Raw genomic sequence first — 64,927 nt, forward strand, 5'->3', positions numbered from 1 at the left:
CTGATTTTCCCCGTTGTTAACCAACTTCTGTAATGGAAACACGTGCTCGGTGTTCAGCTTGTTGTTTGCACCCTGCCTGTTGTCTTACCTCTAGAGAGGACTGATCCTGCTACCGTACACAAGAAAGGACCAACCACACATTCAAACCTGTCCATCTTGATCTGAGAGTCAATGTTTTATGCTACTGAGTCACAGGTAACTTGGAGATACCGGTAGCAACAGTCTGACTGAGGGTAGGAAGTGTGTACATTAAGGTCACTTGATTGTGTTTAAATACCTTAGTCTCACGTACAAATAGGGACCTTACTTTAACCATGTAATCTTGCTATGGGAGGTTATTGACACACACATGACTGGTGTCTATGCAGTGTGCCATGTGTATAATACACAACCCACACAACTCTCTTCATGTGACTGAGGTAATTTAAGTGATCTCCACCACAGAAATAGAAACACTCTCCCACACTAGAACAAAGATGAAAATAGCTGCTAGAAGATGACAGGATTTTACTAAACAAGTGAAGTAAAGAAGTGAGATGGCAAAGATAACTGTATTATAGCTGATGTCCATTGAATTACAGTGGAAACTACATTGGAGATCACTGTATGACTCAGCACACGACATCTTAGATTGAAACAGGTCAGAGGCCCTCAGAATAGCCTCAATTAATCGGGGCATGGACTCTACAAGGTGTAGAAAGTGTTTCACAGGGATGCTGGCCCATGTTGACTCCCATGTGGACCATTCTTGATACACACGGGAAACTGCTTCAAAAACCCAGCAGCGTTGCACTTCTTGACGGAAACCGGTGCGCCTGGCACCTACTACCATACCCCATTCAAAGGCACTTAAATATTTAGTCTTGCCCATTCACTCTCTGAATTTCACACATACACAATCCATGTCTCACCTGTCTCTAGACTTAAAAATCCTTCTTTAACCTGTCTCCTCCTCTTCATCTACACTGATTGAAGTGGATTTAACAAGTGACATCAATAAGGAATCATAACTTTCACCTGGATTCACCTGGTCAGTCTATGTCATTGAAAGAGCAGGTGTTCTTAATGTTTTGTACACTCATTGTATTGTATTCTGTGAGCAGCAGACAGTGGAGTTGAGTGTGCCACTGCCTTGATGTTCTGGAGTGGAGCTTGGCAGAGCGTTGTGGTTACTGTGGCGGGAGGCTGGCAGCCTTCTCCCCAGGGTTTCAAGGAGTGCAGGCGAGGGGGGGGCAGGTTGTTGAGACGGGGTGGTAGGCTCGGTGGGTTTGTGTCTCATCTCTGATGGTGGGGGGGGGTTCAGGGGCTTCTCTTCCTACATCCGTACCCCTGCTGCTGCTCCTGTCTTTCTAGGAACCTTAATCTTGGGGGTCTGGGGTGGAGGGGTTTGGGGAGGGGGAAGGTGGTTATGGCTGGTTGGCATTTAGTGTACTTTTCCTTTCTTTGTTTTTGTCTCACCTGTTCTGCTTTCCACTGTGATATGTTCCCTTGCGTTCAAGTATGCTCCTGGCTCTGAGCTCCAATGAAGCAGTCTGTATAAGGCTTTGGTTATGAAACCAGCATCACAAGCACGAATGAAGCGACAGGTGAGGATGCAAACACAAGACTCTCTCTGGTCAGAGAGCGACCTGGGGTTGGACTCAACCAGTGAATACACAATGTTAGGATCTAGGTCTAGGTGCCGTGGTCCCCCTCGTTTATCACAACTGAGCAAATTTTCCGTCATGGCTCCCAATCTTGTTGGAAGGACTTCTTTAACCTGTCTCCTAGTAGAGAGTACGTGGCTGAAAACCTACTGCTCGACTCCCAGTGTGTTACATCTGCTCCTGCCACGCCCTCTACTGCTCATCCTGTGTCTCCTTGACCTGCCACCATTCCCCCAATGCCCTCTCTCTCTCTCCCTCTCTCTCTTTCTCTCTCTCTCTCTCTCTCTCTCTCTCTCTCTCACTCTCTCTCTCTCTCTCTCTGTGTGTGTGATTGTGTGGGCGGAGACAGGTGTGCTGGAGTCAGAGCAGATCCCCACCAGCTGCAACCTGTTCCATAATCAAGACCTCTACAAATACTCAGCCCTGCCACTTCTACGCTGCCAGATCATAATCTCTGCTCAGTCAGTCTGCGTTTCTAGCCGTTTGTTCCTGTTTAGATCCTGTTATGCCTGTTTTCCCTTGCCTGACATGGTTTTCGTCTCCGCTACAGTTCTGCCCGCTCTGACTCTGGTCCCTGTCTCCAGTCCCACGTCAATCCTGCTACCCTGTCAAGGATCTCCCACTCTACTGCTCCCTTGGATTCCCCTCCGGACCTGCATACCCTGTCCCATCACCTCTCGCTCCAGCCTCAGCCTCCGCACCTGGTTTCCTGCAACCCGCCCGAGCTTCCCCTGGCCTGCGCTCCATCTTCCCCCTGTGTTTCAATAAATACCTTGGTTACCTCATCCCAGTCTCCTCGTCTGAGTCTGCTCTTGGGTTCACCTGTTCCGCTCCGTGTAACAGTATGATCTGGCCAGAGAGATGAACACAGCAGACTCAGATCGTCTCCACCAAACCCTCGCCGGCCAAGACGCCCTGCTCGAGCAACATCACCAAGCCCTGAAAACCCTTCTGGAGCACGTCACAGAGTTTTCACAGAGCCTTTCAGACCTGCAGGGCTGAACCTTCGCCCACAGCTCGCAACCAGCCCCTAGTTCTTCTCCTCTGCTCCGTGAGCCGTTTGTTCCGGCCCCCGAGTGTTACGATGACAACCTTGCTGCTTGCAGAGCCTTTTTGGTACAATGTCCACTGTTACACGAACAACAGCCCTACGCTTATGCTAGCGAACAGGCCAAGATTTCCTTCCTGATTGGGAGCCTCTGTGGAGCAGCACTTTCTTGGGCCACAACTGTGTGGGAGAAACATCCCACTTCTGCTCCTCCTAATCCAGCTTCACGGAGGTGATGAGGAGAGTCTTCGACCACCCTGTTTGCGGTAAGGATGCCGCTAAGCGACTCCTGTCCCTCCGTCAAGGCTGATGAGCCTGATGGAGTCGAGGAGCTCATCTCTCTCACCATCTGCATTGACAACCGTCTCCGTGAGCGTCGGAGAGAAAGGGCAGAACCCGAACCCATGCAGCCGACCGGGCCCGTCTCTCTCCTGAAGAGAGGCACCGGCAAATCAGCAGTAGGGGCTGCCTATACTGTGGCCAGGTTGGTCACTTTGTCTCCACTTGTTCACTGCAGCGAAGCAAAAGGGGGTGGCTCAGCAGTTGTGGGGGATATACTGTTGAGCCAAATTGCCGGTCCATCTCTCCCCAGACCCTTGCTAGATAGCACTCTCATGTGGCAAAGCCAGGCTTTTCCCCTGCCTTTATCGACTCAGGTGCCGACGAGAGTTTCCTGGACCAAGGTGTTGTTATCCAGTTGGGCCTGGACACTGTTCCACTCAATTCACTCCTCGATGCCAACGCTCTCAATGGACAGCTCCTCGCCCGTGTCTGTGAGAGAACCGTCCCTGTCATCCTGCGTGTCTCTGGGAATCACCAGGAAAGGATCAGTCTCCACTTAATCGACTGCCCTCACTCTCCCCTGTTTCTTGGCCATCCTTAATTAAAGCTGCACAATCCACAGATCGACTGGACCGCTGGAAAGGTAACCACTTGGAGTTCATTTTGTCACTTGAATTGTATACATTCTGCCCTTGCCCCTGCCTTGTCTGTGCCCCAGTCCATTCCAGAACCTCCGGACCTGTCATCAGTTCCTCCAGAGTATCACGATTTAGCTCCTGTGTTCAGCAAGCACCACGCCCTTTCGCTGCCGCCTCATCGGCCGTACGACTGCGCTATTGACCTCCAGCCTGGAGCTCCTCTCCACTGTAGCCTGTTGTATAACCTCTCTCGCCCCGAGCAAGAGGCTATGGAGGGGTACATTCAGCATTCCCTGGCTGAAGGACATGTCAGGCCTTCTTCCTCTCTGGTAGGGCCTGGCTTTTTCTTTGTAAAGAAAAAGGATGGGTCACTGAGGACGTGCTTAGACTTCCGTGGGCTGAATAATATCACTGTGAAGAACAAGTATCTCTTGCCACTCATCAGTTCTGCTTTTGCCCCCCTCCATGGTGCCACAGCTTTCACTAAACTCGACCTCCGGAATGCCTACCACCTTGTCCACATCAGAGAGAGGGACGAGTGGACAACGGCGTTCAACACACCACTTGGACACTGAGTATTTGGTCATGCCTATTGGTCTCACTAACGCTCCTGCCTTTTTCCAGAGCCTGGTTAATGATGTACTGAGGGATGTGATTGAACGCTTTGTTTTTGTCTATGTGGACGACATTCAAATTTTTTCTAAGGACCCTGAGGCTCACCAGCAATACGTTCGCCAAGTTCTCTAATGGCTGTTGGAGAATAAGCTTTTTGTTAAAGCTGAGAAATGTGATTTTCATACTTCCTCTGTGTCCTTCCTGGGTTACATTATTGCACAGGGACAGTTAAGGATGGACCCTGCCAAGGTCAGGGCAGTCACAGAGTGGCCTGCGCCCTCGAATCTGAAACAGCTACAGCGTTTCCTGGGGTTTGCACATTTTGACATTGGTAACCGGGAACTCCTGGCAGTGAAGCTAGCTCTTGAGGAATGGCGTCAGTGGCTCGGTTCGGTTCTCCCTTTCATTGTGTGGACGGACTACAAAAACCTGTCCTACATCCAGACCACTAAACGTCTGAAATCCCGGCAAGCCAGGTGGGCATTGTTCTTTGGGAGATTCAACTTATCACCCCGGATCTAGCAATACCAAGCCTGACACCCTGTCCCGCCAGTTCACCGCCGACGACACAGGTTCCTGAGCCAGAGACTACTGTGCCATCCACCTGCATCGTTGCCACCGTCTCCTGGGAGATCTAATCCCGTATTTGCGAGGCTCAGCCAAACCAGCCTGACCCAGGTAACGTTCCTAGAAAGGCTCTGTTTGTTCCAAATTCAGTTCGCTCTGAAGTTGGCCTGCTCGCCTCCCTACCTCTGAGGAAGCACAGTTCCCGCTCAGCCCAGTCAAAACTGTTCGCTGCTCTGGCACCCCAATGGTGGAACAAGCTCCCTCACGACGCCAGGACAGCGGAGTCAATCACCACCTTCCGGAGACACCTGAAACCCCACCTCTTTAAGGAATACCTGGGATAGGATAAAGTAATCCTTCTAACCCCCCCCCCTTAAAATATTTAGATGCACTATTGTAAAGTGGTTGTTCCACTGGATATCATAAGGTGAATGCACCAATTTGTAAGTCGCTCTGGATAAGAGTGTCTGCTAAATGACTTAAATGTAAAATGTAAATGTAAGTTCTTCACCCTGGTATGAACCGGACTCTCGCCTTCCTGCATCAGTGCTTTTGGTGGCCCACCATGGAGAGAGAGGTCCGGGAGTTCGTCTCAGCCTGCTCGGTCTGTGCCCGGAACAAAACCTCCATTAAACCCACTTCCGGTCTGCTTCTCCCTCTTCCCATACCCACTCGCCCCTGGTCACACATAGCTCTGGACTTCGTCACTGGCCTTTCCCCATCCGTAGAGGAGGGGTACTGTTACATCTGCTCCTGCCACGCCCTCTACTGCTCATCCTGTGTCTCCTTGACCTGCCGCCTCTTTCTCTCTCTTTCTCTGTCTCTCTCTGTCTCTCTCTGTCTGTCTGTCTCTCTCTACTAATCCAAACTTGAGGCTGTGGATGAAGTTAGCTCGGCCTACAGAGGTATATAAGCCCCAGAGGATAGGGGTTTAATGCAGCTTCACAAAGTCTATTTTCTTGTTGACCATCCAAACCTCCATACAGTTGAAGTCGGAGGTTTACATACACCTTAGCCAAACACATTATAACTCAGTTTTCCACAATTCTTGACATTTAATCCTAGTAAAAATTCCCTGTCTTAGATCAGTTAGGATCACCACTTTATTTTAAGAATGTGAAATGTCAGAATAATAGTAGAGAGAATTATTTATTTCAGCATTTATTTCTTTCATCACATTCCCAGTGGGTCAGAAGTTTACATACACTCAATTAGTATTTGGTAGCATTGCCTTTAAATTGTTTAACTTGGGTTAAACGTTTCGGGTAGCCTTCCACAAGCTTCCCACAATAAGTTGGGAGAATTTTGGCCCATTACGCCTGACAGAGCTGGTGTAACAGAGTCAGGTTCGTAGGCCTCCTTGCTCGCACATGCTTTTTCAGTTCTGCCCACAAATTGTTTATAGGATTGAGGTCAGGGCTTTGTGATGGCCACTCCAATACCTTGACTTTGTTGTCCTTAAGCCATTTTGACAACTTTGGAAGTATGCTTGGGGTCATTGTCCATTTGGAAGACCCATTTGCGACCAAGCTTTAACTTCCTGACTGATGACTTGAGATGTTGCTTCAATATATCCACATCATTTTCCCTCATGATGCCATCTATTTTGTGAAGTGCACCAGTCCCTCCTGCAGCAAAGCACCCCCACAACATGATGCTGCCACCCCTGTGCTTCACGGTTGGGATGGTGTTCTTTGGCTTGCAAGCCTCCCCCTTTTTCCTCCAAACGTAACGATGGTCATTATGGCCAAACAGTTCTATTTTTAGTCCCCATTCAACATGGATGAGAAGACTATAATGGTAATTTTCGGACAGGAAGAGTCTCTGACCATGACATAGAACTGTATCTGCAACATTACTGCACTCTCCTTCAGCTTGCCTTAAAACCAGTAGACAACAATGGGATATGGTATGGCCTAAGGAGGTACAAGGTCCAGACCAAGAGAGGAACAGATGGTGAAGCTGTAGAGATATCCAACAACATCATGCTGGGGCCACACAGCTGCAGAATCTTCTACCCAGGACAGACCACCCGCTGCTATGTCTGTAAAGCCAGTGACCACCAGTTGAAGGATTGCAAGACTGTCAAGTGCTGGAGATGCAGTGAGTTCAGCTACAAGTCCAGAGAGTGCACGAATGAAAGCAAGTGAACACTCTGCAATGGTGATGGGTACACCTACTTCAACTGTCCACAAGCCTACAGCAACAGAGCAAAGAATAGTGGAAGGGGAGCAGAACCTGAAGCTCAACAACTAACTCAGCCAGCAGACAAGCCCGATGACCCCCAGATCCCTCCCTCCCCTAACAAGCTGAGCAGCAGAGCGGTGAGGAGGAGGAGGACAAGGGAGCGGAGAGAGGTGAGGAAGAAGGGGACAAGTTAACAGAGAGGTGAAACAACACGAACCCGATAGTAACAGCCAGTCTTGCAGTCAGTCTGACAGCACACCAGAGAACAAGTGACGAGGAGAACGATGACAGCTTTGAGTCCGTCAGTGACGAGTCATCCCAAGACTCTCCCCTCCTTGATGACACAGGTCCTGCAGCAGTCAGGTCCACTCAAATGGAAGCTCATGATGACGACCCACCAAACCATGCCAGTACTCCGGCCACCTCCCACCTCCCTCCCTGGTGGCTACCCACCTCTAATTGAAAAAAAATGCTCTAAATGAGTACCATTAAATAGACTGCATACAAATAAAACTTAATCAATAATTACAGGACTTTTTTATTATCAGTATTTATTATGATTATCTCTAATGATCAACAAATTGAAGTATTTTTTAAATGTGTGCCTTCTATTTTGCAATGTGTATTTAAAAATATTGTCAACTCATGAATTGTATTAATTATTGATTGAAAATAGATACTAAATTAAGATTATATTAAAACTAAAAAAGCAAAAAGATATGATGCAAAACAACTTGTCTGTATCTAATAAACAAGAAAAGAAACAGTCTTTTTTTTCTAGAGCTGGGTGTGAGGCCAGAGAAGCGAGAGCTGGGCCCAGCCCAATGTCACTGACTATTGTGGTTTTAACACATCAACCAGAGCTCTCCCAGAGACACAAACACCTGAATACATACACACACACACACATACCACACGTTATTGTGCATCTGCAAGCAGGCAAAATCCAATGCAAACAGGCGAAGTCACATACACATGTGCATGCATACAGTGCACACACTCACAAACGTGAATGGTCACGCACAGGCATATAGTCACACAGGCTACACCATTCAGGACACACTCTTGAAGACATACAAACAGTAAAGACATCCAAATTCTGTAAACAAAATCGTCCGATACAGAATAGAGGACAAACAATAGGCGTTTTCACACTTGCACATTTTCCCTGCATGTGGCAACCACAGGAGGAAATTATCTAATGAAAAAAAGCCCATCGCTGATAGCAACAAGTAGTCCAAATTTGCCTCACTAATCACACATTACCACACACTAATCAATAAAACATATCCAACAAATGAACATGCAAAGAGAGTAAGAGGGAGAGAGATGGAGATGGTCAGAGGGCTGCCGTCAGCAATAGGCCATGGTTACAGCTGGCTGTGTGTCACGCCTTGACCACGCCTTGACCAATTGTTTTTCTATGGTGAAGTAGGTCAGGGTGTGACTGGGGGGTATTCTAGTTTATTATTTCTATGTGGGGCTCTAGGTTATTATTTCTATGTTGGTGATTTGTATGATTCCCAATTAGAGGCAGCTGGTAATCGTTTTTATATTTATTTAAGGAGCTGTTTTTCCCACCTGTGTTTGTGGGATATTCTTTTGTGTTTTGTGCATCACTTAGTCACGTTTTGTTTGTTTCTTTATTTGTTTTGTTCACTATAATAAATAATGTGGAACTCAACATCGCTGTGCCTTGGTCCGTCTCTACACACGATCGTGACACTGTATCTCTGTATATGTGGTTTGTTGGTGGCTGTGGTTTCAGTCAGGGGGCTGGGTGTACTTTCTCATGGCCCACATCTTCTTTTTCTCTGTCACCAACAGGACTCGCTCCCCCACACACCCATCTCACAAATTAATTTCCCCTCTTTCTCTCTCTCACGTTGCATGGCAAAGGGTGAGAAGGTGAGTGAGAGGACAGGAGCTTGTGACTACTCTAGATTTGGAGAACAACAAAAAAGCGACCCGTGGTGTAATAATAGATGACATTTGTTGAAGAGGTCTCCTGGCCATGCCTACTACCAGACATCTCTTGACACATCCATGTGTTGTGGCTGCTCTGTAGCTCTGCCTTCCTGTTATAGTCTCCCTCTCTAAATCTTTCTTCATGGCATTTCACTCTGTTTCTAGTCCTGTGTATACGGCCTAGAAGCCTATCATGTGATGTTCGTCTCTCTCTTACTATGAAAGGATAGTGGGAGGTCAGGGGGTGTGAGAACTCTGAAACTCTATGGTACCCAAGGCAGTCATACCTCCCTGTACACTACATTACAGTATAATAACCTAACACCACCACCACATGGAAATTTCATGTATCCTTATTTATTTAGCATTTATCATCTGTCATACTGTAGATGAGTGAAGAGGAGGTGACTGCTCTGTGTGGTCCCATCTTAACACTTCCCCTCATTCACAGCTAAGATATCAGTCATAGTGTTAAAAAGCACTTGCGTCACTGTCACGAATCTCGCTAATCTTGATCCAGCAAAAGTGTTATGAGTTCCTAAAAAGGCACTTATATGTTGGGCCTTGATGGTAGTAAAATGATGTACAGTGCCTTCAGAAAGTGTTCACACCCCTTGACTTTTTCAACCTTTGTTGTGTGACAGCCTGCATATAAAATTGATTACATTTGTATTTTGTGTCTCTGATTTACACACAATACCCCACAATGTCAAAGTGGAATTATGTTTAGATATTTTTACACATTAATTAAAATGAAAAGCTGTAATGTCTTGAGTCAATAAGTATTCAACCCCTTTGTTATGGCAAGCCAAAATACGTTCAGGAATAATAAGTTGCATAGATTCAGTCTGTGTGCAATAATAGTGTTTAACATATTTGTTTTACGACTACCCCATCTCTGTACCCCACACATACAATTATCTGTAAGGTCCCTCAGTCGAGCAATGAATTTCAAGGACAGATTCAACCACAAAGACCAGGGAGGTTTTTCAATGGCTTTGCAAAGAAGGGCACCTATTGGTAGATGGATAAAAAAAAGCAGACACTGAATATCCCTTTGAGCATGGTGAAGATATTAATTACACTTTGGATGGTGTATCAATACACCCAGTCACTACAAAGATGCAGGCGTCCTTCTCAACTCAGTTGCCGGAGAGGAAGGAAACCGCTCAGGGCTTTCACCATGAGGCCAATTGTGACTTTAAAACAGTTACAGAGCGTAATGGCTGTGCTAGGAGAAAACTGAGGATGGATCAACAATATTGTAGTTACTCCACAATACTAACCTAAATGACAGAGTGAATATATTCCAAGACATGCATCCTGTTTGCAACAAGGCACTACAGTAATACTGCAAACAATGTTGCAAATACAGTTCTGTTTTGTCTAAATACAAAGTCTTATGTTTGGGGCAACTACAACACAACACATTACTAAGTACCACTCTCCATAGTTTCAAGCATCGTGGTGGCTGCATCATGTTATGAGAATGCTTGTCATCGGCAAGGACTAGGGAGTTTTTTTTTTTAGATAAAATGAAATGGAATAGAGCTAAGCACAGGCAAAATCCTAGAGGAAAACTTGGTTCCGCCTAAATTCCAACAGACACAGGGAGACAAATTCACCTTTCAGCAGGACAATAACCTAAAACACAAGGCCACATATACACTGGAGTTGCTTACCAAGACAACATTGAATGTTCCTGAGTGACCTAGTTACAGTTTTGACTTAAATCAACTTGAAAATCTATGGCAAGACTTAAAAATGGCTGTCTAGCAATGATCAACAACGAACTTGACAGAGCTTGAAGTATTTTAAAAAGAATAATAGGCAAATATTGTACAATCCAGGTGTGCAAAGCTCTTATAGACTTACCCAGAAATACTCACAGTTGTAACCGTGGCAAAGGAGATTCTAACATGTATTGACTCAGGGGGTTGAATACTTATCTAATCGATATATATTTATTAGTTTTTTGTTTTCCATAATTTGTTTTGAAAAAGTTATTTTTCTTCCACTTTGAAATTACACAGAATTTTGTGTAGATCGTTAACAAAAAATGACAATTAAATAAATGTTAAGCCCACTTTGTAACACAACAAAATGTAAAAGAAAAAGGCACTGTATCCCTGTATTCTAAACTCTGATGGAGTGGATCTCTATGTGTATGAAGGGACTGTTGTTTTGGCCCGGTGGCTCAGGTCTCTGCTCTCTACCCCGCATTGATGTTGAATGTGATATGTATGAATTGTAATATATTTCCTTCTAAAATAAAACATATAAAAAGAAAAACTCTGGAGTTACTGACACTCATACTCACAAGTGCACTCAAGCACTCACACACCCAAACACACGGGGTGGACGTGTGAAGCCTGTCACACACACCACACCCAAAACACCAGTCTCTCTGCCTCACACACGAATAAGCAAACACAAACAAATAGCCAACACACCAAATAGAGTATTTTGTATTCAACTGACTTTGCAGGTTTGTATAGAGATACAATACCAACAACAGAAATATCCAGAATAGTGATAGTTCATTCAACTACTATGCCCAATATGTAAGGATATGCAGGTAACTGCCAAAATAAAGCAAACACTTGAGTAAATGAGTAAATTTATTGCTGAGACCCAGCAATAAATGTTGTCCTCTTTAGTGGACATCAGTTCTTGGTCCTTATCTGAGGCCATACAAGCCACCCTATTAAGTCCTGTTGTCACTTTGAGAGGACATTCTGGGCTTTTCAATTATATCACGTGTGGGGGTGGGACCTTGACGTTGTCTTACTGGTTCTGGCTGCCGTCAAAATGTGCACATTTTATGGAAATCAGATCGTGAATTTGATATTAAAATTGTTTCTAGTAAGTGAATATCTCAAGAATAGTTAAGTGAGTTGTCAGGACTCTAATAATTTTGTCACATTAAGAGCTAAATAAGAGCTCATCAAGAAATGTCCTCTGTAGTGAACATCCGCATGCTGCAACTGTGTTTTTACCTACCCATTGACTGTAATGTTCATATTTATGTCCTAATGACCTCTACAAAAGACAATTTTGCATTTACAATAAAAGATAAATAACAATATTTATTTTTAAATGTTCTTGGTAATGTTTTTTTTTCACCCCAAAAAGTTGTCTCGGGAGGATATTGAAAGCAGGTGCTTCCACACAGGTGCGGTTCCTGAGTTATTTAAGTGATTAACATCCCACCATTGTCACGGCTGTTTGAAGGAGCGGACCAAGATGCAGCGTGTTCGTAGTTACACATATTTATTAAAAGTGAAACTGAATGCAATACACTAATAGCTTGAAAATATGAAAACAAACCGTGACGCAGAGAGGACAACACACTACTCAAAAGACAATAACCCACCAACAACATGCAGAAACACCCCTACTAAATATGACCTCCAATCAGAGGCAACGAGGACCAGCTGCCTCCAATTGAAGATCAACCCAATAAACCCCAACCTAGAAATAGACAAACTAGAACTACAACATAGAAAAAAACATAAAAACACCCCCTGCCCTACACTACTATAGAAAATGACATCTTACTAGGGTCAGGACGTGACAGTAGCCCCCCCCCCCCCCCCCCCCAAAGGTGTAGACTCTGAATGCAAACAAAAACCCAAGAAAGCAACCACAAAAAACACAAAGGGAGGGTAGGGTGGGTGACTAATGTTTATGGCGGCGGCTCTGGTTCCGGGCGTAGTACCCCCACAGCCCGCTGATCCCCCCGCTTCTGTATGTCCGGAGGAACCAGACCATGGATCATCGCTGGAGGCTTCGGACCGCCAACCGACGCTGAAGACTCTGGGCTAAAGGCCGCCACTGAAGACACTGGGCTGCAGACCACCGCTGGAGGCTCTGCGCTGAGGAGCGTCGCTGGAGGCTCTGGGCTGAGGAGCGTTGCTGGGGACCGAGTGCTCACAGCAGGCACTGGCTGTACCGGATTATGGACGCGCACTGGAGGGAGAGTGCGAGGAGCAGGAATCGGTCTCACCGGACTGGGGAGACGCACTAAGGGCCGAGTGCTCACAGCAGGCACTGGCTGTACCGGGTTATGGATGCGCACTGGAGGCCTGATGCGTGGGGCTGGCATAGGTGGCGCCAGACTAGTAACACGCACCTCAGGGCGAGTGCGGGGAGCAGGACGTACTGGACTGGGCAGGCGCACTGGAGGCCTGATGCGTGGGGCTGGCTTTGGAGGCGCCAGACTAGTAACATGCACCTCAGGGCGAGTGTGGGGAGCAGGAACAGGACGTACTGGGCTAGGCAGACGCACTGGAGGCCTGATGCGTGGGGCTGGCTTTGGAGGCGCCAGACTAGTAACACACACCTCAGGGTGAGTGCGGGGAGCTGGAACAGGATGTACTGGGCTGTGAAGGCGTACTGGAGGTCTGGAGCTTATGGCTGGCACAACCCGTCCTGGCTGAATGCCAATCTTAGCCCGACAACAATGAGGAGCTTTCACCAAGCGCACCGGGCTGTGAATGTGTATGGGCGATACAGTGCGCATTACCGCATTGCTCGGTGCTTGCCTCGTCACCCGCTCCCCACGGTAAGCACGGGGAGTTGGCTCAGGTCTCCATCCTGACTTAGCAAAACTCCCTGTGTGCCCCCCCCCCAAAGATTTTTTGGGGCTGCCTCTCGCACTTGCCTTTCAGTGCATATAACGCCTCGTAGTATCGTCGCTCTGCCTTCGCTGCCTCAAGTTCCTCCTTCGGTCGGCGATACTCCCCAGCCTGACTCCAGGGTCCTTCTCCGTCCAAAATCTGCTCCCATGTCCATTCCTCCTGCTGTTCCTTCTTTCGCTGCTTGGTCCTTCTTTGGTGGGTTATTCTGTCACGGCTGTTTGAAGGAGCGGACCAAGATGCAGCGTTTTCGTAGTTCCACATATTTATTAAAAGTGAAACTGAATGCAATACACTAATAGCTTGAAAATATGAAAACAAACCGTGACGCAGAGAGGACAACACACTACTCAAAAGACAATAACCCACCAACAACATGCAGAAACACCCCTACTAAATATGACCTCCAATCAGAGGCAACGAGGACCAGCTGCCTCCAATTGAAGGTCAACCCAATAAACCCCAACCTAGAAATAGACAAACTAGAACTACAACATAGAAATAGAAAACATAGAACAAACACAAAAACACCTCTGTCACGCCCTGCCCTACACTACTATAGAAAATTACATCTTACTAGGGTCAGGACGTGACAACCATGCTTATCATGTATAAAAATGTTGCCCAGTTGCCACTCGGGCAGTCTAAGGCACTGCATCTCAGTGCTAGAGGCGTCACTACAGACCCTGGTTCGATTCCAGGCTGTATCACAACCGGCCGTAATTGGGAGTCCCATAGGGCGGCGCACAATTGGCTCAGCGTTGTCCGGGTTAGGGTTTGGCCGGGGTAGGTTGTCATTGTAAACAAGAATTTGTTCTTAACTGACTTGCCTAGTTAAATAAAGGTTAAATAAAATAAAATACGTTTGGGCTACCATGGCTAGAAGAAGAGATTTCAGTGACTTTAAAAGAGGGGTCTCAAAGGAGCATAGGGGATTTAATAAAGGGTGCGTGTGTGTGTGTGTCTCAGTTACCAGATCTCAACCCAATTGAACACTTATGAAAGATTTTGAAGCTGCGCCTGAGACAGCATTTTCTACCACCAACAAAACACCAAATGATTGAATTTCTCATGAAAGAATGTTGTCGCATCCCTCCAGTAGAGTTCCAGACACTTGTAGAATCTATGCCAAGGCTCATTAAAGCTGTTCTGGCAGCTTGTGGTGGCCCAACGCCCTGTTAAGACACTTTATGTTGGTGTTTACTTTATTTTGGCAGTTATCTGCATATAAGGATAGAGGTGAATTGGACATGCATTTAGAAGCACCTGCTTATCATATATGAGGCAGAATAATCTGCACAATCCTCCTCTGTCTCTTACAGCTACGATTCACACTCTCATTAGATTTTCTCTCTCGACTTGACACATCCCTTTCACATCCTCTCTGGTTCCCATCACAGCAAGGTCGCACCCATCCAGTCCCAGCATTGGTTTTTCTAACCTCTCTAGGCCATCACAAATAGACATACACACTAAGAAACAGACCGCAGTGTACAATAGCTACATATTGGCCATCTCCCTCCATGTAGTTACTGTAAGCATTCTAAATCTCCACCTGGCCCAGATACCACACACACACACACCTGCAAAATGGAACAAATAGAAGTTCAATAACATAAAACAAATGGCAAATCCAATAACACAATCCCATGCTATTACTTCACAGTAGCCTACCTATGTGTGATCACCAGGACAAGACAATGGACCAAGAAATACATTTCCTCCCACATTCATTTAGTGACTCTTCAACATAGAAGCCTATAGTGGTGGTGCTTGACACTCTGGTAGTCTTTGCCTCATCATCAATGACCCCTGGTGGATATGGAGCATCAATGCATCTTATCGTGCATCTTATCGTGTGTGTCAACACTATACATGTGAGTTTGTACACATTAAATCACCCCAGAATCGACCAAATAGAGATTTTATTTAGATTGACATCTTTGCTAGAGGCAAAATATACACTCCGGTATGAAAAATAAGATATTATTGGGTTGGGGTGGATGACACACACACTGGGGTTGGGGTGGATGACACACACACACTGGGGTTGGGGTGGATGACACACACTGGGGTTGGGGTGGATGACACACACACTGGGGTTGGGGTGGATGACACACACACACACACACACACACACACACACACACACACACACACACACACACACACACACACACACACACACACACACACACACACACACACACACACACACACACACACACACACACACACACACACTAGGGTTGGGGTGGATGACACACACACTGGGGTTGGGGTGGATAACACACACACACTGGGGTTGGGGTGAATGACACACACACTGGGGTTGGGGTGGATGACACACACACTGGGGTTGGGGTGGATGACACACACTGGGGTTGGGGTGGATGACACACACACACTGGGGTTGGGGTGGATGACACACACACACTGGGGTTGGGGTGGATGACACACACACTGGGGTTGGGGTGGATGACACACACACTGGGGTTGGGGTGGATGACACACACACTGGGGTTGGGGTGGATGACACACACACTGGGGTTGGGGTGGATGACACACACTGGGGTTGGGGTGGATGACACACACACTGGGGTTGGGGTGGATGACACACACACACTGGGGTTGGGGTGGATGACACACACACTGGGGTTGGGATGGATGACACACACACTGGGGTTGGGGTGGACAGCGGATCTGTCTCACGCAGAAGGCATCTTGCCGAGAACCCGGAAGCAATACACACATGTGTAGTCCTGGTGACCCCAGTTGCTGAGGATACGGAGCTCCACATAGCAATACACACCGTTAGGGTTCTGAGAGAGAGAAGTCCACTGTTATAATCATTGTAACACTTTTATTATATCAGCCCGCCTGTTGCACAAACAATCACCCCAAAAGTTAAACTGCTTAAAGGAATTGGAATAATCTGTGTCAATGTCTGGAATCATGTTATCTGTATCTCTACCATGTATATCTCTACCATGTGTATCCACACAGGGCACAGACGTCAAGTCAACGTCTATTCCACTTTGGTTCAACATAATTTTATTGAAATTATGTGGAAACAACATTGATTCAACCAGTCTGTGCCCAGTGGGTCTCTACTATGCGTATCTCTAATCTCTTTGTGTCTAACTCACAAGCAGTTTAAATGTTTGGATAAGATCCCGAGCCTGGTTAAACATAAAAGTCCCTAGCAGGGTTCCCTCTTCACTGTCAGTAGTCATGCCCTACACACACACAGAGAGAGAGAGAGAGAGAGAGAGAGAGAGAGAGAGAGAGAGAGAGAGAGAGAGAGAGAGAGAGAGAGAGAGAGAGAGAGAGAGATAGAGAGAGAGAGAGAGAGAGAGAGAGAGAGAGAGAGAGAGAGAGAGAGAGAGAGAGAGAGAGAGAGAGAGAGAGATACTTACCTGAATTACAGTCTGGGGGCTCTCTGATGGAGACCACAGGGAAATCCCCAGGAAACTCACTCGGGCCAAACCGGTCTTATATGTCTTAGAGCACCGGTTACAATGCTGCCACCTACACACACACACACAGACAGACACAGTGAGCTCAGAGCATATTTAATAATATAGTCTATACCAGGGATCATGAACTAGATTCAGCCGTGAGCAGATTATTTCGTGAGCAGATGATCGAGGGGCTGGAACATAAAATAATTCCAAACAGATATAATATTTGACACAAACATGATTACTTCAAACCTTGCTTACATTTGTATACGATCACGTGTCTCTCTATTATGCGTGGGAATACTTGGGAACAGATGTATTTTATGTTTTATACAGTATACAATGGTGCTGATCAGTGATGATGTTGTTACAATGCCTCCTAGTAGGAGGGGGGTGCAGGAATCAGGAGCAGGAGAGCAAGGAAGTTCCAGTGACACAAAACGTTTAATATGGTAGTCCCGAACTCAAATACAACATGAGGGAAAAACACGCACCCCTAACGTGAAACACATACAAACAATCCCGCACAAAGACAAGCATGCAGCAGGGTGTAAATAAACCCACCGAAATCAACTAAATCAATACAGGTGTGGAGGGACCTCCTGCACCTCAGCTTCTTGAAGCGGACCAGCTACCACCGGCCTGAGGAGAGACACATGAAAGGAGGGGTTAATACGGTAATAACGGGGGAGATGTAACCTATAACACACCTTTATTCTCCCCAGGACTTTAAATGGCCCCACAAACCTCGGACCCAGCTTCCGGCAGGGCAGACGGAGGGGCAGGTTTCGGGTCGAGAGCCAGACCCGATCCCTGGCGTGAACACTGGGGCCTCACTGCGGTGGCGGTCAGCGCTCGTTTTCTGCCGGCCTTCGGCCCCTTTTAGGTGCCCCTGGACGGCCTCCCAGGTCTCCCTCGAGCGTTGCACCCAATCCTCCACCACAGGAGCCTCGGTCTGGCTCGGATGCCATGGTACCAGGACCGGCTGATACCCCAACACGCACTGAAAGGGTGAAATGTTCGTTGAGGAGTGGCGGAGCGAGTTCTGGGCCATCTCTGCCCATGGAACGTACCTCGCCCACTCCCCTGGCAATACGACCGCAGAAACCTACCCACATCCTGGTTTACTCTCTCCACCTGCCCATTACCCTCGGGGTGAAAACCAGAGGTCAAGCTGACCGAGACCCCCAGACGCTCCATGAACGCCTTCCAAATTCAGGACGTGAACTAGGGACCCCGATCAGAAACTATGTCCTCAGGCACCCCGTAGTGCCGGAAGACGTGTGTAAACAGGGCCTCCGCAGTCTGTAGGGCCGTAGGGAGACCGGGCAAAGGGAGGAGACAACAGGACTTAGAAAACCGATCCACAATGACCAGGATTGTGGTGTTCCCCTGGGATGGAGGAAGATTGGTCAGGAAGTCTACCGATAGGTGTGACCAAGGCCGCTGTGGAACGGGGAGGGGTCGTAACTTCCCTCTGGGCAGGTGTCTAGGAGCCTTGCACTGAGCGCACACCGAACAGGAGGAGACGTAAACCCTCACATCCTTGGCTAAAGTGGGCCACCAGTACTTCCCCCTAAGGCTTCGCACCGTCCTATCGATACCCGGATGACCAGAGGAGGGTAACGTGTGCGCCCACCGAATCAATCTATCGCGGACACCAAGCGGGACGTACTTCCGTCCAGCAGGACACTGAGGCGGAGTAGGCTCCGATCGAAATGCCCGCTCGATGTCCGCGTCCGCCTCCCACACCACCGGTGCCACCAGACAAGAGGCCGGAAGTATTGGGGTGGGATCGATGGACCGCTCCTCTGTATCATACAGACGGGACAGTGCGTCTGCCTTAGCATTCTGGGAACCTGGTCTGTACGATATCGTAAATCTGAATCTGGTGAAAAACATGGCCCACCTTGCCTGGCGAGGGTTCAGTCTCCTCGCCGCCCAGATGTACTCCAGATTACGGTGGTCAGTCCAGATGAGGAAAGGGTGTTGAGCCCCCTCAAGCCAATGTCTCCACACATTCAGAGCCTTTACGACAGCCAGCAACTCCCGGTCCCCCACGTCATAGTTTCGCTCCGCCGGGCTGAGCTTCCTCGAAAAGAAAGCGCAGGGGCGGAGCTTCTGTGGCGTGCCCGAGCGCTGTGAGAGCACGGCTCCAATCCCAGCCTCGGATGTGTCCACCTCCACCATGAATGCCAAAGAGGGATCCGGATGAGCCAACACGGGAGCCTCGGTAAACAGAGTCTTCAAGCGACCAAAAGCTCTGTCCGCCTCAGCCGACCACCGTAGACGCACCGGCCCCCCCTTCAGCAGTGAGGTAATGGGAGCCGCCACCTGCCCAAAACCCCGGATAAACATCCGGTAGTAATCGGCAAACCCTAAAAACCGCTGCACCTCGTTTACCGTGGTGGGAGTCGGCCAATTACGCACGGCTGCAATGCGGTCACACTCCATTACCACCCCTGATGTGGAAATGCGATACCCCAGGAAGGAGACGGACTGTTTGAAGAACACGCATTTCTCAGCCTTGACGTATAAGTCATGCTCCAACAGTCGCCCAAGTACTCTGCACACCAGAGACACATGAGCGGTGCATGTAGCGGAATATATCAGAATGTCATCGATATAAGCCACCACGCCCTGCCCGTGCAGGTCCCTGAGAATCTCGTTTACAAAGGATTGGAAGAAGGCTGGAGCATTCTTCAACCCATACGGCATGACGAGGTACTCATAATGGCCGGACATGGTAGTAAATGCTGTCTTCTACTCATCTCCCTCCCGGATACGCACCAAGTTATACGCGCTCCTGAGATCCAGTTTTGTGAAGAAGCGTGCTCCGTGAAATGACTCAGTCGCCGTAGCGATGAGGTAGCGGGTAACTGTACCCCACCGTAATCGAATTTAAACCTCTACAGTCAATGCACGGACGCAAACCTCCCTCCTTCTTCTTCACAAAAAAGAAACTCGAGGAGGCGGGTGACGTGGAGGGCCGGATGTACCCCTGCCTCAGAGATTCAGAGACATATGTTTCCATAGCCACTGTCTCTTCCTGTGACAGGGGATACACGCGACTCCTGGGAAGTGCGGCGTTTACCTAGAGGTTTATCGCACAATCCCATTGTCGATGAGGTGGTAATTGGATCACCCTCTTTTTACAGAAGGCGCTAGCCAAATCGGCATATTCGGGGGGAATGCGCACGGTGGAGATTTGGTCTGGACTCTCCACCGTCGTTGCACCAATGGAAACTCTCACACACCTACCTGAGCGCTCCTCTGACCACCCCTTTAGAGCCCTCTGTTGGCATGAAATAGTGGGGTTGTGAAAGGCCAACCAGGGAATCCCCAGCACCACCGGAAACGCAGGAAAATCAATGAGGAAGAAACTAATTCTCTCCTTATGACCCCCCTGCGTAACCATGTCCAGTGGAGCCGTGGCCTCCCTGACCCTAATGGTCGACTATCTAGGGAGTGCACCTGAAAGGGTTTGTCCATCTGAACCTGGGGAATCCCTAACCTATGCGCGAAACCGCGGTCCATAAAATTCTACTAGAGCCTTATGCTGAGAATGGGGGAAAACTCAGGGAAAGAAATGAATAAATACATGTGGCCAACAGGGGGCTCTGGGTGAGCCTGGTGCTGACTCACCTGGGGTGTCCGAACAGTGCTCGGCCTGCCGTCTCGACTCCCAGACGAGCTCCTCCAGCACCGGTCGGCAGTGTGCCCTCTCCGACCACATCCAGTGCAGGAGGAGGCTCCTCCTCCGATCTCCCTCGCTGCAGCACCTCCTAACTCCATGGGGGTTGGAGCGGAGGTGCTGGGGGGTGGAACCAGCAAGTTATCCAACCTTATGGACATGTCCACTAGCTGGTCCAGGGTGAGGGTAGCGTCTCTGCATGCTAGCTCCCTGCGGATGTCCTCACGTAAACTGCACCTATAGTGGTCAATCAGGGCCCCGTCATTCCACCCCGAGCCGGTGGCCAAGGTCCTGAACTCCAGCGCGAAGTCTTGGGCGCTCCTCGTCTCTTGCCATAGATGGAACAGACGCTCAGATGGAACAGACGGTGAACTCTGGGTAGTTGTCCCTCGCCGAGTCTGGTCCATCCCAGACCGCGTTGGCCCACTCCAGAGCTTTGCCTGACAGGCAGGAGACGAGGGCGTTCACGCTCTCACCTCCTGAAGGAGCCGGGTGAACGGTTGCCAGGTACAGCTCCAGCTGGAGCAGGAAACCCTTGCACCCAGCAGCCGTCCCATCGTACTCCCTCGGGAGCGCGAGCCGAATACCACTGGGCCCGGATGACGCCGGAGAAGGTGGTGGTGTAGGTTGGAGTGTGGCTGGTGCAGGGGTAGGCAGGCCACCCCTCTCCCATCTCTCCATCGACGCCATCACTTGATCCATGGCGGTCCCGAGACGGTGGAGAACGGTGGTGTGGTGTTGAACGCGCTCCTCCAAGGAAGTGGAGAGCACGTCAGCTCCTACTTACTCCATAGTAATGGTGCGGGATTCTGTTACAATGCCTCCTAGTAGGAGGGGGGTGCAGGAATCAGGAGCAGGAGAGCAAGGAAGTTCCAGTGGCACAAAACGTTTAATATGGTAGTCCCGAACTAAATACAACATGAGGGAAAAACACGCACCCCTAACGTGAAACACATACAAACAATCCCGCAAAAAGACTAGCATGCAGCGGGTGTAAATAAACCCACCGAAATCAACTAAATGAACACAGGTGTGAAAAAACAGACAGACACAAACGAAAAATGGATCGGTGGCAGCTAGTAGGCCGGCGACGACGACCGCCGAGCACCACCCGAACAGGGAGAGGAGCCACCTTCGGTGGAAGTCGTGACAGATGTCACAAACCTTGGGACTCAAGGGCAAAGTTGGGCATTTTGTCAGCCAGTGGACGACTACAGTCTTTCACCACCTGTTTCACATCCTGTCTCTCATCCTGACACACACACACACACACAAACAAACATACATTTACACACAATTATATCACAATTCATGTTAATTTTGGGGGCAAATAATACAAAATATCTAAAAAAATTAAACAACTACAGTGCCTTGCAAAAGTATTCATCCCCCTTGGTGTTTTTCCTATTTTGTTGCATTACAACCTGTAATTTAAATTGATTGTTACTTGGATTTCATCTAATGGACATACACAAAATAGTCCAAATTGGTGAAGTGAAATGAACAAAAATTACTTCTTTCAAAAAAATCTAAAAATGTTAAACGGAAAGGTGGTGCGTGCATATGTATTCACCCCCTTTGCTATGAAGCCCCTAAGTAAGATATGGTGCAACCAATTACCTTCAGAAGTCACATAATTAGTTAAATAAAGTCCACCTGTGTGCAATCTAAGTGTCACATGATCTCAGTATATATACACCCCTGTTCCAAAAGGCCCCAGAGCCTGCAACACCACTAAGCAAGGGGCACCACCAAGCAAGCAGCACCATGAAGACCAAGGAGCTCTCCAAACAGGTCAGGGACAAAGTTGTGGAGAAGTACATATCAGGGTTGGGTTATAAAAAAATATCTGAAACTTTGAACATCCCCGGAGCACCGTTGAATCCATTATTAAAAAATGGAAAGAATATGGCACCACAACAAACCTGCCAAGAGAGGGCCGCCAACCAAAACTCATGGACCAGGCTAGGAGGGCATTAATCAGAGAGGCAACAAAGAGATCAAAGATAACCCTGAAGGAGCTGCAAAGCTCCACAGCGGAGACTGGAGTATCTGTCCATTGCACCACTTTAAGCCGCACACTCCACAGAGCTGGGCTTTATGGAAGAGTGGCCAGAAAAAAGACATTGCTTAAAGAAAAAAATAAGCAAACACGTTTGGTGTTCCCCAAAAGGCATGTGGGAGACTCCCCAAACATGTGGAAGAAGAAGAAGGTCAGATTAGACAAAAATGTAGCATTTTGGCCATCAAGGAAAACGCTATGTCTGGTGCAAACCCAACACCTCTTCACCCCGAGAACACCATCCCCACAGTGAAGCATGGCGGTGGCAGTATCATGCTATGGGTATTGTTTTCATTGGCAGCGACTGGGAAACTGGTCAGAATTGAAGGAATGATGGGTGGCGCTAAATACAGGGAAATTCATGAGGGAAACCAGTTTCAGTCTTCCAGAGATTTGAGACTGGGATGGAGATTCACCTTCCAGCAGGACGATTAACCTAATTATACTGCTAAAGCAACGATCGAGTGGTTTAAGGGGAAACATTTAAACATCTTGGAATGGCCTAGTCAAAGCCCAGACCTCAATCCAATTGAGAATCTGTGGAATTACTTAAAGATAGCTGTACACCAGCGTAACCCATCCAACTTGAAGGAGCTGTAGCAGTTTTGCCTTGAAGAATGGGCAAAAATCCCAGTGGCTAGATGTGTAAGCTTATAGAGACATACCCCAAGAGACTTGCAGCTGGAATTGCTGCAAAAGGTGGCTCAACAAAGTATTGACTTTGGGGGGGGGGACAGTTATGCACGCTCAAGTTTTCCGTTTTTTTGTGTAATTTCTTGTCTGTTTCACAATAAAAATATTTTGCAGCTTCAAAGTGGTAGGCATGTTGTGTAAATCAAATGATACAAACCCCCCAAAAATCTATTTTAATTCCAGGTTGGAAGGCAACAAAATAGGAAAAATGCCAAGGGGGGTGAATACTTTCGCAAGCCACTGTACCTGGGCCAATCTGTCTCTGAGCCATTTGCCCATGGCCTCTTTGAACTCAGGGGTCAGGTGTGTGTTGGTTGGTGTCAGAGCGGGAGGAGGCTGGTTCCTTATAGAGGTCACCTGATGCTGCAGCTACCAAAACAGAGAGATCACGTACATTAGGAAATAAAGGGTGTGTGTGTGTGTGTGTGTTACCGTGTCACTGACATCCTCCAGGGCCCTAACTCTTCCTCTAGTAAAGAGTAGGTGTTCTTGTAGATCAGCCACCTGCTTGCTGAACTCTGTAGCTTCCTGATCCAGGTGACGATCAAAGCTCACACTCTCAAAGTCCACACTGGAGACAATACAATACAAACCAATCCAATACAATACAACTTTATTTTCCATTTTGGGAGAGGTTTGTCTTGTAGAATAGAATACAACATACCTTTAAGGAGTAGGATCTAGGGGCTAGGGGTTAGGGGCTAGGAGCTAGAGGCAAGGCACTGAGCTAGTTTCAGGACTGACACACTCACCTGTCCACCCTCACTCTCATGTCGTCAATCTCGGTCTTCGCACACCTCAGGTCCTTAGTCATTCTTAGTAACATCTATAGGGGAAGACAAACTCAATTTAATTGTCTTCATTCCTTCCTGAGAGGCAATTATTGACACCTAAATTAAAGAATATTGGACGAAACACAACGTTGGGCAGTGTTTTTAAACTTTGAAGGTATGTCAATTTAAAGGGTCTCATCTTGGAAATGTCCCGTTGCTGGTTTTCTTTCTGTTTCATAATTTCAATCTCTCACTGCAAGACACACACATGCAACAAGTCAGATAACCAAATGAATATGTCAATCAGGGTTGAGGTCAATTCCATTTCTATTCTAGTCAATTGAGAAAGTGAACCAAACTCCAATTTAAATGAAAAATGTTCGTAATTGAAAAGCATAAGAGACTAGGAATTGGAATTTTAGTGTACTTCCCTGAAGTGATGGAATTAAAATGGAATTGACCCCAACCTATTTTCAGCATGCTCTCTCTCTCCCCCCCTTCTCTCACTTTCTCTCTCTCTCTCTCTCTCTCTCTCTCTCTCTCTCTCTCTCTCTCTCTCTCTCTCTCTCAGTATAGTATCCATTTTCATTTCGAAAGCTGAATTCAGGATAGGAGTTCCATGCTGTAGAAAGAGAATCAACAATCTTTATTGGATAATCAGGCTCATAACTTCAGTGCTGCATTCACCCAATCAAGGCATAAATAATAAACATGAGAGAAACAGTAGGGCTAAGTACAGTATTAGACAGATGAAAAACAGGTCCTACCGTAGTCTTTTGAGTCAGATCAGGTCGAGGGTCAGGTTGGGTCATCAGATTAAGGTTCATGGTGGGGAATGCAGTCAAAAACAGGAATACTGCTGGGAAGACATCGTAGTACTAGTTACACAGAGGACATCTAGTTGATTAGGAGGACATTTAGATGTGTAAATGTGATGTAGCACTCACCGAAGGTCAGAGGAAAGGGGAGGAGGAAGAGCAGGATGGCAAACCAGGAAGGCAACCATGAATGGGCTACAGGAGTAAACACATAGAGCCAAAGATAATACTAATGCTAACAAACAAGGCACAAGCAGAGAAAAGCTAACGCTCAGCTAATGCTAACAAACAAACTACGAGCATAGAGACCAGCTGTCTCTAATGTTGTCTCTCGTACACAAACACATTGCACTCACTGCAGCTAGCACCGGTCCTTGTGCCAATGTCACTAGAGAAGCTCCTGCTAGAGCATGTCCTAAGCCTTTGTGGCTCTTCAGAGCAGTAGCCAGAGCTGTAGCTCATGCTTGAGGAGCTCAGGCTGGGCTTCAGGGCCACACTGGGGGCCACACTAGGAGGAGACAGGAAGGTCTGCCTTCTCTGGGTGGCCCTCAATGTCGGAGCCAAGTCTAACATAGGGAGGGAGATGGGAAAGGCAGAGAGAGGAAGATAAGGGACGTTGAGTATTTTAGACATATACAGTATATTGTGTATACATATCCAATTATTTCAGATTGACACAAATGTCTAATCCAAACAATGGGGTTAGAGGGTAGGCCTGGTCCCAGATCTGTTTATGTTGTCTTGCCAACTCCTATGGCCATTGCCATGGCGTGACAATGACCACAAGAGTTGGAAGGACAGAACAAACAGATCTCAGGCCAGTCGACTAGTCGACATAAGGGGCTAATAGAGGTTGGCAATGTGAACACCAACTAGCTAGGACAGGAAGTGATGTCTGTGTAACCGATGTGAAATGGCTAGTTAGTTAGCGGTGGTGCGCGCTAATAGCATTTCAATCAGTGACATCACTCGCTCTGAGACTTGAAGTAGGGTTTCCCCTTGTGTTACAAGGGCCGTGGCTTTTGTGGCGCGATGGGTAACGATGCTTCAGTGGGTGTCAGTTGTTGATGTGTGCAAGCCCGGGTTGGGGCGAAGAGAGGGACGGAACCTACACTGTTACATCTGCAGTACCAATGTCATCGGCATTGATGTTTTGCTCATTGGTGAAGTTGGTGGCACTGACAGTGCTGCTGGCCTGATTGGATCGGGAAGAATCCTTCTTATTGAAAACCCTGAGAGGGACACACAGTTTTAACATTGTTCTAACACTGCCGTTCAATACAAAAAAGATCACACGCAAGATGAACTCATATACATACATAATCACCTGACGGAGCTCTCCAGGTAGGAGATTCTGGAGATTCTCGTCATAGGAGGATTGGTTATAGTACCCTCCGGTTACTAGCCTGGGGGGGGGGGGGGGGGGGGGGGGGGGCAAGAGAGATGTATTTATTGATTTCAAATTAGCCTAATTTTAAACAAATAGGCCTACTGACTAAAACCAGGCATTTTATCTCAGATATAAATAGCCTTCTACTTACCGGAATCTTGCAATCATAGGCTACAGTAATTTTCGCAGTCTGTAAAATCAGATGTTGCAAGAGCAAGTGAAACTTTGCAAATGAGCCACTGTGTTAAAAACTGCAATTACGCAGTTATTTACATTGTTGCGTAGAAGGAGCCCAGGGCACGTCATAATCGGCTCTCTGCGCAGTGTAATCTCTACCCTAAACCCTAACCCTAACCTTAACCCCTACCCTAACCTTAACCATAACCTAACCCTTACTGTAATATTCATATGTGTAAACATACTGAATTATAATTGGATGCATTTTACCGCCATATCATACTGTGCTATGATTGGTTAAGACCACCGAGATGGTTAGGTCATGGTCAGTTGATCATGGTTGGAGATAGGTGAACATGCCAGTTGTAGCTAGCTAATAAAGAGCTACATTAAGAAATATCCTGTAGTACTGCGTTTTATTATTTTGTACAAAGCGTACAAAACAAGACACTTACCATAACCCTTTTAAATGTCAACTTCAATGGGCTATGTCCCAAGGATCCTGGATAGGGCTGACCCTTGATTGACAGCGGTCCTCCCGCTCATTTGTCTCCAAATGTCCATTGATTGTTCGAATAAGTAACCCCATGAGTTCATTTTATTTATTTATTACGTTTATTTAAAAGGGACCATGTACAATTAATACAAAGCCTAGATAAACAGCACATTAAGGCTTCATCTCACTGGCCCGGGCAGCCTTCATCTTTCCGGTTTATTGGAGTCTCATTATACACATTGTAAGCCTATAAACTACTGTAAGAGGGAACATGTGCCAGCCAGGGTGAAATAAATAAGCACAAAAGACACTGTATTTTTTTGTAGTCAATTATTATTATTTATTTTTTTGTAATAATACTTTTTGGGGGGGGAGTAGGCCTAGGCTACAGGCAGAGCCTTCTATTGCAATAAACGGCTCTGGCTACGGACTGGGCTGAAATGAATTAGATTTCTTCTCAACATCTCACTAAGTCATGACAACCGTTAAAGAGCCAAAACCCAGTGTTTGTCACTACTGCCGCCGCGCTCCACTCTCAACCCCAGTCACCGCCCGCAATAGAAAAAGTTTTTAATGAAGTTTCATTCTTGAGAGAACCGGACCGCACCGGACTAGTCACCCCAGAGCGATGCACCGCGCAATTCACTGTTGTTTTTCTAGAAACCGTTTGAGCAGCATACAGACAAGAAAACGTTTTTGTGAAAGAAAAAGCTGTCTGACAAACGTGCTGTGGTTACAGGTAAGTTATATTTTTTTTGCATTGTGTTATTTAACAACGCTGGAGAATAATTAACGCATCTGATTTAATAACTGATTAACTTTAAATGCAAATCTTAGCCTAAATATTGGCTACTGAAATACTGCATTCCAATGTCACACACATAAATGTGTAACACAATGCGAATGACACTTCCAATATTCTGGAGCGAACTTTTCCTCTAGCGTACCCTACCTGTCATAACCAGGGAACACTGGTATACTGACTAGACTACTGCCTAATATATGGCAGTGTGTGTCAGGGGGATGAAGAAAACAACCAGGAGCCAGAAACGTCCTCTCATTCAGTTAAATCAACAGTCAACGACATGTCACATATTACCCTATTACCTTAAAATATATTACACAAGTAGTATTGAATCATATTATCTTTCAGCAGGGTAGGGTAACCACTTTTAACTTTGTTTAACAAAGGTCTCTGTAACAGTTCTAAACCACAAGACTTGTTGGTTGGGGGGAAAACTGTACTGGATTGAACTGGAGGCCAGTCTTAGAAATTAGTCTGTCTCCTATAAAGTGCTCTTTTTCCTCTCACTTCCTTTTCTGATTATGTTGTCTCTTTCCCAACAGTCAAATCCCCTACACCAGTGTTTTTAAATGTTGGGTCTGGTCCCACTGGAGGGCTACAACTGATTCCTTTCAGGTCTGGATCCTGGCACAATAAGCATTGGAGTTGGTGACAGCAGAATCACTATTCCACCATTTTGTTAGTCAGTCCTTCACCCAGCATAAGCCATGTTCAGCCTGTCAGAGCTGGCCTCTCTGAGTGAGCGTCAGGGCAGCTCCAAGCTGCTGAAGCCCTGGTGGGAGGTCTTCATGGAGTACCTGGTGGTGCTGATGCTCATGGTATCTGTGTTGTCAGGCACCCTGTTGCTATCTCGAGACAGGGTGGTGTGTCTCCCCCTGGACCTCACTACCACCCCCACTAACCAGAACACCTCCTTCAGCAGTGGTGCCCTACCTCAACCCCACCCCCCTAACAGGCCCCCCACCAAAGCATCCCCCCTACCAGCCAACCCTTGGACCCCTGCTAGGGGCAGACGCACCCACCTGGACTACCAGCAGTATGTCTACATTAGCCAGGTGTGCTACCACGAGGCCCTGCCCTGGTACTCCCGCTTCTTCCCCTATGTGGCTCTACTCCAGTCCCTGGTGCTATTGGCCAGCGGTTGCTTCTGGTTCCACTTCCCCCTCACCTCCGCCCGCATAGAGCACTTCCTGACCATCCTGGCCAAGTGCTGTGAGTCTCCCTGGACCTCCCGCGTCCTGTCCCATGCCGCCCGCCAGGAGGAGGGAGGGGAGGAGACAGGCCCCCAGGATCTCCAAATGCCTCCTCCTACTCTCCGGTCTTCACTCTCCATATCCCGCAACCGCCAGATCAGCCTGGACTCGGGCACAGACAGCCCCCTGCTGGTGAGATCGGATAGCGCGTCCACTGCCACCCCTCCCTCGCCCTGCCCCTCCACTCTCTCCCGGACCTCCTCCCTGTCCTCCATGTCTCTGTCCCGGGCCCATGTCCCAACTTCCAAATCCCCTGTGGTGCTGGATGGTTCACGGCGGGTTGCCAGTTTGGACCGGAGTGACGGGGAGCAGGCCAGGGCACTGTTCGAGAGGGTGCGCCGCTTCCGCTCCCACTGTGAGAACTCTGAAGTCATCTACAAGGTCAGGGGTCATTTACTGAACGTGTCTGAACAATTTTTTGATGTATCTGTTTACCATACCACACCTTCACATTCACTATCCCTGTTTTCTGCTCTCTCCTGCTGTAGGTGTACTTGGCCCAGACGGTGTTCAAGCTGCTGCTGGTGGTGCTGATAGTGGCCTACACCACCCCTCTGATAAGCTCCATCTCGTTCACCCACACCTGCCTGCCCCAGGCCCATGCCCTGACTGGCTACAGTGCCTTTGAGTGTACCCATGCCCTGGCCTCTGTCCTCCACAAGTTGCTGCTGGCCTACGTCAGCCTGGTGGGGCTCTTTGGCCTGCTGAGCATCTACACCCTCAGCTGGATCCTCCACAGGTCTGGATAGCAGATTAGTGCCAACATTTTTATGAGTGTTGTGACTAATTAGCATTTTATTTTCCCATCTATTTTAATTGGCTTTTCTCTGCAGCCAGTGGTATAAAGTACTTAATTAAAAATACTTTAAAGTACTACTTAAGTAGTTTACTTTACTTTACTATTTATATTGTTTACTAACTTTTACTTCACCACATTCTTAAGGAAAATAATGTACTTTTTACTACTGACACCCAAAAGTACTTGTTACATTTGGAATGCTTTGCATGACAGGAAAACAGTCCAATTCACGCAATTCTCAAAAGAACATCCCCGGTCATCCCTACTGCATCTGGTCTAGCGGACTCACTAAACACTAAATGCTTCAGTAGTAAATTAAGTCTGAGTGTTGGAGTGTGCCCCTGGCTATCCGTAAATTAAAAAAACTAGAAAATCATGTTGTCTGGTTTGGTTAATATAAAGACTGTGAAATTATTTATACTTTTACTTTTGATACTTAAGTATATTTGAAACCAAATACTTTTAGACTTTCACTCAAGTAGTATTTTGCTGGGTCTTTCACTTTTACTTGATTCATTTTCTAGTAAGTTATCTTTACTTTTACTCAAGTATGACAATTTGGTACTTTTTTCACCACTGTCTACAGCATATTACACTGTAGTACCTTTGTTGTTAACTATACAGTGCTCTGTTTGTGGTTGTGCACCCCTCAGCTCCCTGCGTCAATACTCCTTTAACAAACTGAGGGAGCTGGGCTCCATGAGGGATGTCCCTGACTTATGTAATGACATGGCCTTCCTGTTACACATGGCTGACCAGTACGACCCCCTGCTGGCCCAGCGCCTTTCCGTCTTCCTGTCACCCGTCAGCGAGACACGCCTGCTGGAGGAGAGCCTGGAGAGGCGCTGGGGTGCTGAGAGGCTGCGCTCCATGACCACGGTCGACCCAGAGGGACGGCCCCTGCTGCAGTTGGTGGCCCTGCCGCGCCTGCCCCCTGCCCTCTTCACCCTCAGCCAGCTGGTGGTGCTCAAGCTGGAGCTCATCACGGATGCCAAGCTCCCCGCACAGGTGGCCAACATGACCTCACTCAGGTGAGCCATATAGCCAACAATGAAGCCACCAAATATTGAAATAATCTACATACAATATACACTTTATAGAAGTGTTTGGTTTGGTGTGTTCTAGACAAGGGGCTTCAACTGTTTTATATGTCACAACAGGGAGCTTCATTTGTACCACTGTACTGCAGCCATGCAGCCTGGTGCCCTGGTGGTTCTGCAGGAGCGTCTGGAGACCCTGCACCTCACCTTCACCCAGGCTGCAGAGATCCCTGGCTGGGTCTACTCTCTCCGCGGCCTGCAGGAGCTGCACCTTTCTGGCCGGCTGGGCTGCGAGGGCGGGGTGGGCCGTGGCTGGGCCCTGGGAAGCCTCCGGCAGCTCCGTCACCTCCGGGTGCTGGTCCTGAGGGGCATGCTGCAGCGTGTGCCCGTGGAGCTGGGGGAGGTGGCAGGGAGCCTGGTGAGGCTGGAGATCCACAACGAGGGCTCCAGGCTGCTGGTGCTGACGGGCCTGCGGCGTGTGGCCGGCCTGACCGAGCTGCAGCTGCAGGACTGCCACCTGGAGCGCCTGCCCTCTGCCCTGCTGGCCCTCACCAGCCTGCGGACCCTGGACCTGCAGCACAACAGCCTGCGCACCCTGGAGGAGCTCCTAGGGCTGGTGCACCTCCGCCGCCTCTCCTGCCTCAGGCTGGCCCATAACCGTGTTCTGGCCCTACCGGCTAGTGTTGGTGTACTGCGTGCTCTGGAGCTACTGGACCTGGGGTACAACCAGCTCCAGAGCCTTCCCCCGGCCCTCTTCAACCTCCACCACCTACGTCGCCTCCTACTGGCTGGAAACCTGCTGGACGAGCTGCCAGCAGAGGTAGGAGCGCTGACAGTTCTCACTGAGCTGGACCTGAGTGGGAACAGGCTGGAGAGCCTGCCTCCAGAGCTCTTCAGTCGCTGTTTGGAGCTGCGGAGCCTGAATGTATCCCACAACTCCCTGGGTTCCCTGCCTCCAGGGCTGAGCAACCTGAGCCAGCTGTCCCGCCTGGACCTGCGCAGCAACAGTCTGGAAGAGCTGCCCATGGAGCTGGGCTGCTGTTCAGGACTGCATGGAGAAGGTCTGCTGGTGGAGGACTGGCTGCTCCATGCACTGCCACGACATGTGAAGGAGTTCCTAACCCAGCCTGGCTCTCATACCTGCAAATCCTTAGAATCACACTCCCGTCCAGACTCAGATAGCTTCCCCTACTTCTCGGCTACCCAGTGGAGTTTCTCCTCCGCTCTGGAATCACAGATATAGAACTGGAGATTAATATTGTCTAACCATTCATAGAATACATTCAACATCTTGTAGTGTTTGTATTGTTTCGGACAATTCATATATTTTTTACTGCTTATTTTATTTCTGACTACATTTTATTTTTTAACACCTCTTTTTCTTCTTGACCACTCTTTTCTATGTTTATCACTTGTTGAGTTTGTGGGGTACATCACTGCAGCGCTGACACATTCACTATCTTCCTAGACAAAAAGTGATTTTACATGAAAGTTCATAGACTTTGCTGCAGTGAAATGTTTGATGCCTTATGTCCCTGTACAGTTTATATAACATCCATATACGTAACCCTGTGGAAAAACGGAGAAGTCTTTGCTTCCACTTTGAGAGTCCTCTATTCATTTCATTTCAAGGTAAAAACAGTATTTTGAAGGAGGCTGCGCTGGAAGAATGCATGTCCTGCTACACTGGATTAGACATTGACATGGAACGATTGTTATTATCTCCACGGTGGAGCTCAGGGTTCCCTCCACAGGCTTACTGAAACTCTGGGCTTTCTGGGACTTGTTTGTCTGAGGAGGACAATACCCTGAGCTCCAATGAGCTTATGAAGTTCAAAAGCCTAAACTGTACATGTGGAAAGACTGAAATTGGACAGACTGAAAGGACTTAAACAACCAATAAGATTAACATGAACATTTCTTCCTACTTGTTTTGCACGTATTTAATCTTCAAAAAACTCAAATTAATCTTACTAGCATTTGGTGCAACCTTTTGTGAAACTAATACTGACGTGAAACTAATACAATAGTGTGCTTGTTCAGAACATTAGCACTTTATTGTGACTATAGAAATTATTAAAACTTGTTAAACTTTTTTGTATGGCTAATAATATTAATTACAGTACATGCCCTTATTGGTGGCTTTTGTGACTATGTTATTGTAACATCTACAACGTAATACAAAACACATTCCAATGAATCGTTGCAAAAACATTTCCCCCTTCGGGATAATGACATTTTATTGAATAAATGAAGTGTTTGTGTTCTACTGTACACAAGACCATGGTCAATCTTAGTGACTGAATTAATTTAATCAACTATGAAAGTCCCGCCTACTTCCTGGATCATGTTCCATAATGTTTTTGAATGAGATTCAACATTATATCATACAATTCATAAAAACGCAATCATTTATGATATATGTAAAATTATATTTGTTTTCGTGGCTAAATTTACTTCTGCCCAATACGTTGTTATATTACTAAATAGAAAACGCAATCTAAAATGTTGATGAAAGACAACAGGCGGACTAAGATTTGTAGACTTTGCCCTTTGTCAAAGTTTTATAAAATCGCGTTGTTTAGGAGTGCAAAGGCGAATCGAGCTATTGCACACGCGCACTTCACAGAGTAGGCGTTCCCTAACGGAAATATACAGATGCATGCTAGAACAGGCTAATAGAATCTCGCTAGCTCGTGCTTGGCCCACTATTTCCCATTGGAAACGACAGTCTGTGGTCTATCTTGGTTAGTTATAAAAAAATCTTTGGCAGCAGTGCTTATCGTCACTGATGATTGACAGCTTGACTTGGCCAATCGTGATACGATTAGGAGTAGTTTCGTCAAATTGACACGTAAACCAACCAATGATATTGCTGTATTTAGTAGAGGCGGAAGTTCCGGCTTGTCGCATAAACTGAGGCCTCCTCTCCATGTGGTTTTGAGGAGCATTTTTGGAGGCTGAATTGTAACTTCACTGTAAGGTAAGACAATAGCTAATATTGCTTATTTGTGTCCTTTTGGGAATATTCTGGTTCTCGTAGTTGTATTAGAAATTACCAAATGCTTTTGATGGTTTTCGGATAAGCAAGATATTGGCAAATGCATTGTAAGCAGTGTTAGTTATGAGCAAGGCATCTGGGAATTACGAAGGCTATTTTGCTAGCTAGGCTAGGACTAACGTTAGCTAACCAAAACCGGTCCAAGTCGTGCAAAAACATTGGAGTTCGCCACGTGTGAATCTACATGTTGTGTAATTTGGACAGTAGTTGGTTTAGTTCGATAGCTCGCTACATTGATCATTTATTAGATGACGTTAACTACCAGAACCGCTTGTAATTTAGCTAACTAGGTTGGCCTGAGCTATGTGCGGCAAAGGCAGAGTCGATTCATGACATTGTTTGCGTTACTATACGGATGTAACGTTTGCATTACTATACGGATGTTACGTTACCAGAGATATCTCTGATTTTACTCGTAAACAAGCTACGGAACTAGCCAATCCCAACCGTTGTTGACGAAACCTCTTGTAGTTGCTTATCATTTATTATAAATTGCTAGCTAGCAACCATGGCCCCTGGTTTTGTTTGTAATACATAATTGAGTTGTTTATTTTGCTGTTGAACGTGGATAGTTTGCAACTAGTTAGCTACGTAACTTAACTGGCTAGTCATGGCTTAGCTAGTTTGAGACGTTTCCTGCAACTGTCAACGTTATGATGGTTTGGTGTTACTGAATGTTAACTTAATAGAGGGCTCTGATGTAGACTAACGTTACCATAGATGGTGGCGATGTTGGTATTTTAACTACCTAATCTCCTGATTGAATACATCTTTTTCAAAAAAATATATGGTCTCAGGGACAATCTTTAGTCAAAAGCAAATGGTGACAGCTAGTGTGAATGACCAGCCATTATTTCCCCTCACCCCCCTGTAGACAGAATGGCTGAGAATGACGTTGACAATGAGCTGCTGGACTATGAAGAGGACGAGGAGCCTCAGGGAGCCCCAGAGACTGCTGCCCCAGCAGGCAAGAAGGAGGTGAAGGGCTCTTATGTCTCCATCCACAGCTCTGGCTTCAGAGACTTCCTGCTCAAACCAGAGCTGCTCCGCGCTATTGTCGACTGTGGCTTTGAGCATCCGTCTGAAGGTGAGTGCAATGGGTGGATGAGTGCTGTGAGTGGCATAAATGGAGGTCATGAATAGCTGAGTGGCATGTCTGTGGATACAATGGAGTGCATGTATAGGAGGACAGTGTATAGATGGCTGAGTGTCCATCGTCATTGGGTGTTGATGGACCACTTGTCAAAACAGTGCATGTGTTGTCCAAGGTGTGTTATGGTAAACAATGGCTTTTTTGTTCGGATAAAGACGGTGAACTGCATTCAGGTGTACTGACCAAATGTCTCATTGTTTTCCAGTTCAACATGAGTGCATCCCTCAGGCCATCTTGGGCATGGACATCCTGTGCCAGGCCAAGTCTGGTATGGGCAAAACGGCAGTGTTTGTTCTTGCCACACTACAGCAGATCGAGCCTGTGGATGGACAGGTCAGTATCTGCATTCTGCAAATGTCACTGGAATGTCAAGTTTCAAATATTTGTTTTGCATAACCCACAGGTGATCTATTCGCATCAAATACTACTCTTTCCTCTAGGTGTCAGTTCTAGTAATGTGTCACACACGAGAGCTGGCCTTCCAGATCAGCAAAGAGTACGAGCGCTTCTCCAAGTACATGCCCACAGTCAAGGCAGCCGTGTTCTTCGGGGGCCTGTCTATCAAGAAGGACGAGGATGTGCTGAAGAAGAACTGCCCTCACATTGTGGTGGGAACCCCTGGCCGAATCTTGGCCCTCATCCGCAACAAGACCCTCAACCTAAAGAACGTCAAGCACTTTGTCCTGGATGAGTGTGACAAGATGCTGGAGCAGTTGGGTGAGTCCTGCTTGTTATTCCTGTCCTTTTTGGAAATGCTCCTTTTTCATTCGACTTTTAATCCAACCCATTTTTGTTATTTACCCCCCTGAAATATGATTTCTATCAATTGCAATCTTGAATGTAATGTGTGAACAAGGGTTTCCCCCATGGAAATCTGTTATCACATATAGACTGAGTAAAGTGGATGTCTTAGCTGTTCTGGGGGGTAGTTTGAGACTTGGCTGTTTTATCCATGGTCCCATTTCTCTCATGTTTCAGACATGAGGCGTGACGTACAGGACATCTTCAGGCTAACACCACATGAGAAGCAGTGCATGATGTTCAGCGCCACCCTCAGCAAGGAGATTCGACCGGTCTGCCGCAAGTTCATGCAGGATGTGAGTACAGGGCCAGGAGGGGGTAGCACTGCCACTTCATTCGGTTATGGACTCAAGTTGTTTGTAAAACAGCACATCTTTGCATTGACTTCATAGAAAGATTTTTGTGGTTCTGAAGTGACATGCTCTGTCTCCTGTAGCCCATGGAGGTGTTTGTAGATGATGAGACCAAACTGACGCTGCACGGTCTGCAGCAGTACTACTGCAAGCTGAAGGACAGCGAGAAGAACCGCAAGCTCTTTGACCTGCTTGATGTGCTGGAATTCAACCAGGTAAACCCACACACTAATGGTATAACTTATCCCTGTAAAAAGTAGTTGCATTTGTGCTGTTTCCTTGTAAATCTGTTTGCTATATTTCTGTAATGTCTCTTGTGTACCTCTAGGTGGTGATCTTTGTCAAGTCAGTGCAGCGCTGTGTGGCGCTCTCTCAGCTACTGGTGGAACAAAACTTCCCTGCCATTGCCATCCACAGGGGCATGGCTCAGGAGGAGAGGTCAGTCTCTGTTGCTTACATGCACGCTTTTCTCTCACATCTCCAATGAAATGGAGCCCCAAATGCTGACTTTTTATGTAGCTGAAAGCCTCTTCAATTAACTCAACACATAGTTTCCTTCAAAGGACAGTCTCTACATCTAGCAGCTGTGTTATCCTCTCTGGCTGTCTATCCCCAGGCTGTCCCGGTACCAGCAGTTCAAGGACTTCCAAAGGCGGATCTTGGTGGCCACCAACCTGTTTGGCCGAGGGATGGATATCGAGCGGGTCAATATTGTCTTCAATTACGACATGCCTGAGGACTCGGACACCTACTTACACAGGGTGAGTCACATAACTGATGGAGCATCAAACACCTGTCTTCTGGTTGTGAATGGTATTTCCAAATACCCATTTCAATGATTGCATCTGACTATTTCATCAACTTGTCATTGGCCTCTGTAGATCTCCCTCTAAATGCTCATATTCTTTGAGTTGTCACTCCCATCTGACCCTCTTGCCCCTCAGGTGGCCCGTGCTGGGAGGTTTGGAACCAAGGGTCTGGCTGTAACCTTTGTGTCAGACGAGACCGATGCCAAGACTTTGAATGATGTGCAGGACCGCTTTGAGGTCAATGTGGCCGAGCTGCCAGAAGAGATCGACATCTCCACTTACAGTAAGTCTTTCTCCATCCTTATACATGCAGCCTCCCATGTAGGTTTCTCCATTCAAACTGACATAACTATTACTCAACTTGTAAGAATAAAAAGTTATCTTTGTCACTGTCTGCTGATAATTGTTCAATGTTAAAAGGGAATGAATGTAGTGAAGCGGGTCAAAAATTGACTTGGCGATCATAACAAACGTCAACGTGCCTGGGGTATGCCACATCTGTTAATCAATAGTACTCTAATGCTGGGCCTGAAAGGTCAGGGGGATGTTGTCAGCTCATTGAAACCCCCAAGATAATTGCCTGGTATAATAACTCCCTGAGTAATGGTGGTGACTAAAGAGAATCAGACTGCCACGTAGGGCTGTCCTCCACACAAAATATCTTTGCCACCCGAAAGTAATCTATTCCTTTGACCAATCAGTTGGTCGACATTTTAAAGTGTTATTTAGATTTTTTCCATAGTGATTGTCTGATGCTTTAAGCCAGTGGTGTAAAACTCATTCCATGGAGGGTCTAGTGTCTGCTGGGTTTTGGTTTCTCCTTTCAATTAAGACCTACCAGGTGTGGAGTTCCTTACTAAACAGTGACCTTGATTGATGAATTAAGTCCAAGGGAGGAGCAAAATCCCTTAGACACTCTTCCCTCCAGAATGAGTTTGACACATGCTTTAAGTACATATTTTGATGAAATAAACAAATGACTCTGGAGCCAGAGAACCTGTACCTGACCATCCTTCTGGCCTTCACAGATTCTGCCGTTATGCTCCTGAAGTTGCCAGTAATACGTTACACCAGGGGTCGGCAACCTTTTTCATGTGGAATGCCAATTTAGTCCATTTCTACCCATTTGTGTGCCAGTTAAGGGTTTCATGTGCACTTTTTCATGGAACAGTGGTAATAAATTCTATCCAAATATAAGTCACTTCTATTGCCAACTATGTAAAAGATGGCAACAAATGGAAACATTGTAGGCTGCAGATTAATATTGCGATTAAAAAAAAATATATATATATAACACATACACAGTTGAAATCGGAAGTTTACATACACTTAGGTTGGAGTCATTAACTGTTTTTTTCAACCACTCCACACATTTCTTGTTAACTATAGTTTTGGCAAGTCGGTTAGGACATCTACTTTGTGCATGACACCAAGACATTTTTTCCAACAATTGTTTACAGACAGATTATTTCACTTATAATTCACTGTATCACAATTCCAGTGGGTCAGAAGTTTACATACACTAAGTTGACTGTGCCTTTTTAAACGGCTTGGAAAATTCCAGAAAATTATGTAATGGCTTTAGAAGCTTCTGATGGGCTTTTAAACTTTTTTTATTTAACTAGGCAAGTCAGTTAAGAACAAATTCTTATTTTCAATTATGGCCTAGGAACTGCCTTGTTCAGCGGCAGAATGACAGATTTTTACCTTGTCAGCTCGGGGATACGATCTTGCAACCTTTCGGTTACTAAGCCTAGTGGTTTGAGCATTGGACATCTACTGCCCATCATTTGGGTCAAAACAGGGTGTACCTGTGGATGTATTTCAAGGCCTCCCCTCAAACTCAGTGCCTCTTTGCTTGACATCGTGGGAAAACCAAAAGAAATCGGCCGACCTCAGAAAAAAAATTAAAATAATAATAATTGTAGACCTCCAAGTCTGGTTCATCCTTGGGAGCAATTTACAAACGCCTGAAGGTACCATGTTCATCTGTACAAACAATAGTACGCAAGTATAAACACCATGGGACCACGTAGCCGTTATACTGCTCAGGAAGGAGACTCGTTCTGCCTCCTAGAGATGAATGTACTTTGGTGCGAAAAGTGCAAATCAATCCCAGAACAACAGCAAAGGACCCTGTGAAGATGCTGGAGGAAATGGGTACCAAAGTATCTATATCCACAGTAAAACGAGTCCTATATCGACATAACCTTAAAGGCCACTCAGCAAGGAAGAAGCCACTGCTCCAAAACCGCCATAAAAAAGCCAGACTACGGTTTGCAACTGCACATGGGGACAAAGATTGTACTTTTTGGAGAAATGTCCTCTGGTCTGATGAAACAAAAATAGAAATGTTTGCCCATAATGACCATTGTTATGTATGGAGGAAATAGGGGGAGGCTTGCAAGCCAAAGAACACCATCCCAACCGTGAAGCACAGGGGTGGCAGCATCATGTTGTGGGGGTGCTTTGCTGCAGGAGGGACTGGTGCACTTCACAAAATAGATGGCATCATGAGGGAAAATGATGTGGATATATTGAAGCAACATCTCAAGTCATCAGTCAGGAAGTTAAAGCTTGGTCGCAAATGGGTCTTCCAAATGGACAATGACCCCAAGTATACTTCCAAAGTTGTCAAAATGGCTTAAGGACAACAAAGTCAAGGTATTGGAGTGGCCATCACAAAGCCCTGACCTCAATCCTATAGAAAATTTGTGGGCAGAACTGAAAAAGCTTTTGTGAGCAAGGAGGCCTACGAACCTGACTCAGTTACACCAGCTCTGTCAGGAATGGGCCAAAATTCACCCAACTTTATTGTGGGAAGCTTGTGGAAGGCTACCCTAAACGTTTGACCTAAGTTAAACAATTTAAAGGCCATGCTACCAAATACTAATTGAGTGTACTAATTGAGAATGTGATGAAAGAAATAAAAGCTGAAATAAATCATTTTCTCTACTATTATTCTGACATTTCAAATTCTTAAAATAAAGTGGTGATCCTAACTGACCTAGGACATGGAATGTTTACTAGGATTTAAAGGTATTTGGCTAAGGTGTATGTATACTTCTGACTTCAACTGTAACTATCCTATAAATCACATTGGCTACGCATGGCCTGTCTACAACAAACTCAAAACATGATCAATTGGGTCCAGTCCGACCCGTGCGCTAGCGAACTTGCAATATTATATAAAATACCATGTTTTGCTGCACCAGTGAGCTCTGAACAGAAACCACTGTAGGCTATTTGCGCAAGGGATAAGAAGAAATCAGGAAGGCCTATTTTTGACATTTCCACTGGATCAGAGCATGACATTTTTCCCTTTCACTCAGTGGTTATCAAAAGAGACAGGGCAGGAAAGATTTTTTAAATACATTGAGTGACAATAGTTACTTAATGTATGTTAAGACTTTGGTTATTTGTTGTTTTTGAGGTGACAAGTTACTTTAAAGCTCCAACTCATTAGTGGTGGTGCGTGAAGCCAATCAGAAATGCAGTCACATCCCCAAATGGGCACTTTTTAATAAAAAATAAAGTCTACATTTGCAAGCAGACCATGTAGCCTTAATAAGCCTAAATCTATACGTAGTCAGTTGAGCATCCTTACTCAACATTGACAGGAGCACTTTAAACAAAAGACAATTAGTAAATGTAATTAAATGCATCTAAAGTTTCTCAAGTGTAGCATAGGTTGTGCGCTCTGACAATGAACAATAAGACTAATAAATGCATTAACAGAAATTATGGTAAACAAACATTGTAGATTAGAAATTGTGAATCAATGGTAAATGTACTACTGGTGACATAATGGAGAATTGATAGACACTAACAAAGGGCAATCGATTCTCACAATTAATTGGCGGGAGCACGTTCTGGAGAGGTGTTTTGTGCATCTTCGCTGCCATCCCTGTGGCATCCAGTGGATTAGTCCACTGATACGTGCGTGACTCACAGGCTTGTTTCGTGCGCGACTCACAGGCTTGTTTCGTGCGCGACTCACAGGCTTGTTATTTGCCATAAAGACACATGTGGGGTCAGCCATAAACTGGGTAGGTCTTAGTGAATGGAGACTCTACATGTTTAAACGTACGGTGAAAAGCTGGAATGCCCAGCTGTTGCTTATGGAGATGGACTTCAGAACAGTGTCTCTTCTCGCCTTTCTCACCCACCACTTTTTCTTTCTAGTTGAGCAGTCCAGATGAGTCCTCCATCCCTGAAGAAATGTCCCCTAATCCTGAATCTGTCCTTGTTTGGATGAAAAACCTTCCTCACTGTTTTATTTTAAAGCTCTGTTCCTTGACTGTTCACCAAATGTATTTTTATTTTAATGTGTCATTGGGGGTTGTCTGGTTTTAATTTTTTTTTTGTGGTTTGCTTTTGGTCAATGAAATTAAAACTTTTTATAAAATTCCAGTTTCTGGTCTAATTTTTGACAGGTTACATGTTACTTACAATGACGTGCGTATTATGAAAGTCTTCAAGTTACTTTAAAAAAATTTTTGCTAGTTAAGTGGAACCATCAATTCCCCATTCAGATTGCTTTATTCATTTCATGCAAGCTTACTAACGTTGGCCCAAATCTAAAACAACATCAGGAAAGTGTATAAAGGACTTATTTGAAATTACTCTACTGTGAGTCCCAAGCATGTGGTGGTTGCATGCTGGGAAATCTAGGCACAAATTCATGTGTACGGGCTTGTAAAAGGAGGGACCATCACGGCTTATTTGGAAGAACCATAGTGTCTGCTAGTGCATGACTGACCTCAGTGATCATGGCTCTATTAATGGGAGCGGGGCAACTGCGGCATCCTTCCATTGGGTAACCGCATATCTGCCTAATGATACAATTACTTATACAGGAATCAAATAAAACCTATTAATGCTAATTGGCCACATCTGTAGTTTGAACCATATGTTCCCAGATATCTTTAGTGAAACAGGGTTGTGACTAAAGGGAGTTCATTACAGAAGTCATTGGACGAAGGCGTCTTCTGTAAGGGAGTTTTGGTTAGTGGCTTGACTGAACATTAACACGCATTGCTTGCGGTATGGTTTTGGAAGCACAAGGACCTTTCATATCAGTGAATTTATTTTCTAGAACACAGGTTTAATGTATACACATTTTTAATAGGGTTAGTGTTCCCACAAGACCATATCTTCATGTTAGTGTTTGTTTACGGGCAACTGACGGAGGTGAGCAACTGCGGATTTTCTATCTAGCTTGCCCCGAACATGTGGAAGAGTAGCTTGTCAGAGACACCTGTCTAGATCTGTGAAAATGGTATAGAATCTTATTTGAATTATTTCTCGCTGATGAAAGATGAGGTCCTTATTTTCCGAAAGCTGTATCGCAAACAGACGTTTCTTAACGGTGAAACTCCACGTCGGGTTTGTAATTCACATGACCCAGTCGTGGGCGACGCTGAGAACTGTAGGGAGAAGGCCGACAGAGTTCGGGAGCTAGGAGTGCAGGCGTGACTTGTAGCGGTTTAGGATTTTTTTTAATACAGCTAACCCTTAACCTAAATCTCCCAACCTGCTACATTAATTATTCTAACCTGCTACGAAATTCACTTCCGGTTGTAGCTGTACTCAGAACTGAAAGGGTGCACTTGTTCATTAGGTAATACATCAACATCCAGGGTGTTTGTGAAACACACTTTATTCCGAATGCAGCATGAACTCAATTAGCCTGTAAATCAAAGTTAGGACAAAACAACCAGATATGCTTTTATACAAGTTTTCAATAAAGCGCAGAGATTTCAAATGGCAGTGTGTGCTGTGCCCACATCACAGAACCCAGACTTGCTCAGTGCTAGCTATACATGGACTGGTTAATTGTTTTTAAGTTATAACTCAAATGGATTGGTCTGTACACAGCAAACAAGGATGCATCTGTACATGGCTGCTCTATAGTGTCCAGTTATAAAACCAAAGACTTCTCAAATCACAATCTACATAGGTAAGAGTGATGGCAGTGTCTAACCAATCAGAACATCCATTTTTATTTTACAAAGTCAATCATGAAAGCCTGTCCCAACCTAGAAGTTGTACAAAAAGTTGAATCATAGAAAAATACAACACTCATGGACTACAATGTAATATGGTCTTCAATATTTGAATCCTCTAATACTTTTCATGGAGTCAGAGGGAAAAGCATGTGAATTACATATTTTAGTCTGAGATATACCACTCAGATTCAATTCATGCACCTTAGCCTTGTTCATGACTATCAACCATTCCTAATGGGGAAGAATTTGGCATTTTAGTCATTCTAAAGAGGTCCATGTCTCACCAATACAGAATCTTAACCTCCAACTTCAGACAATTTATGCTAATCTCTTCGAGGTGCTATAACAGACTACTGACATGTCTATGCAAAGGAGGCCATTTGTTACCGCTGTAGTGATGACCCCTTTGTAGTGTCCTCATGTCCGCTTCAGTCTCTAATGAGCATGATATCGTCGACATGTCAACCTTCAATGGCAGAGAGCGGATTCAGACGCCTCAAACATAAAGCAACATGAGTAAGAGTTTTGTGGAGTATTGTGGATCAGTTGCTAGATTACAGGCCAGATTGAGTCTAAAACGGTCCCGCCCGCTAGTTACAAATTACATGTTTACTTCATATGTAGGCATTTTTATTTTTAAACAAACCAGAGGGTGGCTGAGGTTCATTCTACCCCTCAGTCAGGATTGTAATTTGCTTCAAATCAGCAACACGACTTCTCAATGCCAGAATCCGAGGCTTGTTCCGCTGGCGCTAGGTTAAATGTCCTCACTGTTTCAGGGCTGAGGAATAGAGGAGTAAGAATGGAGACAGGTCATTAGACGTTGGACCAATCACACACACCAAGCCTCAGCCAACAGGTTCTGCACCAGTCTGTCTCTAACATCTCTCCTTGGGGAGTTGTCTTCATCCACTATTGCTCAGGTAATGTGGCTGTTTGATTACAGTGAACATTGGTGTGACCAGGGGTCAAGTCCCAGACCTCATGGAACACCCCTCTCTCTGCTGACAGATCTCAGCTGTTTTGTCTCAGGGCCCTCCGGTCATGCCGCTCCAAACGTAGCAGCATCGCTTCTCTCATTGGCAACCACTGTGTCATAGTCTCTGTCGTAACAATAAATATCATTACAAATACAAAATGTCCCTTCCAGAGCATTCTGTGGAGTTTCCATATTCTGTCCCACAAAAACATTGTCTTTTAGTGTCTTCATTTGGTTACGCAAATAGCAGGTATTGGAAATCTACTGGAGAAGTCACTGTTTCCATGCGAGTCTGATTCTCCTTCCACTCAAACCAGACCTGCTTGCCATTGACAGGCCTACTCTATGCTGGCAGTCATCATGAAATGTAACACCTTACCATCTCACGTCCACAAGTCCACTGGGTGTGTGTGCAGCAGCTGGGTTGGAGTCTGCATTGGGCGTGTCCCACCGTTATTGTCCCCACAGTGCGGGTTCAGTCCCAGAGTACAGGAGTGCATGGGGAGTGACAAAATGGTGGCTGGACAAATCCATATTTGTCTATTTACACACTTTGATTCCGGTTGATGAACCACAATGGACCGGGTGTCTACTCTAAGGCCAGCACTAGTCACTCATCTCTGTCCAGAATGCAGATCAATCTAATTCCTTCACCCTGGTCTCCCAAAACATTCTCCAGGAGGGTGGTGGGGGAACTTTGCATCTGGCTAGTGTCTACTCAAAGATACTCTTAGGACTACTACTCTATCAGGGGCTAGGCAGGGGGGGGGGGGGTAAAGTGATGGGGAACGAGTGAGGGATTTGAGGGGGACGCTAGTCTGTGAACTTGTGTGTGTCTCCGTAGAGCCACTGCTGGGGCGGGAGGGCAACCTCGTTCAGATGACTACACTTATCACTGCACTTGCAGGACTGCACGAACATGACGGAGTGGTCGAAGCGCTCTCCCTCAGGGCAGGCAAAGGTCACGGAGGCGGTGCGTGTGCGGCGGGGCGAGCAGCAGCGGCCGTCCACACACACGCCGCAGTAGTTGGGCCGGTAGAGACGCGTGCTGCGGCAGCCAGCATAGGACAGACGCAGGGGCTCTGGGGCCTTGTGGGTACGGGAGCACTTCCTCCCTTTCTGTGGAGAAGAGAAAGAGTCTGGGTTAGTCACTGTACAATCCCAGTAAACCACAACTGCAGTTATGCTGGCACAGGTAGAGAGAATCTGAGGAAAGGTCAAAAACAACAAGACCAGGGCTAGAGAGGGGCATGGTATGGGTGGGTGGGCATGGTATGGGTGGGTGGGCATCCAACACCAACATGAGGTGGCATAGTGTCACATTAACGCCCCAACAACTCAAAACACAGGGAGAACATTAAGACAGGTGCCTGACAACCAGACTCATCAGTGAATCACTGCTCTGGTGAGATGTGGAGAGCGTTTTCAATGGTGTTACATGAAACGAGAGAAAGCGAGGGAATGGGAGAATAGAGAGCGCTTTGCGTCATACACAAGGGCCTATTAACACAACACACAGAGACCCGGGCAGAGTAGGAGAGGCTGGTAGCATGGTGGATGTGGCTACATGTTAGCCCCCACAGAACTCAAGGATAAGAGTCTCCACATTCCACTGTCACAACTATTTGGTGCATTGTACTGGTGGTCTTTAGGTCTACTAATGATGCTTTTTCCATTCACAGTTCAGTTGAACTTGTTCCACAGCAACAGTACTGTGAATAGAGTGGTCTCAGACCCACACTGGGGGAGCTTGCCAGAGGGAGGGGCACTTAATACCATGATATTAATATGGATGTGGGCACACCCCTGTCCACACAGTCGCTTAAGGTTTAGTCTGTGATGCAGGCATTGACCAAAATACATGTACCTACAATGTATGAAGACAGGGGGACTATTAAATGGTTGCCACACCAAAATGGTGACCGCTGCAATCCCTTCCTTAAAGGCAGGCTGAACTTCCTGAATTAGCCCCAGTTTCAATTCTTCTCATTAGGAAATGCGACTGAGAATGAGATGTGTCATGGAGGAGTGCTTTGATGTGGGTGTCTCGTGTGTGTGTGTGTGTGTGTAAGAATGTGGGAAGCGTTTGTACTTTCACTCTGCCAAAAACAGTACACAGTCACACACTCTTCTAGCACAAGGGTTCCCAACCTTTTTCACATAAAAAATTCAAAGTATTTTTGACTTGATTGTTTATTGATTTAGCCTATATTAAATACGACCAGCTTGATTTGGTTTAACATGAAGAACTTAGGAAAATGTTATTTGAAGCTAATTTCCTGCAATTCTCCATAGTTTAACAAGACTTTTTGATGATACCGGTAATCAGAAATAAATTCTAGACCCGTTTTCCCCTGTTATTCCGCTACCAAATGTGTTTTATGATATTTATGAACTCAATTGAATTATACATATTCTCTTTTAAACAAAGAGAATTGATCAATTGATAGCGACAGTCACACATTGTATAAGATTACTTCTCAAGCACAGTCCAATTTCTTTGAGTCCTCGACTTTAGAAGGTCGTAGCTCCGCTTCTGATTGTCATAGAGCCAAACCAAATATATTCCCATGTGCATCAGTCGAGTGTTCCTCTGGCATTTTACCACTTGTTTCTAGCCTAAAGTGTCACCGATGTATGCGTCATCTCAAATCAAGGACTAGGTTGGGAACCCCTGTTCTAGATAACGTGAAACAGTTTAACCAGGTCTTGTCTGGAAGTAGACTAGCTAGCAAGCCAGCCAACTTCTTCCGCTGATTAGCTTCAGCTGGCCAGTGAACAACCGTGGCAAAGTTGGTTTGATAGCATATCTGTGTGGCTAGTTGGGGACTGTCAATAAATGACACAATGTAAATGGGACAATATTTTCATGTTGCCCCGTAGTGGTATTGAATGTCAAACCAAATTTACCTTGGGGCATTACGATCAGGATGTATGCAGCTGGTTTCTGAATTGATGATTACTTAGGTGCTGTGGGCAGGATTGAAATAAACCCAACCCAAAAAACCTGTCATGGTACCCTTCATTCTGTGACATACCATTTTTTCCTAATTATCTCACAAATCTCAGTTTGGGACGAGACTGACTTTATGATCCAAATTATCCTATTTACACTTTGTAGTCAATTTTGACACTAATATAGATGCCACATAGGCCGTTTACTACAAGATAAGTTGTTTATTGCCTCTTTATGGTTTCTAGACCCTTCACACACACACACACACACACACACATACACACTACCTTGACAGGGATGGACATGGAGCTGCAGGGCCGGATGTTGCACAGACGAGTCTCCTTCACTAGCTTACACTGGGCGTTGTCATTGGTGACACGAGAGGACACGGCCATCCCACAGCTGCGTGAGCATTGGGACCATCTTGTGGTCTGGACCACACACTGCCCTCCAAACTGCCTCCATGCTGGATGGAAGGAGAGAGTGGGGGAGAGAGGACCAGAGGGAGAGGCAGAGAGAGATGTAAGCACACTGGCCTCATTCACAGAACAGGCAACACTGACGCATAGAGGAGGGTGATTACAGAGAAGGAAAAGCTGGACGACAGAGGTATATGCTGTGAGAGAGTGGTGTGTGTGCCTCTGGTGCACAAGTAGTCAGTGGAAAACATGGCACACTCAAACACTGACACACACACACATGCAGGGAGATGCAGGGGAAAGGCTAGGAGTGCACAGTGGGTCTGTTTGTGAGGCGGGGGATAAAACACAAACATGGCGTTTTACTGCGAGGAGGAAACAGATGGCGCTCTAGGGCGACATCACGGCGCCCTCTCTTACCCGCCAGGTGCTTGTGCCCGCGCAGCTTGTCCCACGTCTTCTCTACCTCCACCAGCTCGTTTCCCATGGTATCCTTGGGTTTGTAGTGGTACGGCTTGGGGTATGGTTTGTAGGGGTAGGCAGGGTAGGGCATGAAGGGGAAAGGCGGGTAGGCTGGAGGCAGTGGGTGCCCGTGTACTGGGGGTACAACGGATGAGCCCTTGTGGCAGTCGATACTGAGGCAGCACTGCCCAGGCACCTTGACCAGGCGCGGGGCAGGGCAGGAGGGTGATGCCAGGGGCACGTGGCTGGGGCACAGGGGCACGCAGCCCACCGCCCCGTCAATGCACGTACACTGGTGCTTGCAGCCAGCCCGGAAATTCTCCCCGTTCTGGTAGATCCGTCCGTTGTATTCGCAGGAGCGACCCTCAAGCTTCGCTGTTAGGGGAGACAGATAAAAAAAGGAAAGACAATGATGTCTGTATGTAGAAGGCTCTGAGGTATCACTACCTATGGCCATGCCTTTGGTTGTATTGCTTAAAACACAATGAGTTCAAGTTGGGTGAGGTAATGAACAAAGTGGAGGAGAGGGACAACAGAGACAAAGGAATAGAGAGAGAGAATGGGCACATCAACAAGGTCCAGAACTAATTGTGTATTAGAAGTAGGAAGTGAAATGACAGTAGAGGAGGTAGACACTCTATCCCCAGTTTAATGAAGGAGCCTCTATTCTTAGTCCAGAGAGGAATTTTGACTTGTTTACGATGTCGTTCCGCTTCAGTCCCTCTGCGGGACTTCCATACAACACCCCCAAATACCCTCCTTTATATAGAAACCACCCCCCCCTGTGCGCAATACATTCTGCCCCCTGCTCTCAGCAGTGTGGCTCAGGAAGGTGCTCGCTCTTCTAAACATGGCACCAGTTTCAAACCCCAGATCCATATCAAAGACAACCAACATTCACTTTTCATTGAACCCATACAACCCCAGACTAAACCCAACCCTCATGAACCCTGACAACCCCGTTTGTATTGTGTACATACCCCTGCAGATGCCATGAGTGTGGCTCACGTCATTGCCATAGTTACACTCCAGCCCCTTGTGGTGGTCACAGGGGTGTGAGTCGTGGCAGTCCTGGTTGAGCTGGGCAGCACACACCTTACAGCAGCCACAGCCGTCAGGTACAGAGCTGACCCCCGGGGGACAGGAGGGGGGGCCACCCGGGCACTCACACATCACAGGGCAGCCAGCACTCACCTACAGGGGGCAGGACGGAGGGAATGGTGCAATACAGAGACTTGAAAAAAGGATTTCAATGAGGGCAGTTCATAGCCTAAACAATAATAGAACGAGAAACTGTTTGTTTCAAGTGGAGTCAGGCTGCAGAGCACAGAAGATCTTCAAAGTGTGTTTGGCTTAAATATTCACTAAATACCCAGTAGCGCCAACCCCCTGGGACACTTTCCCACCCTCTGTTGCTGTCGCCTTCCTCTTGGCAGGGATGAAAGAGAAATTCAATGTGACCCCCTCCCTGAGTCCCAATACCACAGCCCCCCATAACCCTGATAAAAAGGCTTTGGGTCTGCCTGTCTACAGTTGGATAAGACTATCCAAAGTATTCCTCTCCTGCCATGCCATCCTGGGCCAAAGGGATTGAGCGGTGGGGTCTAAATTGTTTCCACACAGCGGGTTCCATCTATTTCCAGACCTGAATGTGTCACTTTTCATCTCAGTTTGGGAGCCCTAATTGGGTCCTTGTGTGCCACTGGGGTTTAAAGGGCAGTAGTGGTCCAGTATTCCAATGATATTCAGGAACCCAGGTAAAACATGAGCACTTGAGTCAGGTTATCATCATCTGTCATGTCATGCAGAGAGTCAGATAACTACACCGTTCCTTTCTGTCTCTCTCTTAGTGTATAGAAGACACTGTGGTCAACTTCACTTTCATTACAGAGTACAGTACCCTACTTTTGTTTTATGGAAACAGATTTTAGTAGTGGGGTGGCACCATCTGGCCATAAATGTTCACTGTCAAGGTAAAACGACAGCATTTACTCAACTGTAACATCAAATTCATAGTGCCTTCACATTAACGCAATATTCAGAGACCCGAAGGTATTTACGCTGAAGACAGAGGACCAGTACGATTGTCGGTGGTGCAGTCTGTTGACTACCCGCCACTGTGCTGACAGGAGACCGACCCGACACGTGAACTTCTATTTACAATGTTTACACAAGCTTGGCTGAAGCCAAAATAGTACAAAAACATTGCACACTTACCAAGGCAATAGTCGTCATTGGAAACAGAACAAGCAATATTAACGTCCTCATGTTGTCAAATGACAATTTAATGAAAAAAATAAAGAAAATATAACTTCTGCCAGAAGAAGATAATTGTTGTTTTAGTCCACGAACAAAACTTCACAACGGAAACTGTCAAACAAGGCGCAGTAATTCCAAAGTTAATGTGTAGTGTTCTTCCTAGAATATCAACACCTGCACATTTTAATCGATTCATTTTTGCAGCTCGGTTATATATTGTCCCCGTGCTTTTTGTTGCAGCTCCGCCTACCACAGTCGGTCTAGCCAATTAAGAGGCGGGCATGAGGCCAGGGTATTCCAAAGGGGAGGAGGGGTTTGAGGCGTGGCCAACTATGAATGCGTTCATTCATAAAAAATCTGAATTACTACATTCCAAAGAGGACCTGGCTTTTGGTGTTTATTTATTTATGTTTGAATTAAAATAATATTATTGATGCTTTTAAGTTGTTTTCACACGCATACCTCTGTCCAGCTGCTGTTTTGTGAAAGGCAAGATAAATATACTCAGCTGGCTAGTGTGTGCTACATTAATACTGGAACAGCCATAGAAAACAGTTAGGAATTTGGTCCCCTTCTTTATAAAAACACTTGACGAGGAGAGCGAGATGGATAAAGTATACATATAGATGGGCGTGTAGACGTTTCAGTGGAATAATCTCTGATATACCAAAATATTGCAAGTCTACGAAGGTGATGGTGGAAATGATAGCGATAATTCCCCTTTCAATCCATCACTCTCTCCTCCTTCCATATCCTGTCTGTCGTCAACATCCATCTTACCTTCCTCATAGATTCCCATGGTGCCCCTCTACGTGGCCTTCATTCGTCACTCTCCCTTTCTCTCACAGACATTTATTTAAGGAGGGAGTGTGCTAAAGGTCCAGTGGTGGTGAGTGCAGACCAAAGCAGAGCGGAACGGAGGTGAGAACAGTTGGGCTAATCCAGGGCTCGCTCCCATGGACACGGACACAGGAAGCTCTCGGTTTACCTGAGCTGGTACATACTTTGACCACATAGTGTGCCCTGTTACACACTGATACTGTGTTAGAGGTAGACACACATACCACAATCCACTGACACACTGTTAAACTGTACAGCATATCATGCAAACATACAGTACCAGTCAAAAGTTTGGACACACCTACTCATTCAAGAATTTTACTTTGTTTTTACTATTTTCTACATTGTAGAATAATAGTGAAGACATGAAAATTATGAAATAACACATATGGAATCATGCAGTAACCAAAAAAGTGTTACATTTTATATTTGAGATTCTTCAAAGTATCCACCATTTGCCTTGATGACAGCTTTGCACACTATTGGCATTCTCTCAACCAGCTTCATGAGATGGTCACCTGGAATGCATTTCAATTAACAGGTGTGCCTTGTTAAAAGTTAATTTGTGGAATTTCTTTCCTTAATGTGTTTGAGCCAATCAGTTGTGTTGTGAAAAGGTAGGGGTGGTATACAGACCAAGTCCATATTATGGCAAGAACAGCTCAAATAAGCAAAGAGAAACGACAGTCCATCATTACTTTAAGACATGAAGGTCAGTCAATCTGGAAAATGTCAAGAACTTTGAAAGTTTCTCCAAGGGCATTCACAAAAACCCTCAAGCGCTATGATGAAACTGGCTCTCATGAGGACCTCTACAAGGAAAGGAAGACCAGAGTTGCCTCTGTTGTAACGGATAAGTTCATTAGAGTTAACTGCACCTCAGATTCCAGCCCAAATAAATGGTTCACAGAGTATAAGTAACAGACACATCTCAACATCAACTGTTCAGAGGAGACTGCGTGAATCAGGCCTTCATGATCAAATTGCTGCAAAGAAACCACTACTAAAGGACACCAATAATAAGAAGAGACTTGCTTGGGCCAAGAAACACAAGCAATGGACATTAGACTGGTGGAAATCTGTCCTTTGGTCTGATAAGTCCAAATTTGAGATTTTTGGTTCCAACCGCCGTGTCTTTGTGAGACGCAGACTAGGTGAACGGATGATCTCCGCATGTGTGGTTCCCACTGTGAAGCATGGAGGAGGAGGTGTGATGGTGTGGGAGTGCTTTGCTGGTGACACTGTCAGTGATTTATTTAGAATTCAAGGCACACTTAACCAGCATGACTTCCACAGCATTCTGCAGCGATATGCCATCCCATCTGGTTTGTGCTTAGTGGGACTATCATTTGTTTTTCAACAGGACAATGACCCAAACACACCTCCAGGTTGTGTAAGGGCTATTTAACCAAGAAGGAGAGTGATGGAGTGCTGCACCAGATGACCTGGCCTCCACAATCACCCAACCTCAGCCTAATTGAGATGGTTTGGGAGCAGTTCTACCGCAGAGTGAAGGAAAAGCAGGCAACAAGTGCTCAGCATATGTGGGAACTCCTTCAAGACTGTTGGAAAAGCATTCCTCATGAAGCTGGTTGAGAGAATGCCAAGAGTGTGCAAAGCTGTCATCAAGGCAAAGGGTGGCTACTTTAAAGAATATAAATATATTTTGATTTGTTTAACACTTTTTTGGTTACTACATGATTCCATATGTTATTTCATAGTTTTATGTCTTCACTATTATTCTACAATGGAGAAAATAGTCAAAATAAAGAAAAATCCTTTAATGAGTAGGTGTGTACAAACTTGTAACTGGCACTGTACACTGACACGAACTGTGACGACAAAGTGTGCCGCATTACACGCTGTTTTACTGAGTAAGACACGCAGACTGTACACACACACTCCTTTATCCTCGTCCCACTCAATCCATCTCTGTCTCTTCCTGACTGTGTAATGAGGTGATGTAATTGGTCAAGGTAAGAAGATCTCTCCCAGCGAGCGAAAATGGAGGGGTAAGTAATAGATGGACACACTCACAGCCATGTTGTTGTTTTCATATTTCCTCAAAGCTTAGGCTACCATGACTCATCAAAGGACTTGTCCTTTCCACTGTAGTCTGAACTGGTCCCACCCAACGCATATATACACATATATAACACCAACCGAAAACACACACGCACAGACACTCAAAATTCACACACACACACACTTCTATCTCTCTCTCTCTCTCGCTCTAATGAGATGGATATTCACGCCGACATCGCAAGTATTCAATGACCTTTCTGCTGACCTTTGCATTCTATGTTGACAGCAAACGTCAACTGGTAATAGCTAAAGTGACACTGGTTTGTTTTCAGATCTTTGACTACTTCAGTGGAAATCCCTCCCTGTTCATGATCAAATGGAATTCACGGCAGTAAGCGGGAAGGTAAAGGGGGAGTGGAAGGAGCGGAAAAAAGGGTGGGCGGTGGCAGCTGAGGAAGAGATCAAACATTATACTTTCATAAACAAGTCTGTGGAAATCAGTGGAGGCTGCTGAGGTAAGGACGGCTTATAATAATGTCTGGAACGGAGCGAATGGAATGGAAAGGGAAAGGGGGGTACCTAGTCAGTTGTCCAACTGAATGTATTCAACTGAAATGTGTCTTCCGCATTTAACCCAACCCCTCTGAATCAGAGAGGTGACGGCATCAAACTACGTGTTTAAAGTATTTGATACCATTTAACTCATCCTCCCCAATTAAGGTGCCACAGACCTTCTGTGGTGGAAATATAAAAAGAGAGGGAGAGACATGGAGAGACTGAGAACAGAGAGAGAGTGAAGAAGGGGGGATAGTTCTGTGAGATCACTGAAAAGAAAGACGAGGTCTGCCATTTCATGACTGGCAGTTCAGACATAATTCCTCCATTACCAACTTTTATTCCAAAACAACAGAACAAGTTGGTACCATGAGAAAGATAAAAAAGAGATGGTCAGCTGGAAGGAAGACATGGGGTATGTAAGAGGGATAGATAGTGTGTTTAAACCACAAGAGGTTGATGGTACCTTAATTGACCATATTGTTGTCATGTGCTGCTACCATGCTGTGTTGTCATTTACATTTACATTTAAGTGTCGCTGCCTTGCTATGTTGTTGTCTTAGGTCTCTCTTTATGTAGTGTTGTCTATCTTGTTGTGATGTGTGTTTTGTCCTATATTTTAATTTTATATTTGCATTTTTAATCCCAGCCCCCACCCCGTAGGAGGCCTTTTGCCTTTTGGTAGGCCTTCATTGTAAATAAGATTTTTTTCTTAACTGACTTGCCTACCGTAATTTCCGGACTATTGAGCGCACCTGAATATAAGCCACACCCACTGAATAATTTTTATTTATTTATTTTGAACATAAATAAGCCGCACATGTCTATAAGCCGCAGGTGCCTACCGGTACATTGAAACAAATTAACTTTACACAGGCTTTAACGAAACACGGCTTGTAACAAAAATAAATAGGCTTTAACAAAAATTAAATAGGCTTTAACGAAACACGGCTTGTAACAAAAAATAAAAAATTAGCAGTAAGCTTTAGTTGTCTTTTTGCACTGAGTGAATTCCTCACGCTGCTGTTTCCAACATCTTATCATCGACTCATTAACCCGTTCGGCAATTTCATTGGTCTAATGAAAGCTTCATGCCACCCAAAAACTGAGCACGTCACAGAATGTGTTTTCTTGTAGAAAAAAATTTAGAAAGCGGGAAAAATCCATATATTAGCCACGTCATTGTTTAAGCCGCGAGGTTCAAAGCTGGAAAAAAAGTTGCGGCTTATAGTCCGGAAATTACGGTGGTTAAATATATACAAAAAATAAAAACAATTGGGGAGGACCGGCTTGTGGTAATTGTTGGAGAGGAATTGGTGGAATGGTATCAAACACATAACCATATGCCATTCCATTTGCTCCATTCCAGCCATTATTATGAGCCGTCCTCCCCTCAGCAGCCTCCACTGGTTTACACATGCCAGGCGAAGGGGGAGGATTAGAAGAGAAGGGGGACAGGTGTGGAATGTTTGTTAAAGTCAGGAGGGAGCTCTTGCTTGGCACACCTGTTGAGGTGCATTCTGTTACACAAACACACACATACATTTTTGTGCACTACAACTGTATGTATATGGCCTGTGATTGCTCAAATCACATCAGCATTGGGTGTGTGTCTCAATGCTGGCACATGGGAAGGGGCAGGGTGACTGGGAGCGAGAGAAATAACACAGCCTGTTCCAAAACAAGTGAAGAGAGAGAGGTTATGGGAGAGGGAGGGAGAAAAGAGGAAAGAGAGAGAGAGGAATTTAAGTCCCACAGTTATTTTTAAACCTAGAACAGGAACTCTTCTGTTGACTTCCACACTGGTAGAAGAGTAGAGCAGCACGGAGGAGACGGAGAGGGCAGAAACACACACACACACACGTGTGCAGGTCCACAAGGGACGTGTGCACGCCTCTACTGCTACACAATATCAGGTTTAGCTCCCTCCATGCATTTACATCCTTATGCAGGGACACTTTACTACACTACAGTAGGTGTGCATGCACATATTCACACTCGCTCTTAAACACATGCGCACATTAGCATTATACTGTACCTGTAAATACAGTTGTGGCCAAAAGTTTTGAGAATGACACAAATATTAATTTTCACAAAGTCTGCTGCCTCAGTTGGTATGATGGCAATTTGCATATACTCCAGAATGTTATGAAGAGTGATCAGATGAATTGCAATTAATTGCAAAGTCCCTCTTTGCCATGCAAATGAACTGAATCCCCCCCCCAAAAAAAATTCCACTGCATTTCAGCCCTGCCACAAAAGGACCAGCTGACATGTCAGTGATTCTCTCGTTAACACAGGTGTGAGTGTTGACGAGGACAAGGCTGGAGATCACTCTGTCATGCTGATTGAGTTCGAATAACAGACTGGAAACTTCAAAAGGAGGGTGGTGCTTGGAATCATTGTTCTTCCTCTGTCAAACATGGTTACCTGCAAGGAAACACGTGCCGTCATCATTGCTTTGCACAAAAAGGGCTTCACAGGCAAGGATATTGCTGCCAGTAAGATTGCACCTAAATCAACCATTTATCTTATCATCAAGAACTTCAAGGAGAGTGGTTCAATTGTTGTGAAGAAGGCTTCAGGGCGCCCAAGAAAGTCCAGCAAGCGCCAGGACCGTCTCCTAAAGTAGATTCAGCTGCAGGATCGGGGAACCACAAGTACAGAGCTTGCTCAGGAATGGCAGCAGGCAGGTGTGAGTGCATCTGCATGCACAGTGAGGCGAAGACTTTTGGAGGATGGCCTGGTGTCAAGAAGGGCAGCAAAGAAGCCACTTCTCTCCAGGAAAAACATCAGGGACAGACTGATATTCTGCAAAAGGTACAGGGATTGGACTGCTGAGGACTGGGGTAAAGTCATTTTCTCTGATGAATCCCCTTTCCGATTGTTTGAGGCATCCGGAAAAAAGCTTGTCCGGAGAAGACAAGGTGAGCGCTACCATCAGTCCTGTGTCATGCCAACAGTAAAGCATCCTGAGACCATTCATGTGTGGGGTTGCTTCTCAGCCAAGGGAGTGGGCTCACTCACAATTTTGCCTAAAAACACAGCCATGAATAAAGAATGGTACCAACACATCCCCCGAGAGCAATTTCTCCCAACCATCCAGGGACAATTTGGTGACGAACAACGCCTTTGATGGAGCACCTTGCCATAAGGCAAAAGTGATAACTAAGTGCCTCGGGGAACAAAACATCGATATTTTGGGTCCATAGCCAGGAAACTCCCCAGACCTTAATCCCATTGAGAACTTGTGGTCAATCCTCAAGAGGCGGGTGGACAAACAAAACCCCACAAATTCTGACAAAGTCCAAGCATTGATTATGCAAGAATGGGCTGCCATCAGTCAGGATGTGGCCCAGAAGTTAATTGACAGCATGCCAGGGCAGATTGCAGTCTTGCAGTCTTGAAAAAGAAGGGTCAACACTGCAAATATTGACTCTTTGCATCAACTTCATGTAATTGTCAATACAAGCCTTTGACACTTATGAAATGCTTGTAATTATACTTCAGTATTCCATAGTAACATCTGACAAAAATATCTAAAGACATTGAAGCAGCAAACTTTGGAAATTAATATTTGTGTCATTCTCAAAACTTTTGGCCACGACTGTATGCTTTCCTATATATCAACAGTCTGTGTACACTTTCACTCTTCACACGAAACATAGACCAAGTAGTCATTAATTTCAATCAAACAAAGTCCTTTTCAAATAGCTATGCATTTGAAATCAAACAATCTCCTAATTGACAATAATGTAAGATGTATAGAGGGAAAATAAAGAGCAGACAGAGGTCTAAATTAGAGAGCTTGCGTCTGGACACAGCGAGAAAGGCTCAGAGTCTGTATACAGCACAGATGACAGAGCAGAAACAGTGAAAATGAAGACTGAGAAAAAGCGGACTTGGACTTTGGTTTCTGTTTCACTTTAATTAAAATAAGTACAAGGCCATTTACTGTACTTGCCCTGTTGGGAACAATTTAATCTAACAACAGCCATTTTCCTGTGCCATGTACTATATGTGTCACCAGGCCATTATGAGTAAGGACTTTGGGGTTTGACGAGGACGAAGCTTGGACAAAACCCAGATAGCACCCTGTGAACAAAAGTATACACTTTCTCATTCATTATTCCTTTGTTTGGGGTGACATAAAATCTCAGCCTCATCAATGGTTGTACTGGGCCCACTGTCCTGTCTGTCCTGTGGAGTGAATGGGCAAGGAGGGAGAAGGAATGAGAGGAAACAAGCTAGACCAGTTAGCAGTCAAAAAAATAGGTTGCTGCTACATGTGACACGGGGCCTTATAACAGCTACGTCAATGGTTAGCATTAGCCTAGCGCTCGGGTCAGCTTGGTGATGAGTAAGGTCAGGGGTGGCACGCACTGTGGGCTCAAGGAACGTAACAAGGTCAAACGGCATCGGTAACTGGGTCACCTGTGCCTGTTGATCAGTCGTAATGAAGCTTACTGACTCTGCCCAACCCCCTGCCACCCAGCCTTGGTCACACCCTCTCTTTTGGCCCACTACCCCCCCCCCCCCCCCACACCCCACCTCACCTCACCTCTAAGATGTCACAGAAAGCACCCTTGTTCTCGACCTCGCCCCCTGTCTTCTGGGACCCCTCAAAAATCCCAGATATCCCTGCAATTTCCGGTGCAATGTTTGTTGGCGGCTAATGGGAGGGGCGGGTGGACAAAAAAAAAAAAAAAGAGCCTGACTCACAAACATTTTGGGCTGCGTTTGAGGGTAAACACATAAACGGCAGGCTGTGCGAGGCGGGCAGTGAGGAGGACTGAGACGCCGGTGTTCTGGCCCTGACACGCAGCTCCCACCACAGGCTGCACACAGAGCACAGCACTGTTCAGGCCCCAACCGACACCTCAAAAACAACATGGGCCTCCTCTCTGATTAGGGGAGGGGGCCCTCTGCGGGGGATATCTGGACACGGTCTATAGACGGACAAGGCAGGGCACACCATTACTGAAACGCTGAGGTTGGTTCACTTGTTGATGTTAATCCTGAGAAACAACAATGCCCTGGATCTTTCAAACTATACATGCTAAATTTAATGCAATTGAAATGTGACAGGGCAGCATATCCTTAGAAACTATTCATGTGATTATTTGTAAAGGATGTACAGTATAATAGGCAAGAGCAACATACATTATACCTGGATAAGACTTGTTAAGGATGTGTAGGCGTAATGAGCTATATGCAAATACATTATATAACCTTACATAAGCTAAGTGTCAGTCAGAATATGCCGAAGTAACAAGACAGAAAACCACATACAGCATAAACACAAATGTGCCTCTTGAGTTGAGAGACCCCTTTCCTTTGCTGGACAATATCACTTCCTCCTGAAGGGCAGAGAGTGGAGGAGGGGTACAGGCAAGGGATGGAAGGGGGCGTGTGGGGAGGTGCATGGCGAGGGTGGCGGGGAGTTTTCGGGAAGCAGCAGGGGTACATGGAGGAGGGAGCAAGACTGATAGATAGGCGGGAGGAAGTGGGGACATCTGTCTCTCCTGTGGTTAGCTGCTGGATGTGAATACCCCTCTCTGTGTCCAGCCATCCTCTCTCCTAACCCACTCTGCTGCTGTTTACTTCTGTTGGGGGAAATGGCCTCCTCCTCTCTATCTCCAATCCCCAGACTTTATAACCACTGGCACAGTCCACCCTCTCCCTCTGTCTCTGGGGTGAAGGACGGGACATATCTGTCATTGGCTTGGTCCTCTCCTTTACAGTCCAGCCTCCTTCTTCTCCTCTTCCTCTTCACCTTCTGCTTCTCTTTCACTCCTCCCTCTCCAGTCACAAGATTATCTCGCATTTTAAGAGGAGACACTGCTCTGCCCCATCTTGCCCTGCCTTTGATATGGGTCCTTAGGGGTGGGGAAAGCTGAGAAAAAGGCCGTCCGCCCTGCTGTCTGCTTTCAGCACTGACTATGAATGAGAGTGTATCTATGAGAGGTCCAGTTGGTGGTTCTAATACAGTGAGCCCATGTGCACTCATGAGTCTCTTGGGCTGTGTTTGTGTCTCGGAGTCTGTGTTTATGTGAACGTCCTTCTCTGACACTACGTCATTGTGAGTCAGTTGATGTGGGAGTGTGTTGATGTGGGTGCCTGACAGTAAATCTTGGAGGGTGTGTGTTCCTGAAACCTTGCCGGCGTGTGTATTCGCAGGCAGCACCGCTCTGGATCTGCGGAATATGGAGCGGAGACGTCGGTGGGGTGGCAGGCTGGCCGACAGCCCCGACGGTCCGATGCTGCGGAACAAGGGTGGGGGGCAGAGGGTGATAGAGGGTCTCATCTCTTCACCCGTCTTCTGGAGCATTACATCTTCTCCTCTCTCCTCCTCCCCCTCTTTGAGGTGCCTGCAGAAGTCATCAGATCTGTCCCCACGTTCAAACTGCCAGTGTCGGGAAGGCTGGGACATTCTACCTTGTTACAGGTGGAGGTAGATGGGAGACTGTGTTTAATGGTATTGGATGGGGTAAAACATTTCACTTGGTAAGATGATCATCTCTGGTTGATATGGTCTGGGAAGACCTCTTGTTTGACTTTTCCTAAATGTACTACGTTTTTAAAAAATCCTGAAGTCACTTCACCAATGTCCGGATAGGTCATAAACATCTCGTTCATCAAGGTACCCTATAAGTAGACAGTGGATACAAATGTACAGAATTAACACAGAGCACATGAGGTTGGTGGCACCTTAATTAGGGAGGACGGGCTCATGGTAATGGTTGGAGGGGAATCAGTGGAATGGTATCAAATACATCAAACGCATGGTTTCCATTTGCTCCGTTCCAGCCATTATTATGAGCCGTCCTCCCCTCAGCAGCCTCCACTAACACAGAGTTATTCAGAGTTAAGTCATCAAAGCTATGGTATTGCACTACATCCAGAGAAAACAGTCCATGTCCAAGAAGTCACTGTGACATAATACAGCAGTGGTGAAACAGAGGAGGCTGGTGGGAGGAGCTATAGGAGGACAGGCTTGTTGTAATGGCTGGAATGGAATAAATGGGACGTATCAAACACATCAAACATATGGAAACCACAGGTATGACTCCGTTCCATTAATTCCATTCCATCCATTACAATGAGCCTGTCCTCCAATAGCTCCTCCCACCAGCCTCCACTGCTGTGAAAAGACAGAATAATAAACACAGAGAGGAAAGGACAGTCAAAGAGAAAACATTGAGTGCAATGCAATGAGTACAAAAGCTAATTCATGGTAAGAAGTACTACAGGTCTACAAAGAATACGTGAAAGCCACTCACAGGGTCAGGTGTATTCTCTCTGCCTTCTCAGTTCTCAACTTCAGGAATGAGCTGTCTTTGATTGAATATCCATTCATTGTTAATGCAGCAGTCTGGTCCTCCTGTGCATCTGTCCACATCATCATCATCATCATCAGCAGCAGCAGCAGCAACGCCTTGCCCCCATTTCTGAATCCATTGTCTGTCTGTCTGCTGTCTACTCTACTCTCTCCACTATCCTTATCTAGTCTCAGTCTCCTCTGCACCTCACACACCCACATCTCTCTACCTTTCATCCGGTGGCCATCTGACATGAAAGGTGGTCGAGACAGCCTCACTTCTCCCCATCAATTATGAATGAATAGCTCTCTGAAGAGAAAGGGCCAGCATGATACCCATATTGATAATACCCCTTGGTTGAATTTATAGGTGCCTGAGCTCAATGCAGTGAACTTTGTAGGCAGATAGCCTATAGCGGTTTAGAGCGTTGGGGCAGTAACCGAAAGGTCGCTGGTTTGAATCCCCGAGCCGGCAAGGTGAAAAAAAATCTACTGTTCTGTCCTTGAGAAAGGCAGTTAACCCCCAACAACTGCTCCCCGGGCACCGATGACGTAGACGTCGATTAAGGCAGCCGCCAGTACCTCTGTGATTCAGACGCTTTAAATGCGGAAGACACATTTCGTTTGAGTGCATTCACTTGTGCAAGTGACTAGGTATCCCCATTCCATCTGTTAAATCTTAAAGATTGAAAGCAGCTCCTTAGGGTAATTTTGTATGGGTATCCGCAATATTTTGTGATGTATGATTAATTGACAAAGGTAGACAATAATATTTCCTTCTGTGTCAGATTCCGTGTGGTGGGGTCTCCACGATTTGCAAATCCACCTCACCTCAATCTCGAGGTCTTCCCATTGTTTTTGCCAGATAACCTTTCATAGCCCTTCAAGTGCACTGGCGCCACTGTAGTTCGGAATTGTAACTCATGGCGGCGCTACTCGCCCAAATTTAAACATGAGACCCACAAATAATCTGCGCGTTCTCTTTTATCTGAACTGTAAACGGAAGTACTTCATACAGGACGATAGTGTACAGAACGGTAAGTGTTTTGTGTTATTTGTATGTGTCACTACAATGATATTCTGGGTGACATTGGCACGTAATGGCAGTAGTTTTGCTCCGGTTTGTGGATGTGGGCGTTTTATAATGGGAGGACACAGGCGCGTGGAAAGAGAGAAGGAAGACGCAGGCAAAGTCACACGGAGGTTATTCTAAGAAAAAGCTAAGCCCATTTCGTAAATACTCACACAGTGGTTGCGAAACACGACGCCGTTCTATTGGATGGTCAAGCCACTAGAAAAATAACTATCTAAAAACTCTTTGGTGGTTTATTGCCCCCCCCCCCATCAGCAGTTGTCAGTGAAGTTAGCTAACGTTAGCTAGCTAGGAATCTGTTTGAATCTAGTTCCCTGCTGTTCATGTTATGCATAGCCACTAAGCCAGCCATCTCTCACACACCTACATGTTACTGTATGGTGGTAAACATGAATGTCTTGTATAGGTGTCCTCCCCCTGATGTCACTGTCCAACCATAGTATCGCTGCCTGAGTAGTGGCCCCGTTTTCTATTATGGTGCCATGAAATTACATTTATTGATCAGTCTTCTGTTCTCTTCCCCCTTTATGTCTCCTTTCAGATGGCTCACCGGCTGCTAGTCCGTAGAATTTGGACCCTCTCAGTAAAAGACCTTCGCTGTCTCCCGGCCTCCACCTCCTCCTTCTCTACCTCCCTGCGTTCCTCCACTACCCCTCTATCCCTCCTTTCCCCCAAACGCACTCTGCCCCGCTCCCTGCCCCACACTTCCCGCAGAGAGGTCTCCTTCAATGTGCAGGACCATGAGGACTTCACAGAGAGAGTCATCAACAGTGAGCTGCCTGTGCTTATTGACTTCCATGCCCAGTGAGTAGCTAATAGATTAATTAATTAAAATGCTTCATGGACCCCCAGAGGGGATATTATGCTCCACTTACAGCATTTACAAACTACCCTCTAATGAGAAGGCAAAGCCCCTAAGAGACAATACATGGAGAAGCATCTATGTCTGCCTGTTGGAATTAGACTACTGAGATGACAGCAGGAAACAATTTTTATAGCAGGAATCAAATGATGGTTTACAACCATGCTTGTAAACCTGACCATAGCTTTTTCAATAATGCACCCAACAGGTGAATGTATTTATGTGTGATAACAACACCTTACCCATACTGTATGTGTCTGGCTACATGGCTTGACATCTGATGGTGTTTCCATTGGAGGTAGATCATTTGAGGTTACACAACAAGAGGCAATGCCAGGACAGACACATTGGGTTCATGCTCTTCTACAACATGTCAAACTCATTCCACGTAGGGCAGAGTGCCTGTGGGTTTTCGCTCCTCCCTTGGGCTTGATGAGTGAAGGTCACTGTTTAGTAAGGAAACCAAACCCCAGCAGACACTAGGCCCTCCATGGAATGAGTTTGACACCCCTGCTCTAGAAAATTACACACACAGCCTAAATGAATATACATACATACATGCATGCATGCACACACACAGTGGCTTGCGAAAGTATTCACCCCCCCTTGGCATTTTTCCTATTTTGTTGCCTTACAACCTGTAATGATTTTTTGGGGGGGGGGGTGTTGTATCATTTGATTTACACATGCATATCACTTTGAAGATGCTAAATATTTTTTGTGAAACAAGCAAGAAATAACTATTCACCCCCCCAAAGTCAATACTTTGTAGAGCCACCTTTTGCGGCAATTCCAGCTGCAAGTCTCTTGGGGTATGTCTCTATAAGCTTGGTACATCTAGCCACTGGGATTTTTGCACATTCTTCAAGGCAAAACTGCTCCGGCTCCTTCAAGTTGGATGGGTTCCGCTGGTGTACAGCTATCTTTAAGTCATACCACAGATTCTCAATTGTATTGAGGTCTGGGCTTTGACTAGGCCATTCCAAGACATTTAAATGTTTCCCCTTAAACCACTCGAGTGATGCTTTAACAGTATGCTTAGGGTCATTGTCCTGCTGGAAGGTGAACCTCCGTCCCAGTCTCAAATCTCTGGAAGACTGAAACAGGTTTCCCTCAAGAACTTCCCTGTATTTAGAGCCATCCATCGTTCCTTCAATTCTGACCAGTTTCCCAGTTCCTGCCGATGGAAAAACATCCCCACAACATGGTGCTGCCACCACGCTTCACTGTGAGGATGGTGTTCTCCGTGTGATGAGGTGTTGGGTTTGCACCAGACATATCATTTTCCTTGATGGCCAAAAAGCTCAATTTTAGTCTCATCAAACCAGATTACCTTCTTCCATATGTTTGGGGAGTTTCCCATGTGCCTTTTGGCGAATACCAAACTTCTTTTTTTCTTAAGCAATGTCTTTTTTCTGGCCACTCTTCCGTAAAGCCCAGCTCTGTGGAGTGTACAGCTTAAAGTGGTCCTATGGACAGATACTCCAATCTCCACTGTGGTGCTTTGCAGTTCCTTCAGGGTTATCTTTAGTCTCTTTGTTGCCTCTCTGATTAATGCCCTCCTTGCCTGGTCTGTGAGTTTTGATGGGCGGCCCTCTCTTGGCAGGTTTGTTGTGGTGCCATATTCTTTCCATTTTTTTATAATGTATTTAATGGTACTTTCTGGGATGTTCAAAGTTTCAGATTTTTTTTATAACCCAACCCTGATATGTACTTCTCCACAACTTTGTCTCTGACCTGTTTGGAGAGCTCCTTGGTCTTCATTGTGCCCCTTGCTTAGTGGTGTTGCATACTCTGGGGCCTTTCAGAACAGATGAGATCATGTGACACTTAGATTGCACACAGGTGGACTTTATTTATCTAATTATGTGACTTCTGAAGGTAATTGGTTGCACCAGATCTTATTTAGTGCC

General features: G+C 46.0%; 4 protein-coding genes and 1 long non-coding RNA gene across 5 annotated transcripts in view; 4 read left to right on the forward strand and 1 right to left on the reverse strand.

The window, feature by feature from the left end:
- The first annotated feature begins 28,991 nt into the window (after positions 1 to 28,991).
- On the forward strand, positions 28,992 to 33,346 carry LOC115170538 (volume-regulated anion channel subunit LRRC8D-like). The gene is made up of 4 exons (XM_029726770.1): positions 28,992 to 29,597; positions 29,705 to 29,955; positions 30,669 to 31,046; positions 31,176 to 33,346. Exons 1-4 carry the CDS (start codon positions 29,262 to 29,264, stop codon positions 32,296 to 32,298), a joined length of 2,088 nt encoding a protein of 695 aa, XP_029582630.1. The 5' UTR covers positions 28,992 to 29,261; the 3' UTR covers positions 32,299 to 33,346.
- Positions 33,347 to 33,938: 592 nt separating this feature from the next.
- LOC115170551 (ATP-dependent RNA helicase DDX39A-like) lies at positions 33,939 to 41,645 on the forward strand. The gene is made up of 10 exons (XM_029726797.1): positions 33,939 to 34,038; positions 34,991 to 35,203; positions 35,475 to 35,602; positions 35,710 to 35,986; positions 36,248 to 36,366; positions 36,507 to 36,638; positions 36,752 to 36,861; positions 37,040 to 37,184; positions 37,368 to 37,515; positions 41,418 to 41,645. Exons 2-10 carry the CDS (start codon positions 34,996 to 34,998, stop codon positions 41,432 to 41,434), a joined length of 1,284 nt encoding a protein of 427 aa, XP_029582657.1. The 5' UTR covers positions 33,939 to 34,038; positions 34,991 to 34,995; the 3' UTR covers positions 41,435 to 41,645.
- Positions 41,646 to 42,876: 1,231 nt separating this feature from the next.
- LOC115170556 (CCN family member 1) lies at positions 42,877 to 50,531 on the reverse strand. Its single transcript, XM_029726809.1, has 5 exons — positions 50,277 to 50,531; positions 49,040 to 49,253; positions 48,018 to 48,434; positions 47,466 to 47,644; positions 42,877 to 45,341 (listed from the first exon to the last, which is right to left on the reverse strand). The coding sequence occupies exons 1-5, from the start codon at positions 50,325 to 50,327 to the stop codon at positions 45,036 to 45,038; spliced, it is 1,167 nt and encodes a 388-aa protein (XP_029582669.1). The 5' UTR covers positions 50,328 to 50,531; the 3' UTR covers positions 42,877 to 45,035.
- Positions 50,532 to 53,022: 2,491 nt separating this feature from the next.
- Positions 53,023 to 53,733, forward strand: LOC115170578 (uncharacterized). Its single transcript, XR_003871057.1, has 2 exons — positions 53,023 to 53,170; positions 53,516 to 53,733. It is a non-coding gene; the product is annotated as an uncharacterized LOC115170578 (long non-coding RNA).
- Positions 53,734 to 62,102: 8,369 nt separating this feature from the next.
- LOC115170571 (thioredoxin, mitochondrial) overlaps positions 62,103 to 64,927 on the forward strand; it is a 4,594-nt gene continuing 1,769 nt past the window's right edge. Inside the window, exons 1-2 of the mRNA XM_029726838.1 lie at positions 62,103 to 62,262; positions 62,694 to 62,956. Of these exons, the coding sequence (XP_029582698.1) occupies positions 62,188 to 62,262; positions 62,694 to 62,956 (338 nt within the window). The 5' untranslated portion in view covers positions 62,103 to 62,187. The remainder of the gene's footprint in view (positions 62,263 to 62,693; positions 62,957 to 64,927) is intronic.

The sequence above is a fragment of the Salmo trutta genome, chromosome 32 (genome assembly GCF_901001165.1).
Source record: "Salmo trutta chromosome 32, fSalTru1.1, whole genome shotgun sequence".
In the NCBI taxonomy this organism is placed as follows: domain Eukaryota; kingdom Metazoa; phylum Chordata; class Actinopteri; order Salmoniformes; family Salmonidae; genus Salmo; species Salmo trutta.

Bases quoted from the DNA above. Each gene is read 5' to 3' on its own strand.
- LOC115170556 (XM_029726809.1), bottom strand. From the start codon at position 50,327: ATGAGGACGTTAATATTGCTTGTTCTGTTTCCAATGACGACTATTGCC. The intron at 48,435-49,039 runs GTATGTACACAA...CTCCCCTAACAG, and splicing joins CACTCATGGCATCTGCAGGG to CGAAGCTTGAGGGTCGCTCC. The intron at 45,342-47,465 runs GTAGTGTGTATG...TCTTCTCCACAG, and splicing joins CCATGTCCATCCCTGTCAAG to AAAGGGAGGAAGTGCTCCCG.
- LOC115170551 (XM_029726797.1), top strand. From the start codon at position 34,996: ATGGCTGAGAATGACGTTGACAATGAGCTGCTGGACTATGAAGAGGAC. The intron at 36,639-36,751 runs GTAAACCCACAC...GTGTACCTCTAG, and splicing joins ATGTGCTGGAATTCAACCAG to GTGGTGATCTTTGTCAAGTC. The intron at 37,185-37,367 runs GTGAGTCACATA...CTTGCCCCTCAG, and splicing joins CGGACACCTACTTACACAGG to GTGGCCCGTGCTGGGAGGTT.
- LOC115170538 (XM_029726770.1), top strand. From the start codon at position 29,262: ATGCCTCCTCCTACTCTCCGGTCTTCACTCTCCATATCCCGCAACCGC. The intron at 29,598-29,704 runs GTCAGGGGTCAT...CTCCTGCTGTAG, and splicing joins ACTCTGAAGTCATCTACAAG to GTGTACTTGGCCCAGACGGT. The intron at 31,047-31,175 runs GTGAGCCATATA...ATGTCACAACAG, and splicing joins GCCAACATGACCTCACTCAG to GGAGCTTCATTTGTACCACT.